Source organism: Leucopleurus acutus (assembly GCF_964270905.1).
Source record: "Leucopleurus acutus genome assembly, chromosome: 10".
Taxonomy (NCBI): Eukaryota; Metazoa; Chordata; class Mammalia; order Artiodactyla; family Delphinidae; genus Leucopleurus; species Leucopleurus acutus.
The window spans coordinates 42,107,485-42,179,573 of NC_139153.1; the positions used below are offsets into that span (position 1 = coordinate 42,107,485).

At 40.9% G+C, this 72,089-nt stretch overlaps 1 protein-coding gene across 1 annotated transcript; it reads left to right on the top strand.

Moving 5' to 3' along the window:
• Positions 1-14,658: 14,658 nt before the first annotated feature.
• LZTFL1 (leucine zipper transcription factor like 1) lies at positions 14,659-40,078 on the top strand. Its single transcript, XM_082848551.1, has 10 exons — positions 14,659-14,719; positions 27,335-27,459; positions 30,072-30,266; positions 31,986-32,046; positions 33,132-33,203; positions 34,478-34,543; positions 34,630-34,707; positions 37,260-37,436; positions 38,450-38,553; positions 39,646-40,078. The coding sequence occupies exons 1-10, from the start codon at positions 14,717-14,719 to the stop codon at positions 39,662-39,664; spliced, it is 900 nt and encodes a 299-aa protein (XP_082704677.1). The 5' UTR covers positions 14,659-14,716; the 3' UTR covers positions 39,665-40,078.
• The last annotated feature ends 32,011 nt before the right edge of the window (positions 40,079-72,089 follow it).

A 72,089-nucleotide genomic window follows, 5' to 3' on the forward strand; every position in this document is an offset into this window, starting at 1 on the left:
TTACACTGAGAGATGTAATTAGTGAAGCCTGAGAAAGTGATGGACCTCAAATCAGTTGTATGCTTTAGCTTGTAATGAAACACCAGTAGGTATTTCTCACGAGGTCTTCTTCATCTGTGATTTTGCTTCTTATATCTGCAAATAATCAGGCATTGGAAAACACACACACACACACACACACACCCCTCTGCAAATACAGTTCACTTATAGGCAGGGTCAACTTACAAATAGGACTTTTTTTGGTTAAAGATCGCACCACACCCACCCCGCACGAACGTTGAAGCTGAGGTAAATGGTTTTATGTGAGACTAGCAGCCAGTTAGACAAACCTTTTAGGAATAAGGTAGATGTGTTGGATAGGCTTGTGGCTCAGAATAAAACAAACACTCAGCAAACCAAACAGCACTCTGGGCTTTCCGAGCTATTGCATTTTCATCAATGTTCTCGAGTTTACTCACAATCCATCTTCCCTTTTAACATTAAAAATAAATCCTCCCTTGAACTTTTGCCCTCTGAAGTTTTGATCTCTGAAGGGTGTTTTTTTTTTTTTTCCTCTTCTTCTTTGCATTCTCTCAGAATAACTCTACTACCCACAAAGAGTATCTATACTGAGATTAAGCAGGTTTGGAATAAATGCTATTGCCAGGCCCGCTCTAGTTTCCCAGAAACGATGCCTATGTCTCTGGCCTAAACTCCTTCCTACAAGGCCAGTGTACTTGGACCCTGTGCTAAATAGAGTTACATTTTTTTTTTCTTCTCTCTAAAAATAACCCCAAATAAAAGACCCAGAAGAAATATGCCCAAACAAGAGTTAAGTATGGATATGTTGACAGTGGACCAGACCAGGTGTCTGTTCAGAGACTTAAGCTGAAAATCTCTCCTAGTAGCAGAAAAATAGTGATTTTTAAAATTAAGGTGGGAAAGATGTCACTTAAGTATTCCATGTTTATTATAAACACCTTTAGCTGAGTTTCCTCATTGTGCCAGTGTTAGTGAGACCAGATGAGAACCAACCTTTTCTACACTGTAAAGCTCCCCGGGAGCCCTGTCAGGCCTTTATGATCCATTTTCAAGATGATTCTTGTGTTCCACGTGCTCTGAAAGTCACATAGTGGCCTTAACTGAAAACATAGGTGCCTGGCCTAAGTATTTTGAGAAAATCTAAAATAATAAAAGATTGACTTCAGGCAAAGATAATCTTTACCTGCCAAAGAGAACTCCAGAACTCTGTTATGAGGAAATAGATGGTTTTTGTTTGCTGATGCTATTATTTTTATCACCTACAAAAAGCATTAAGATAGGCTCGTGATAAATGCCCCATCCACCATCGGAATTATCTTAGGGCTCCAAAGTCCTTTCCTATTCATTTCTGTTCCTCCGCACTAACACACACACACACACACACACACACCCCAATACATTCATGCACATGCATATACACCCATACACATATATACATACACATCCATATACCACACAGATATATGCACACACATACCACACACATACATACACTCATGGACATACTCTTCTTTCATTCTCTTGGCATCATTTCTTGAATAAATTATTACTTGCAGCTGCAAATTTTAAAATCTACATTAAATCTTCATTTTCTCCCTCTAAAAGAACAGTGGCTGTTCATCATGCTGTGATCCTTAGAGACTAGCAGAGCCATATTCTATGATTAATATATAATTAATATGCCATTCCATTTCAGGTTTCCCAAACCCTTATTTTTCAAAAAGGAAGTGAATTTTATTTCAGTTCTTTATGCTATTTAATAAGTATTCCATGTGATGTTCTCTCTGAAAGATCCATGTTCGTTCACCTATTACTTTTCGCCATTTGAAAATGAGAACTAGTGCACTGATGTTTCTTGTTGGTTAAAGATGAAAGTACCAGCATAAATTAGAGGCCTGGAGAGGGTCAGACATTCTTCTGATAGGTGTGAATGGATTAGAAAATTTAGACCAGACTTTTAGGTTAATTGTAAGATGAAAAGTTATCTCTGCAAAGCAATTTTTTTACATACAGGAAGAGATTAGTTCTCATTTCTGCCCCACATATTGTATTATAAATTTGCGCTTTCCCGAGAAGCGAGATCCTGCATTTTGTTTTAAGTCCAACTGTTAGAGCTGTATTTTTTTTTTACCTGTAAAATAATTTTTACAAGGAGCAACACCTCCAACTGTGTCATTTCTTGGAGAGCTTTCTGGAAGCCTGTGAGTTCCCAGTCAGTGAGAATAAGGTTGGTAAACTAAATCAGCTCTTCTCTGAAACCCACGTTTTGTAACTGTGAATGAACAAATACTGATTTCTACTGTAAACATCCCATAACAAATATTGCAAACATTTGAAGCTTGTCGAGCTTCAAATCAACAATTCTTAGAATTACTTTTTTTTAATGATGACATTACAGGAAAACTCTTTGCTCTTTTAGTAAACACAGACTCAGCTTTTTGGTGAGATAAAATATGAGTCCAGATTTAACAAAGTTGACTGTCCTTTTCCTTTAGATCTAATAAACAAGGCACTTTCAAAGCAGTCATGTCTACAGCTTCTCATTCTCTCAAGATTTCTATTCTTTTAAATTGAGGTTGCTTTTTTTAGTTTTTGTTTTTATAGTATTTATATCATATAAATACAGGTTGTAAAATATGGCATCTGATTTTAACTTTAACAAAGGATAACAAAAGTTATTAGGGATAATAATAAATTATCTCAATAACACTAAGTAAAAATGTAAGCAAGTATATTATTTAGTTTACCTGTCACTTTGAATGCTTCTCTGTCACCATGTTTATACCCCAGCAGTCCTATACCCTAGAGTCTCCCAATCTTCCCTTGACCTTGGAGGTAATGTTGAAGGGCTGATTCCTATTTTGGCTAAAGTACTTCAAAATACAAGCCTCTCAAGAATCTTTCAGAGTAAAGAAGAGAAACATAAAATAATTCTTTTGTGAAGCACTGGTGTTCTCTTCTTGACAACACACCCTGATAGTTGTTAAAAGAGCCAAAGATGGTAGCATTTATTTTTAATCTACTATTTATGTACTTATTCACTGTTCTTGGAAAGGGATATAAATTAGCCAGTATTTTTTCTTCCTGAAAATTGAGTGTGTAAAAGTGTGAAATCCCTGGAAAAGCTTTAAAAAAAAATGATGGCCCGTTCATTTAATGCATTTCACAAGAAAAATGCCAAATTAGGATGCATGCAAACTGGCGCATCTTTGATAAAATTATCATTATGATTAACTGATTTGAAAAATCACAAAACTATTTTCTACACATCAGAACTAAAAACTAAAACCAAATGGTCTTTCAGCCTATTTGCCAATAAAATCTCTAGCAGGTTTTTAAATTTTTTACTTTAAATGTTTAAATATGAGCAATTGGGCAATTTTGTCAGTATGATTAACTTCTAGGTTGGTGTAATTGATATACTTCTCAGTCCACAGAGTCAGATGTGCAAGAATCATCACTTTGATTTTCCAAGTCGCAATTAAATTTTTATTTTGAGCTCTCCTTTCATGCGGAAGGAAGACAATATCCATCACTTTGTACCCCACTCACCCAACCTTCCACAGCTTTTCCCTGAAGCTGGTCTAAATTCAAGTAGGAGAAAGCTCTGTAAATTAATAAGTGCTTTAGACAAATCAGAATTTTGTTTTGGTTTTGTTGACATTTTTTTGTGTGTGTTTTTATTGCAGTTAAGAGGAATGGGACTAGGGGAGTAGCTGTGAGAATGAAGGGGAGGGTGGTAATTTTGCAAGTTAATTCAGGAGATGTAATCCCAGGATATGCAGCAGGAGAGAAAGGAGAACTCATGGAGGACTCTGAATCATCTCACTGGTGGATGGTGGTAAACTGATTGGTGATGGAACAGGACCAAGACAGCCCGGTGGGTTATGAGTTCTCTTTAGATGTGTTGATTTTACATAGCTCTTGGGACACTCAGTTGGAGAAAACCTAGAAATACAAGTTGTAAGCTTCTAGAAATATAAATTGGGTATGCAGGTGAGAAACATGGCTTGAAGGTGCAGCTTAGATGGTCATCCTCATACGTGAGAGATGAAACCCTAAGAATGAATGCAATTGCACAGATGAGGAGGGTGCAGTGTTAAGACAAAGCAGTTGAGGAGAGACCCCAAGGGACACCACTTTTCAGAGGGGAACAGAAGAGGAGCCAATGGTGGAGAGCAAGAAGAAACAGAGAGGAGAGACTAGAGCAGAAAAAGCCAAGGGAGTGTGAAGAAGGAAGCGGTCCACACTGTGAAATGCTGCCAGGCTGACTCAGACGACGTATTAGGTTTGGCAACTAGGAGATCATTCGATGGCTTTTGAGAAATCTGTTTCAGTAGGGAAGAGGAAAAAAAGCCAGACTGTGGGGTGACTGAGCTGTGAAGTGTGAAGAGTCATCAGGGAGTAATCTCCTCAAAGAGTTTAGCAATAAAGAGAAGGAACAAGTTAGGGGAGCCGATTATAGGAAAAGTTTGGACAAAGGACGCATTGGTTTGGGGTTAACGTTTGTTATTGTTTCGTTTCATTTTTAATCTGGAGGAGACGAGCATAATTTTAAACTGAGGACGGATCAAAGAGAGAGAAAGAGAATGCAGAATAGGAGCTAAATATATGTATATATTTATACATATATACATATGTGTGATGGGAGTTGAGTCCCAGCAGAGGTAGAAGGAGGTGGATGGGACCATGAGAACTGGATCATACTTAGCCTTAGACAAGAGTTTCTCCTGAGAATCAGTAGGGAAAGGAGAAGTTATGTGGGTGCTGTATAAGATAAGGTGAGAACTTAGATTATCGGTGTAGCCCCTGAGATACACAGCATGCATTTAATAATCTTGCCCTCTATTTCCAGAAAGAAGGGTGGCAATAATAAACCATGATGGATAATCATTGATAATTTTGGTGTAAGTCACACCAAAATTGATATGCACCTTTCCCATAAAAGATATTCCATGTAATGCAGTAAAGCAAATGAGCCTAATGGTTTTACTATTCCTGTACAGTGCACCTTTGTGTCCAAAGACACATGCCAGCTTCTTGTTTAATTCTGCTTTAAATATCTGCTCAGTCCTCTGGAGAAAAAAAAAAAAGAGGAAGAAAGTTAACAGCAGAGGGCTGTGACCAAAGTGAAAATATCTAAATGTCGGCAGTAGCGTTTGGAGTGACCACCTTTGGGTGGTCTCCTTCCAGGTCTCTTGGTGACCTGAAATTTCTGCCTCATGTCTTGAGAAAAGAAGTGAGGCTTGACCCTCAGAAGGAAGGCGCCTTGATTGTGGTGAGCACATAAAACAATGACAAATGTAACAAAAGGGTGTTTTAGTGTCGGATTTTTTTTTCTCTTTATGTCACTAAATTATAAAAGTAATGACTGCTTAATAACGAAATTAAAATTACAGGCATGTATAACATAGGGATCAACCACCTCCCACACCTGTCACCATTCTATTACCCCTGCCTGGATTTGGGTATAAGGAGTTTAGTGCTTCACCTTTCTGAATTTGTCTGTATGTGCATTTACAACTAAGTAAGTGGGATCTTACTATGACTGTTCTCCAACTTGATTTTGTCATTTTATTATATGTTATAGAGATCTTCCCGTGTCGGTGCACATTGGATGCTTCCTGGGCTTTTTGACAGCTGCAGAAAATTCCACTTTATTGCAGCACAATTTATTTAGTCATTCCCCCAAAAGAGGAACGTTTAAACGGTCTCAGGAGTTTTACCACATCAAAACCACAGTAAGTATCTCTGTACATACATCTTTGCACTCTTGTTTTTTCTTGAATCAATTCTTAGAAGTGAAGACAAATCACTGGGTCAGAGGGCATGTGCATTTTCAGTTTTGATACTAATTTCCAGTTTGTCCTCCTAAAAAAGACCCACTATGCCCTTTATCCTCCTACCAAAGTTTTAAAGACTGTGTTTTCCTTATGCTCTAGGCAACGCCAAGTGTTAATAATCTTTAATATTTCCTCACTTACTGATGAAGAAAATGTGAGCATAAATGCAGGGACATCAGGGGAGCTTACCCTTCTGGAAAAGCAGAAGGGGATCATCTGTGGGGATTGAAGAGAAGGGAGAGGGATGATGCTGAAGGACTAGGAAACTTTAGGGGACAGCCACTTGGGTGACGTGGGACAGGAGCTGAGCCAGAATATGTCTAAGCAGCTGTAAAGGCCAGAGGAAATTGAAAAAAAAAAAAGCTCAAAAGATTTTATGAAGTAAATACAGTTATTTATGTGACTTCTCTGGTTTTGGAGCAAGAACAGTAACAAGAAAATGGATGGCTGGGAGGATTGAAGGTTGGTCAAGTTGGTGTTGTAACAGAGTTAACTGGCGAGAAATAGAAACTTCTCCTGGTGGAGTGATGACCTGGAGGTCTAGAAGTGGGACCAGGAGAAGTGAGTCAAGGAGAAGGGATGCTAGAGCAGAAGAAAATGGAAGGTTCACAAGATCACAGTTAGCTCACAGTCAGGTGAGAGGCAAGGTTTAAGGAAAGTGCAGGAGTTGGAGCAACTCAGATAGCTGGTGATGATCAGAGAGTCACTTCTGAGTTGTCAGCGCGGCAGTGGAGCAGCTTCGGGCTACGATGGGATGTGGGGAACAGAGTAGGTGCTACAGTGAAATAGAGCTCAAGGTTGCCAGAGAGCATCAGGCAGAGCCAGGACAAAGGGGCGCTAGCCGGGTCATCCTCTGGGATGGCAGGATAGGCTGGAACCAGATGTGATAGGCCTCGAGGGTGCTTGAAGGCATGAATGATCTGGAGGTTGGTGGAAGATGGTTGATGATGGAAGACAGGTGGCAGTGGGTAACTAGAGGCAAGAACTGGTCAGTAGGTGACTGTGAAGGAGGCACAGCCTACCAGTCCTTACAAGGGTTTGTGTGTTGAGGGTCGCAGTAGTGGGAAGAAGGAAGTATTTATCTTCTGGGGTTGCTCTGAGGATTAAACTAAATATCACATTTTAAACATGAAGCATTTGTTACTGAAACACAGTTCAGTGTGAAAAAATGACAGCCATAATGACTCACATCATAGAGAATTTAAAAATACATATCCATTTTGGGCTTCCCTGGTGGCGCAGTGGTTGAGAGTCCATCTGCCGATGCAGGGGACACGGGTTCGTGCCCCGGTCCGGGAAGGTCCCACATGCCGCGGAGAGGCTGGGCCCGTGAGCCATGGCCGCTGAGCCTGCGCGTCCGGAGCCTGTGCTCCGCAACGGGAGAGGCCACAACAGTGAGAGGCCCGCGTACCGCAAAAAAAAATATATATATATATCCATTTTGAAGATACAAATCTTCACAATATTGTAAATTCTAACTGAAAAATACATTGGGCATACGGACAATCTCTCAACACACAGACAGAACCTTCTGATGTGGATACGAACAGAGATCCTAGGAAAAAAGCCAACTCCGTGGTTTTAATGGTTTCTCACACACAAAATCAAATATAGAAATTCACACTTTAAATCTCTTAAAATGAGAAACTGTTTCTGTCCTTAAAGTTTGCATTGTCTTCTGACTTATGCTCAGGTCTTCCTATTTTAAAATAAGACCAAATTATATCAGATAAGAACAATTAGGGACCATTGAAGTCCGATTCTGTTCAGTGAAGCTATTGATTCTGTGAGTGTTAGATGTTCAGAGTCAGTCTCCACCGGTTTGTTCGTGGATGATTTAATAAAACTGCCCCTACCACACTTCTCTTCCACTGTACCTGATGGTGCTGGGGAGTCTTTGCAGGCTGACCGAGTGCAAGTCAGATAAATACACTCCAGTTCTGGAAAGACATCCTCCCCTTAGGTTATCACCAGTGCCTTTGATAGGTGTCTTAGCCTCAATCATAGCAGTTAACCACATATATAACCTACCTTTTTTTTTTTTTTAACATTTTAAAAACCCTTTAATTGAAGTATCTGTACACAAATACATACATACATGTATAGGCATTTAAATTTTCAAACTCTTTATTGAAGTTATATATGTAAGGGTATATAGCTCATTAATTTTCACAAACTAAAAACACATAACTTGCACCCAGATCACGAAACAGAATATTACCATAGCACTAGTACCCCAGACTTCCCGCTCTGCTCCCTTTTAGACAATAACAGTTGTAGAGATATAACTTATCTTTATATCCCTTTGGTTTTTAGTGTGTTGGGTTATTTTTTTTTCCCTGTGAAGGTAATTTGTTGTTCTACTCATGACTTATTCACCAATATTTTTAGCAAAGCAATGAGATTTTTGGCAGCATTAATTCCTAAAAGTAGAGGCTAACCTATTATTTAAGCTTTGTCAGGAATTCACACGCTGGACTGTTTCAGGTTTTGTTGTGTTCCCTCTACCCTTGCTGCCTTGCTTTCCCAGGCTAACTCTTGCCAATCCCTCAAGATTCAATTCAGGGATCTTCCTCAGTGGTTTCCTTGAAGTCCTAGATTGAACTAAGTGCCCCTTACCTCGTTTCCCAAAAGGTGACCACATTATATGAACGTGACCTTCTAATGGGTCTATCTCTCCTGCTACACAGGAGCCTGGAGAGCAGGGACTTGTTTCAGTCCTCTTTGCTGTCCCAACATCCAATAGGCATTTAAGACACAGAGCCTAAGGCCTGTAAAATATGTGAGATCTGAAATAAAATACTGCAGATATTATATAATATGTATAATATATGATATTATATAATATGATATATAATAAAATATAATATATAATAAAATGGTGTGAGTCCATGATATGAAAAGAAAAGCACAAAATCTAAATTAGTACTAGTTTTATGGGATATCTTCAAAATGTAACATTAAGTCAACTGATCAACTAGAATTCAATTTGTAGTTTATATAAAAATTTAAGTGTTAAATCACAAGAACTAAATAATTCATTCTCAAAGACTCATGATTATAAAAGTAATATAAACCAAACTCACCATTACATTTAATATAGGAAATAGGGATAGCTGGATGTTTAATAATACACGATACGTTTTCTAAGAGGCAGCATGCCCAGGGCCAACCACGTCCCCCGCCAAACATACAGTGCCTGGAACCCAGCAGGAACTCACGAACGTTTGTTGAGATGTTCCTGCTAAATTTCATTTCAATTCTGCAAGCACTGCTCAGAGATGTTATAGCCGAGCCCTTGCTGGGGGGCTCAGGTTGATCATGTAATAAAGATTCCATCCTGCAAGGAGCTTGAAATGTAGTAGTGGGAAAGACAAACAAGTATAGACCAACCAAGAATGACATTTCCTTTTGCCTTCTATTTACCTATCCCGTTGAGAAAACTTCCATCCATGAACACAGTTTGCACTAGGACATTCAGACTTTATAAAAGGACTGCACAGCCCCATCTCTGTAGGCAAAACTTCCTGAGCAAATTTGAGTCTGTTTTCCGTTTTCTAAGATGGGATGCAATTGGTGAACATCTTTCCATTGACAGTAGTCCAGGTAAACATTTAGCAAAGATCACAGATCTAGGAAGGCCCACATTCCTGAATAAGATACTGGAATAGATACTCCATCGTGGTGTATCTCTTTTTGTAGTTTGACCCTTGAAATAATAACAAATTTAAAAGTACGTCTCTGGACAGCTCTTCTGCCTCACCTGATGAAAATTCTGGTTCTTTGTGCAGGACAGCCTTCTCTCCCGCAATCATCATGCCGACCCACAACTCTTCCACACACCTTTTAAAGCCTAGCCCAAATTCCACTGCCTTCTGAAAGACTCTCCTGAACTTCTCCTTTCTACCTTCAAGAGAGGTAACCTTTCTCTTCTCTGAACTCCCATTCCACTTACTGTCTGCTCTGAGATCGTTTTGCAAGCTTGCATTTTCCCTTGACTTGATTATAAGGCCATGTTTGAAAGGGACAGATCCCATCTTGCTCATTGTTCCCTTCTCCACAATGTCTGTTGTGTATGGGGTTTTCCATGAACAGTCGCTGAACACAAAGGTTGAGCTTGGGGGTCTAAGTCAAATGTATACATGCACAGGAGGGTGTGGAATAAGGATTTGGTGCATATCACCATAGTTACAATAAATTTTTCTTGTACCTCACAAGGAGGTATTCCTCACAACCAATTCCTAACATTTTTTTATAGGTGGTCTTCAGTTTTTGATGTTTTTGGTGTTTGTTTCCTGTGGGGTGTTTCAATTTTGGAGATTTATCAGTGAAACTAATCTATCATTTGGGCTAAGAAATTATCGTCATCCACACAGTCTTAAAGGGAGTTGTAGTACTCTATGGTGAACCACTTCCTTGCCTGACCTCCTTTAAAGCATGTGATACTGATTTCACTAATTTGTTAGCACCCTCTAATACTCTGCGGGTCACTCTGCATCTTGAAACCAACTGGCTGAAGGAGCAAATAGAATAACTGAAAATAGCCTCTTGCCCACTAGAGACCCAATCAAATGCCATAGCTCCTGTAAAGACTCTTTGAATCCTGTGTTCTTCCCTTCTCTAACATGTTGACTACTTTCTCAGTTGTAATGGGGCAGGGTGCGGGGAGTTGCAGAGGACCCTGGTAGTATTACATGTACAAAGCCATACGCTGAAGGCTCTGCTCCTTCTTCAAGATAATCCACTCCCCCGAAATGATTTTCCCCTAACCATTTCCTGCCTGCTCTCAGTTCAGTGTTTCTCAAATGTCAAACACTCCTTTCCCATATAATCTTCAAGACTTTTTTTGTGTACTACCTGTATTAGTTTTTACTTAATCATTTTCTTTATTATTTCCTCTTTTTTACTTAAGTAAAGCCTCACCTTAGTCCCCCAACCTTACCCAAGATTTATAGAGTAGGGGAATCTGGGGCTTCCTAAATCCCTCCACTTAGTCCCTCAGATTCTGTCTTGGCCAGAGAACCTTGCACACAAAGGGACTCTGTAAATAGTGGCGAAAGGAGCGATGTGTCAATGCTGCTAAGAAGACCACGATCAACTTCCCGTTCCTCCTTTTGCCTAGTCTAGGTTTTAAACACCCTGAAATTGGTGGCCGCAGTGTTAAGACTAGTAATTTATAAACTCATAAAAGTCTCATTTTGTAGTAATCTAAAAAGACAGAGTTGATACTCATTTTATTGGTATTGAACTATGCTAAAAGGTATATAATGGCCTTGTTTGTACGCCTCCCATAATGCAGTCCTTCCAAATGGACATACACATGGATGCACACACACAAACACATTTTTTAAATTGTCACAGTGATTAAAAAAAATAGAATGAGGCTGAGAAGCTCACTGCTAAAGTAGGGTGGAGATGTTCTTCCTCACAGCTTGAACTGTTTGCTTTGGTAATCAACTCAAGCTAGTAAACATCCCAAAGCATGGGCTCAGTCTTTTCCCGAGCCAAATTCATCACTTTAAGACCAAAATACATGTTCATATTTGCTGACACCATTTAGACAGCTTATGTACCAACATTCAACTCAGCTGGGTAGATGGGCTAACAGTGATATTATAACATCCTTGGTACAGAAGATTTTAGATTAAAATAGAATTTTAAGTTAAAATAACCAGCTGATGTAGCTTTGCATAACAAAGAATCACCAAGCCCCAAACATATTCGCCAATGAAATACTTGCATCATCCACCCACTGCTTTGGTTCCCCTGCATTAATAACACTTAGTAATAAGCACAGGAGTTTGCCAGCAGGAAAATGCACTTAAGTTTCCTTAGAAATGCAGACTGGTGAACAGCTTTGTTCATTTAAACGTCATAAAAGTGTTTATGAAATTCCCTCTTTACTTTGCGTCCACAGCACCTAGTAAAGTGACCTTTCTCTGTGTGAATTCAATGAATACCTACTGCAGTAAGAAAAGAACCAAAGATTTTGAGGATTAACTATTGAAATGGAATATGTCTAGCCTATTGTAGGCACTAAGTAATGGCAACTATTATTATCAAATTAGACCAGCACTCATTGAACAGAAATGTAAGGGATGGCATGGTAAAGCAGAAATTTAACTGAGCTTGGAGGGAGTCATAATGGGAGGCTGAGAACCTGCCCTTTAGACCCTGCAGGGAGACAGAGATTCTGCCCAGATACTACTGGGAGGCCAGTGAAGTGGGGCATACCCAAGCCACTGCCACCAGGCCATCCTTCCATGCCTGGGAGTGCTCCGTTACACACAGGAGAGCCTTGTCAGCTGTTCACGTCCCTGAGGATTGAGGTCCTTCCACGGGCAACTGCCTGCATATCGTTCCTGGGTCATCCAAGCAAAGGACTCTTGACTGTGCCCCAAGATTTTGCGAAGCCCCATCCAAATTGGAAAACTGCTCTTTCAACCCCTGCATTTCAAGTAATGGGACACTCATAAGCTCTCCTAAACAGAGGGTGAGAGGCCTTACTTACAGAGGGGAAGAGAAAGACCTGTCACCTGTATTTGGTTGGAACGAAATGGTCAAGAAACTCTTGCCAGTAAGTCATGAGATTTGGATTCCAGACCTGGTTCTGCTGCTTCTCTGGCCAAGACAGTTTACTTTTCTGAGCTGCCTTTCCTCATCTGAAAGTATTATTTCCTTCTAGCTCTTACTTTGTCTGAATTGAAAATTATCCATTTAAATTAATTCCATTTTACCATATTGACCGTTTAACTAGTAAATGTTTTCATTGCCACACCTCTTTTTCTAAAGACATCATCCCTTCATAAGTTAGCTTTATTCTACAGAATTTATCTGCTGCCACTTTATTCTAGCAGTTAAAGTGTCCAGTTAAAAAAGTATTGAGCTCAGTTCTTGGGACAATTACTAAGCTTTGTACATAATTTAGCATATAATTTATATTAAATAAAATGAATGTGGTGATAAATGAAAAGAAAAATGAAATTCTTGAAACCAGAATATGATTTAACATGCACTGTACCAGAATAGTTCACACCTGCTTTCTGGTTTTGCTCTTAAAAACATATTTGTATTAGTTTCATCACTGACTCAAGCTTCAGATGCCCCCACCTAGCCCTCTGAAGTCTTGGACATGTGACCTTGGCTCTCAGTCTCTTCATCCATAAATTAACCAAGTGGAACCAGGTCTCTAAAATCTTGTCTAGGTGTTTAGGTTCCAATTGCGATTTTTTTTTTTCAATTGTGATCCATTTTAAATTGCATTGTGTAGTAGCCAAAATCAACATAAGCCCCATAAGCATTATCTAAATTAGCTTATCTTCCCCTGAGCAGGGATAATGCCAAATATCCTCTCCTCAGTTTTGAGCCTCCCAGATTCTCAGAAAGCTCCCGGCTCTGTGCTCCTTCTCATTTCAATGTCTATCATGAGGGGCTCACTTTTTAGCCTCCCCAGTGATTGTATCTGCTCGTGTTTCTGTCTTCTGAGCCTCTGAAATGCCCACTGAATGGCCTAGGCCCATATTCATTGCCTTTGACCCACCCAGCCCAACACCTCCATCCCCCTCCTCCACCCCCTCCCCCCACCCCCCCACCCCGCGCCAGTATTTGCAATAATGCATCTCTTCCTACACCTCTGCTTCTTCTAGGGCAGTGTTTCTTTTTTATATAAATTTATTTGGGGCTGCATTGGGTCTTTGTTGCTGTGCGCAGGCTTTCTCTAGTTGTGGCGAGCGCAGGGGCTACTCTTCGTTGCGGTGCGTGGGCTTCTCATTGCGGTGGCTTCTCTTGCGGAGCACGGGCTCCAGGTGCACAGGCTTCAGTAGTTGTGGCCTATGGGCTCAGTAGTTGTGGCTTGCGGGCTCTAGAGCGCAGGCTCGGTAGTTGTGGTGCACGGGCTTAGTTGCTCCGTGGCACGTGGGACCTTCCAGGACCACAGATTGAACCCGTGTCCCCTGCATTGGTAGGCGGATTCTTAACCACTGAGCCACCAGGGAAGTCCCAAGGACAGTGTTTCTTAAAGAATGATCCATGATCAATCCTGGAGGGTCGGTAAAAGATGCAGATTCCAAACCCAGAGTGATTCAGGATTTCTGGGGGTTAGGCCAGGGAAGCATTTGTACAACACGCTCCCCTGATGATCTAGGCATAATAGTTTGAAATTCACTGCTCTTTCACTAATTCCGTTTGCAATTTTTCTTTTTTAAGGAAAAAGGTGCTATATTAGACATTTTTACCAAGAATGTAAGAGGGGAAAAAATGGGAGCGGTGGGGAGTGAGTCGTTCAAAGCTCTATCCAGGAACCTGGCAGCACTGGTGCTGTTGGCCTATCTTGGCCAAGTAGGAACAGTTGGGAGAGAAGAGAAATAAGTCTGGGACGCCCCACGAGACCGTTAAAAGGTCGGGTGTCAACGGTCGAGGCCACGGCCCTCGGGGCCGCCAGGTCACAGGAAGTGCAGGACAAGCCCTGAGCAGCAAAGCAGACCCAGATGCCCCGCGAATCCCGGGAGCGGTGGGGAGTCAGGCGGCCGCTCCACTTCCGTTACCATTGGCAACGGCGGCCTCCCCAAAGTCGGCGTGGCACGAAAAGGAGGGACTTCCCGGCTGTGGGAGCAAATGCGCATGCGGCTGTCGGCCGGTCACAAGGCACTTCCTGTCGCGTCATCTTGAGGACCAATAAAAGTGCATAATTGCAGGGTCACGTGCATGGGTTGCCATTAGCAACCGGAGGCTTCTAAACAACCCGCCCTCCCTCCGCGTCTTCTGCGGTCCAACTTACCTTGGAGACGCTGGGCCTGACGAAGCCGCGCCTGGCCTCTCCCGCTTTTCCAGACCGCTGACTCCTGTCCGCCGCCATGGTGAGTAGCCGGCCGGGTAACGCCGGCCCGCGCCGAGGAGAGATGCAGAGCCGGGGCCCCGGGGTGATACCCTGGCCTGCAGCGGGTCTGAGTCCGGCCCTGAGCCTCCCTGAGGAGGGGAGGCTGCACCGGGTGCGAGAGGCTCTGTTAGCCTCGGCCGAAGCCCTTCCGGGATAATCCTAGGTGGAGCCCTCTCCTAGCAGCCGCGCTCCGCCGCGTCGCTTCATTCCTCGCCCCTGCCTGAGGTGCCCGGGGCAAGTCACTCTTCACAGGTGGCTGACGAAGAGAGCTGGAGGGAACCGGCTGCCAGCAGAAGGCTCAAAGCGGGATTCTCATTCGATTCCAAAAACTCCAAGTTTACGCGCTCGCAGACACAGATACACACGCGCGCGCGCGCGCGCTCACACACACACACACACACACACACACACACACACACACACACACACACTTTGGCAGCATTAATTATGTTAACGAGCCGAGGAGGAAGAATGTGATTGAATACAACTTCCTGATGTGAGAGTAACTGTAAGAGTTCCAGCCCCTATTTTATAGCTGTGAAAACTTGAGTGACATTTCTTGTGTTTTGACCTGTTCAAAAGAAGGCACGTTTTCCTGTATGCTAGAACATATCCCATTAATCCCTCCAGCGTATATAGAATGCCAACTTAAATAGCAACCGTTTTTAGAAGAAGGCACAGTACTGAAGTGTTGAGAAAAAAAGATGACTCCAGGGTTGGGGGCACCACTGAAATGGGCTACTAAAATACCTCAGCAACCAGAATTCCTATTTAACCCACGCTATGTCCCAAGCACTCTCTTGCAGCTGAGGGTACAGCTGTGAACAAAACAGACCGTTCCCTACCCTGCTTGAGCTTGTCCCTCTCATTCTCTTGATTTCCCTAAAATATCAGGAACAAGTTGAAAAAATGATGGTGATGTCACAAGAAGGTTGACATTTGCTCCCATTCTATCTTCTGTAATTCCTTCCTATCAATTTGCTTAACGACTGAGGTTTTGGAGTCAGGCTCAGTTTCTTCATTAGTAAATTGCAGATAATAAGTATACTTCGGTTGTTAAAATGATAAATGAGATAATGCATATAGAACAAATAGCCCAGTACCTGTTAAAATATTAAGCATTCAGTATATAATAGGTTTTATTAGGTTGTGTTCATTTTTATCATTACATTTTCATCCTTACGCTTCTCATGGTAAAGCTGTATATGGACTTTGGAGTATGGTCAGGAATAGGGAACCATTTCTGGCGCCTTCACCACTCTCCCCTCACTTTATGGCACAATTTCAGGACACTCCCTTGGCAGTGCTCTGGTAGGATTCTTGCTCTGTGTTTTAGCTATTTTTTTTTAATAGAATCGTTTTGCAACAAAATTCAAACAAATTCTGATTTCCCTATTTGGATACCTCCCACTATTTCTACATATTTTACAGCTGATCATCATATCTTCTCTGATTTAACAGCTGACAACTGGTGTCAGTGAGGTTAAGTGATTTGCTAACAGAAAGTTTCATAGCTAGGCTTAAATTTGGTTTTTAATCCAGTGCTTTCTCTACTTACACCACACATCAACCCATTCTGTTTTCTCTCTAATGATGTGATTCGTGTACGTATAGTGTACATATGTGCATATGGGGAAGCAAACGTTTATGAGTGCTGTTTCCCGGGCTAATGCTATTTCTCCTACTGAACTCAGCTGCTTCTTTTTTTGTTTACGTCTTTATTGGAGTATAATGAGGTGGATAGACCCAGAGTCTGTCATACAGAGTGAAGTAAGTCAGAAAGAAAAAGACAAATACCGTATGCTAACACATATATATGGAATTTAAGAAAAAAAAATGTCATGAAGAACCTAGGGGTAAGACAGGAATAAAGACACAGACCTACTGGAGAACGGACTTGAGGATATGGGGAGGGGGAAGGGTGAGCTGTGACAGGGCTAGAGAGAGTCATGGACATAGATACACTAACAAAGGTAAAGCAGATAGCTAGTGGGAAGCAGCCGCATGGCACAGGGATATCGGCTCAGTGCTTTGTGACCGCCTGGAGGGGTGGGATAGGGAGGGTGGGAGGGAGGGAGACGCAAGAGGGAAGAGATATGGGAACATATGTATATGTATAACTGATTCACTTTGTTATAAAGCAGAAACTAACACACCATTGTAAAGCAATTATACCCCAATAAAGATGTTTTAAAAAAAGAAACTTTAAGAACAAAGCCAAACAAAAAGGGAATATATTACCAATTAAGATTTAAAAAAACAAACACACAATGAGATATCATCTCACACCAGTCAGAATGGCCATCATCAAAAAATCTAGAAACAGGGCCTCCCTGGTGGCACAGTGGTTGAGAGTCCGCCTTCCGACGCAGGGGACACGGGTTCGTGCCCTGGTCCGGGAAGATCCCACATGCCGTGGAGCATTTATTGTTTCTAGATTTTTTGATGATGGCCATTCTGACTGGTGTGAGATGATATCTCTTTGTAGTTTTGATTTGCATTTTTCTAATGACTAATGATGTTGAGCATTCTTTCATGTGTTTGTTGGCAGTCTGTATATCTTCTTTGGAGAAATGTCTATTTAGGTCTTCTGCCCATTTTTGGCTTGGGTTGTTTGTTTTTTTGTTATTGAGCTGCATGAGCTGCCTGTAAATTTTGGAGATTAATCCTTTGTCAGTTGCTTCATTTGCAAATATTTTCTCCCATTCTGAGGATTGTCTTTTGGTCTTGTTTATGGTTTCCTTTGCTGTGCAAAAGCTTTGAAGTTTCATTAGGTCCCATTTGTTTATTTTTGTTTTTATTTCCATTTCTCTGGGAGGTGGATCAAAAAGGATCTTGCTGTGATTTATGTCATAGAGTGTTCTGCCTATGTTTTCCTCTAAGAGTTTGATAGTTTCTGGCCTTACATTTAGGTCTTTAATCCATTTTGAGCTTATTTTTGTGTATGGTGTTAGGGAGCGATTTAATCTCATACTTTTACATGTAGCTGTCCAGTTTTCCCAGCACCACTTATTGGAGAGGCTGTCCTTTCTCCACTGTACATTCCTGCCTCCTTTATCAAAGATAAGGTGACCATATGTGCGTGGGTTTATCTTTGGGCTTTCTATCCTGTTCCATTGATCTATATTTCTGTTTTTGTGCCAGTACCATACTGTCTTGATTACTGTAGCTTTGTAGTATATTCTGAAGTCAGGGAACCTGATTCCTCCAGCTCTATTTTTCGATCTCAAGATTGCTTTGGCTATTCGGGGTCTTTTGTGTTTCCATACAAGTTGTGAAATTTTTTGTTCTAGTTCTGTGAAAAATGCCAGTGGTAGTTTGATAGGGATTGCATTGAATCTGTAGATTGCTTTGGGTAGTAGAGTCATTTTCACAAAGTTGATTCTTCCAATCCAAGAACATGGTATATCTCTCCATATATTTGTATCATCTTTAATTTCTTTCATCAGTGTCTTATAATTTTCTGCATACAGGTCTTTTGTCTCCTTAGGTAGGTTTATTCCTAGATATTTTATTCTTTTTGTTGCAATGGTAAATGGGAGTGTTTTCTTGATTTCACTTTCAGATTTTTCATCATTAGTGTATAGGAGTGGCAGAGATTTCTGTATATTAATTTTGTATCCTGCTACTTTACCAAATTCATTGATTAGCTCTAGTAGTTTTCTGGTAGCATCTTTAGGATTCTCTATGTAGAGTATCATGTCATCTGCAAACAGTGACAGCTTTACTTCTTCTTTTCCGATTTGGATTCCTTTTATTTCCTTTTCTTCTCTGATTGCTGTGGCTAAAACTTCCAAAACTATGTTGAATAAGAGTGGTGAGAGTGGGCAACCTTGTCTTTTTCCTGATCTTAGTGGAAATGCTTTCAGTTTTTCACCATTGAGGACAATGTTGGCTGTGGGTTTGTCATATATGGCCTTTATTATGTTGAGGAAAGTTCCCGCTATGCCTGCTTTCTGCAGGGTTTTTATCATAAACGGGTGTTGAATTTTGTCCAAAGCTTTCTCTGCATCTATTGAGATGATCATATGGTTTTTCTCCTTCAATTTGTTAATATGGCATATCACGTTGATTGATTTGCGTATATTGAAGAATCCTTGCATTCCTGGAATAAACCCCACTTGATCATGGTGTATGATCCTTTTAATGTGCTGTTGGATTCTGTTTGCTAGTATTTTGTTGAGGATTTTTGCATCTATGTTCGTCAGTGATATTGGCCTGTAGTTTTCTTTCTTTCTGACATCCTTGTCTGGTTTTGGTATCAGGGTGATGGTGGCCTCGTAGAATGAGTTTGGGAGTGTTCCTCCCTGTGCTATATTTTGGAAGAGTTTGAGAAGGATAGGTGTTAGCTCTTCTCTAAATGTTTGACAGAATTCACCTATGAAGCCATCTGGTCGTGGGCTTTTGTTTGTTGGAAGATTTTTAATCACAGTTTCAATTTCAGTGCTTGTGATTGGTCTGTTTGTATTTTCTATTTCTTCCTGATTCAGTCTTGGCAGGTTGTGCATTTCTAAGAATTTGTCCATTTCTTCCAGGTTGTCCATTTTATTGGCATAGAGTTGCTTGTAGTAATCTCTTATGATCTTTTGTATTTCTGCAATGTCAGTTGTTACTTCTCCTTTTTCATTTCTAATTTTATTGATTTGAGTCTTCTCCCTTTTTTTCTTGATGAGTCTGACTAATGGTTTATCAATTTTGTTTATCTTCTCAAAGAACCAGCTTTTAGTTCTATTGATCTTTGCTATCGTTTCCTTCATTTCTTTTTCATTTATTTCTGATCTGATCTTTATGATTTCTTTCCTTCTGCTAACGTTGGGGTTTTTTTGTTCTTCTTTCTCTAATTGCTTTAGGTGCAAGGTTAGGTTGTTTATTCGAGATGTTTCCTGTTTCTTAAGGTAGGATTGTATTGCTATAAAGTTCCCTCTTAGAACTGTTTTGCTGCATCCCATAGGTTTTGGGTCTTCGTGTCTCCATTGTCATTTGTTTCTAGGTATTTTTTGATATCCTCTTTGATTTCTTCAGTGATCACTTCGTTATTAAGTAGTGTATTGTTTAGCCTCCATGTGTTTGTATTTTTTACAGATCTTTTCCTGTAATTGATATCTAGTCTCATAGCGTTGTGGTCGGAAAAGATACTTGATACAATTTCAATTTTCTTAAATTTACCAAGACTTGATTTGTGACCCAAGATCTGATCTATCCTGGAGAATGTTCCATGAGCACTTGAGAAACATGTGTTCTGTTGTTTTTGGATGGAATGTCCTATAAATATCAATTAAGTCCATCTTGTTTAATGTATCATTTAAAGCTTGTGTTTCCTTATTTATTTTCATTTTGGATGATCTGTCCATTGGTGAAAGTGGGGTGTTAAAGTCCCCTACTATGAATGTGTTACTGTTGATTTCCCCTTTTATGGCTGTTAGTATTTGCCTTATGTATTGAGGTGCTCCTATGTTGGGTGCATAAATATTTACAATTGTTATATCTTCTTCTTGATTGATCCCTTGATCATTATGTAGTTTCCTTCTTTGTCTCTTCTAATAGTCTTTATTTTAAAGTCTATTTTGTCTGATATGAGAATTACTACTCCAGGTTTTATTTTGGTTTCCATTTGCATGGAATATCTTTTTCCATCCCCTTACTTTCAGTCTGTATGTGTCTTAGGTTTGAAGTGGTTCTCTCGTAGACAGCATATATATGGGTCTTGTTTTTGTATCCATTCAGCCAGTCTGTGTCTTTTGGTGGGAGCATTTAATCCATTTACACTTAAGGTAATTATCGATATGTATGTTCCTATGACCGTTTTCTTAATTGTTTTGGGTTTGTTATTGTAGGTCTTTTCCTTCTCTTGTGTTTCTTGCCTAGAGAAATTCCTTTAGCATTTGTTGTAAAGCTGGTTTGGTGGTGCTGAACTCTCTCAGCTTTTGCTTGTCTGTAGAGGTTTTAATTTCTCCATCAAATCTGAATGAGATCCTTCCTGGGTAGAGTAATCTTGGTTGTAGGTTTTTCTCCTTCATCACTTTAAGTATGTCCTGCCAGTCCCTTCTGGCTTGCAGAGTTTCTGCTGAAAGATCAGCTGTTAACCTTATGGGGTTTCCCTTGTGTGTTATTTATTGTTTTTCCCTTGCTGCTTTTAATATGTTTTCTTTGTATTTAATTTTTGACAGTTAGATTAATATGTGTCTTGGCATGTTTCTCCTTGGATTTATCCTGTATGGGACTCTCTGTGTCTCCTGGACTTGATTAACTATTTCCTTTCCCATATTAGGGAAGTTTCAACTATAATCTCTTCAAATATTTTCTCAGTCCCTTTTTTTTTTTTTTTGTCTTCTTCTTCTGGAACCCCTATAATTCAAATGTTGGTGCGTTTAATGTTGTCCCAGAGGTCCCTGAGACCTTTTCATTCTTTTTTCTTTATTCTGCTCTGCATTAGTTATTTCCACTATTTTATCTTCCAGGTCACTTATCTGTTCTTCTGCCTCAGTTATTCTGCTATTGATCCCATCTAGAGTATTTTTAATTGCATTTATTATGTGTTTCATCGTTGCTTGTTTCATCTTTAGTTCTTCTAGGTCCTTGTTAAATGTTTCTTGCATTTTGTCTATTCTATTTCCAAGATTTTGGATCATCTTTACTATCATTATTCTGAATTCTTTTTCAGGTAGACTGCCTATTTCCTCTTCATTTGTTAGGTCTGGTGGGTTTTTATCTTGCTCCTTCATCTGCGGTGTGTTTTTCTGTCTTCTCATTTTGCTTATCTTACTGTGTTTGGGGTCTCCTTTTTGCAGGCTGCAGGTTCGTAGTTCCCGTTGTTTTCGGTGTCTGTCCCCAGTGGCTAAGGTTGGTTCAGTGGGTTGTGTAGGCTTCCTGGTGGAGGGGACTAGAGCCTGTGTTTTGGTGGATGAGGCTGGATCTTGTCTTTCTTGTGGGCAGGTCCACGTCTGGTGGTGTGTTTTGGGGTGTCTGTGGACTTATTATGATTTTAGGCAGCCTCTGTGCTAATGGGTGGGGTTGTGTTCCTGTCTTGCTAGTCGTTTGGCATAGGGTGTCCAGTACTGTAGCTTGCTGGTTGTTGAATGAAGCTGGGTGCCGGTGTTGAGATGGAGATCTCTGGGAGATTTTCGCCTTCTGATATTATGTGGAGCTGGGAGGTCTCTTGTGGACCAGTGTCCTGAAGTTGGCTCTCCCACCTCAGAGGCACAGCACTGACTCCTGGCTGGAGCACCAAGAGCCTTTCATCCACACGGCTCAGAATAAAAGGGAGAAAAAGTAGAAAGAAGGAAAGAAAGAATGAAAGGAAGGAAGGAAGAAAAGAAAGAAAGAAAAAGGAAAGAGGATAAAATAAAATAAAGTAAGATAAAATAAAGTTATTAAAAAATAATTATTAAGAAAAAAATTTTTTTAAGGAAAAAAAAATGGATGGCTAGAACCCTGGGACAAATGGTGAAAGCAAAGCTATGCAGACAAAATCTCACACAGAAGCATACACATATACACAAAAAGAGGAAAAGGAAAAAATAATAAATCTTGCTCTCAAAGTCCACCTCCTCAATTTGGGATGATTCGTTGTCTATTCAGGTATTCCACAGATGCAGGGTACATCAAGTTGATTGTGGAGATTTAATCCTCTGCTCCTGAGGCTGCTGGGAGAGATTTCCCTTTCTCTTCTTTGTTCGCACAGCTCCCAGGGCTCAGTTTTGGATTTGGCCCCGCCTCTGCGTGTAGGTCGCCCAGAGGGCGGTCTGTTCTTCACTCAGACAGGAGGGGGTTAAAGGAGCAGCTGCTTCGGGGGCTCTGGCTCACTCAGGCCGGGGCGAGGGATGGGTGCGGATGCAGGGCGAGCCTGCGGCGGCAGAGGCTGGCGTGACGTTGCACCAGCCTGAGGGGTGCCATGTGTTCTCCCGGGGAAATTGTCCCTGGATCCCGGGACCCTGGCAGTGGTGGGCTGCACAGGCTCCCCGGAAGGGAGGTGTGGAGAGTGACCTGTGCTCGCACACAGGCTTCTTGGTGGCGGCGGCAGCAGCCTTAGCGTCTCATGCCCGTCTCTGGGGTCCGCGCTGTTAGACGCGGCTCGCACCCGTCTCTGGAGCTCCTTTAAGCAGCGCTCTTAATCCCCTCTCCTCGCGCACCAGGAAACAAAGAGGGAAGAAAAAGTCTCTTGCCTCTTCGGCAGGTCCAGACTTTTCCCCGGACTCCCTCCCGGCTAGCCGTGGCGCACTAAACCCCTGCAGGCTGTGTTCACGCCGCCAACCCCAGTCCTCTCCCTGGGATCCAACCGAAGCCCGAGCCTCAGCTCCCAGCCCCGCCCACTCCGGCGGGGGAGCAGACAAGCCTCTAGGGCTGGTGAGTGCCGGTCGGCACCTGTGCGGGAATCTCTCCGCTTTGCCCTCCGCCTGCCTGTTGCTGTGCTCTCCTTTGCAGCTCCGAAGCTGTCCCCCTCCACCACCCACAGTCTCCGCCCGCGAAGGGGCTTCCTAGTGTGTGGAAACCTTTCCTCCTTCACAGCTCCCTCCCACTGGTGCAGGTCCTGTACCTATTCTTTTGTCTCGGTTTATTGTTTTTTCTTTTGCCCTACCCAGGTACCTGGGGAGTTTCTTGCCTTTTGGGAGGTCTGAGATCTAATGCCAGCGTTCAGTAGGTGTTCTGTAGGAGTTGTTCCACGTGTGATGTATTTCTGGTGTATCTGTGGGGAGGAAGGTGATCTCCGCGTCTTACTCTTTTGCCATCTTCCCGATTCCCCCTCAGCTGCTTATTTCTGCTCCCTTTCTTCACTCCATCCATTTTAGAGGAACTTTTCTATCTTTTGTCCTAAAGTTCATCCTCAGTTTTTGTAATTTTTTCTTCTTGGTCTTGGGAGAGTCAAGACTTTTCTTGACTGAAGAGAAAATAACAGATTTGAATTGGCCGCTTACTCTGCACAAGGCACTGTATGAGGAGCTGTGTGGTATAAGAAATGATTGAGGCCCTCAGGAGCTTACAGTCTACTTGAAGGAGCAACATCTGGAAAAAAAGACTACTAATAGTACAAGGTAGTAATTAGTCTGTGGTGTTGCCAAATGAGTAGCAGAGGTGATGTGTGCTAATTTTTGGAGGAAGGCATAACTAGAGTTACTGAGGGCATATTGGGAGGCTTCACAGAGTAGGTAAAACAGGTTTGGTCTTGAAGAATGGGTAGGAATTTGGTGATTTCCTGGAGCATGCTCGTACTGGCTGGTGAGAGCCAATCGTGTGCATTTCTTCTCATCTCTGCATTCAGTGACATTACCTTGGTAGCTTGAAATCAGCCTTGCTGGGAGTTTTTATACCACAGAAATCAGCAAGGGCCGCAAATCAGTTTCATACCCCCCCCCCCCACCCAAAAGCCTGTTGTTAAGCATTTACCAGCACACCACTGGGTTGGGTTCAGATTCTTGAATAAGAATGGGGAGGTACTTTTAGTCAAGGATTGGGGTAATGAGAGTGAAAGTATAAGCAGGAAATGTTAAATCATGCTTCTGATGAGCAGACTAGTCTGACTGAAGTAGAGTGTCCTTATGGTAGAATCCTGGGAAACGGGGTTAGAGAAAGAGTTTGGGGAGTATGGAGGCCTTATGAATTTAATACTATAAACAAGGAAGAAAATTGAAAATTTGTTTATGGGATTTTTTTTTTAGCAAGATGTGACATTGTTTTGAGTTATTTCCAATTGTAGGATATTCTTGCCCATACTTATGTGACTATAAGAAATAACATCTTTTCTAATGTAGGTATTCAGTTCTTTTTTCAAATGCCTGGTGGAGATCTGTCTTGTTGTGAGTCACAACTCAGGTGCATATGCAACTATAACATGTTTGTGTTCTTTTATTTATTTAAACTCTGACATTTTCCAAAAAGGATTTGAAACAGCCAAGTTGAGTGGGGGCTGTGGAGTTAGACTGCCTGGTTCAGATCCCTGCTCTCCCACTTACCTATTTCAGTAGCATAGAAAATTTTTCTTCTCTGTATCTCAGTTTTCTATCTGTAAAGTAGGGTTTTTTTTTTAAATTAATTAATTTATTATTTATTTATTTTGGCTGCTCTGGGTCTTAGTTGTGGTGTGCAGGATCTAGCTCCCCGACCATGGATCGAACCCGGGCCCCCTGCATTAGGAGCACGGAGTCCTACCCACTGGACCACCAGGGAAGTCCCTGTAAAGCAGGTTTATACTACCTTTATCATAGGGTTGTATTGAGGATTAAATGAGGTCATGCCTGGCACATTGTAACCTCTGAATGACTTTTAGCTGTTATCATCATTACTATTATTATTTCTAATGTTCGACATTAGTTCAGGGAGTTGGCTAATAATCAGTATAAACCAAAACGTAAGAAACATCTTTCCATTCACTTTGTCTAGCTCTAAGGCAAGATCTTAGTTACCATTTTAATAAATAAGGTAAAGTCATGAAATTTAAGGTAAGTACATATCTCAAATGTGTTGGTTTACATTGGTCAAAATACCTCAACTGGTTGTTCTGAAACATTAGTCTAGTGGATAAATGACCATTAGAGAACATTGTAATATCTTGGGTAATTCTTAAATTATTGAACTTTAATATGTTGAATTGTAGAAATATTAAAAACAATGTGGGGGAGAAAAAGACTTGTTAGAGCCATTCATCATGCGGTTGGGGGTACATGTCTGTAGGCCAGCCTGTTATATTTGAGAGTCAGATGCATATAGATAACAGTTGACACCTTGAGATAGATCATGTCATCAAGGAGAGGATATAGAATGAATGACAAGAGTAAGGGTCCCCAGGCAGGGCCCTGGGAAGTACAGCTACTTAAGAGGCAAGCCCAAGAGGAGCCTACAGGTGAGATCAAGAAGGGAGGTGGGGTTAGCAGCCAAAGAATGGAGCAGGTCAGTGGACAGAAAAGCATCGGCCACAGTAGTTGGATTTGTTATTAAGAAGTTGCTGGTGAGCTTCGCAAAGGCAGTTTGAACAGCATATAGAATGGAGACAGCAAGGGTAGAAGGGAAGTAGAGAAATGCAGCAGTAGCTGGAGGGAATTTCTGGTTTTGGTTTTTTTTAGCATGAGTGAGATTTATGTACACGGTCTTCTCTATGGTCCGAGGGGAAGAAGAAAGCTATAGAGAGTTGAGACAGGGAGTAATTGGTTAAATAAAGTCCCCCAGGAGCTTGAAAGAGAACACATTAAGGCCATGATGGCCTTCAGAAGGAGGAACTCTTTCAGTTCACTTGTCAGGCACATGTCTGTTGTGTGCCAGGCACTATGAGTCGTCCCGGGGATACTTAGGGAACCAGAGGGGCAAGGTCATGGCCCTTGTAGACTTCTGTTCTCAGGGAATGGAAACTGCTGAGAGAAGGTAAGGATGTATGTAGATGCAGCAAAGCCATGGTGCAGGGCTTGGGGGGTGAAGGAGGTCATGCCCAGTGACCTTGGTGCTGGCCTCCACAATGCAGCCCAACACTGCTGAGAATGAGAGTTAGACCTTTGTCTCCCATAGACAGATTATTCTTAAAATAAAGATAATCCTGACTTATTCAGTCCCCTGCATTAGATGTTCACTTTTATAATTTCCTTCTTTAATTTTCAGTATAGCTATAAAATGAGAAAGCTTTATTAATTTCTAGCTTATAGTTGTCAAGCTCTCATCCGGTTTAAAATCAAGACCAATTAGTGGCTATTTCAAAACGAAATACATGTTTTAAAGCTGTGTGAGATGGGATAAAGTTAAGTTTCTGTAATAGAGATTAAAAAAAGAAAGAAAGAAAAAAACCCAGTACCTTAAAGAATACAGAAGTTTGGGCTTCCCTGGTGGCACAGTGGTTAAGAATCTGCCTGCCAGTGCAAGGGACACGGGTTCGAGCCCTGGTCTGGGAAGATCCCACATGCCGTGGAGCAACTAAGCCCATGAGCTGCAACTACTGAGCCCGCATGCCTAGAGCCCGCGCTCCGCAACAAGAGAAGCCACCGCAATGAGAAGCCTGCACACCGCAACAAAGAGTAGCCCCCGCTCACCGCAGCTGGAGAAAGCCTGAGCGCAGCAACAAAGACACAACGCAGCCAAAAATAAATAAATTTATATAAAAAAAAGAACTAATATTGTAACAAATTCAATAAAGATTAAAAAAAAAGAATACAGAAGTTTATTTATCTCCTGCTTAACAGCCCTCTCTCTGCTCATCACAGTTAGGTATGAGGTCAGTGCTGCTCCACAAAGTCGTTCCAGGGATACCAGTCCCTTTCAGCTTGCTGCTCCCCCAGCCCCCAGGGCATTGTGCTGTCCACATGGTTCAGGGAGTCACCACCCCCAGGTTTCAGAGAAACAGGGTGTGGCAAAGGTGTGCCCCATGTCTTAAGCCCCAGGCTTTAGAAATAGCTCTTATTCTTCTGCTCACATCCATTGCTGAGAAGTAGTCATGTGGCCACACCTGACTTCACGGAGGGCTGGGGAGTGTTTTCTAGTTGGGCAGCCATGTGTCTGGGAAGATGGGAAGAACAGAATTTAGTGGACATCTGCCAGTCTCCACCACAGGATAACCTGTATGTTTTCATTGTTGGTTCCTTTATTATATCTTCAAGACTAACAATTAAATTCTTTTTTTCAGGCAGAGTTGGGTCTAAATGAGCACCATCAAAATGAAGTTATTAATTACATGCGTTTTGCTCGTTCAAAAAGAGGCTTGAGACTCAAAACTGTAGATTCCTGCTTCCAAGACCTCAAGGAGAGCAGGTATCAGAGAATTCTAAGGAAACCCAGTGGGAAGGAACATGGATCCCTTCTGGTGGCCAGTATGGGGGTGCTGTAGCAGAGAGGCCTTACAAACCATTGCCAGGATATCATGATCAATTATTCATTGAGAGCAGCTACACTAAGCCTTATGGATATGTGATACACAAGAAATCAGATTGTGGTGGGAGCAATCTGTTACTAAACATGCATATAATGATAATTGAGGGATTGCAAAGTTTCAGAAGGGCAGTCAGGAAATTGTGAAGTGCTTGTGGGTCAATGATTGGCTTGCTGTATTAAAGATTCCAGAACCTTAATTACTTGAGTTATTAATTAAAAGATTAGAGCCATAAGACATGGCAGTTAGCAAGAAAACACCTATGCAGTTTATATTGAAGAATTAGAAGAAGAAAAAACAGCAGGAAACCATGAAAAGCTTGCTGGCTAGTACCAAAATTATTAGTTGATTTGTAGCAAGAGATGATAATTAGTTTAGTTGGACCAATAGTGGAAGATAATAAAAGTCCATAGAAAATTTAGTAATAGAGGATAATAGGGAAGCCACCCAAAAGGACTGAATAATAAAGAGACATCAGATTACTTGGGGATCAGATTTTGGCACACTTAAATGTCAAGACATAAATGAAAAAGGTCTCCAAGTGATCTGTAACTGTGATAAAGTCATTAACTTCACTCAATAGCAGAGACCCTCAGCTGTAGACTGTTACTTGTTCCATCCATTATTCTAATCTGATAATCTGGCTTCCTAACCCACAGCAGAGGTAAGCAGCAATCTGATTGGTGAGTCTATGAGACAGCCAGAGAAGGTACCCATTATTTACTTTATGCATTGGAGTACCTTAACTGCTGTTCATAATAATGAACTTGGGTTGCTCAAAAAAAAAAAAAAATTTTTTTAAGCAGATTTGGTTTGTTCTATTAAAGAATATAGAAAGATTGTTAATATATTTAATAAGGACTTGCATCAAAAATAAAGTTTTGGTTTTTTTAGAGTGGTTAAATTCTGCTGGGTAAATGAAACGTTAAAGAATGGTAAATCAAATAAAGTTTGGTGTAACTCCCTTAGTTATGTCCTTTTGGAATGATGGAGAAGATAACCTGAGGTCGGGGCTGTAGCTCTTCATCTGCTGAGCATCTGAGGGATAAAACACTTTGAGGCTGGAGGCAGGGAGTGGAGGAGACTGTGTTACTATAAAACTGTCATTGATCATAGGAGGCATGCGTGGAAGCTTTCTCAAGGATTCAGCTGTTGGGCATGTTCCTGAGATTGTTGGAAATGATTGTGGAGTTGGGACCATGGGCAAGTCACCACCACCTTCTGAGCCTGTGTTCCATCTGTGAAGTGAGGGAATTGAAGAAAATGGCTCAAGAGTTCCCTTCCAACACAAACGTTCTCTGTGGAAGAGTCGATCCTTAATCCTTTTGATGATGATGTTTGTTTTAATGGAGCTTTAATTAAATTAGGATTTTTTTCTTTTGGGTCTCAAGAATGCTAAGAGAAGCAATATATAATTACCATTGATTTTCTTATAGGCATTTACTAACATGTGAATGGTCATTCAGTCATCGAAGTGCTAGACAAATGATATAAAGAAAGGAGAAATTACACCTCTCAGGTGACTTATGAAATAATTAAATGTGATAAAACTAATTTTAGGGGAGATTAAAGTTTTTCACTGAAAAGCTAAAGAAAAAAGTAGATAGTTTGGGGAATGTTTCTGAGCACATACTTGTATTAAAGGATGTGCACATTTGAAGAGCGAACCAGTTGAATCATTTAAATAGACATCAAAAATTAATTGAGCTTAAATTATTTTCAAACTGTTTTATTAATAAAGAAGATAATTTCCAGAGGGACTTTCACTAAACCCTTTAAACCCTTAGATCAGGGGTCCCCAACCCCTGGGCCATGGACTGGTACAGGTCCATGTCCTGTTAGGAACCGGGCCGGACAGCAGGAGGTGAGCGGCGGGCAGGCAGACGAGCAAGCGAAGCTTCATCTGTATGTACAGCAGCTCCCCTTCGCTCGCATCACTGCCTGAGCTCTGCCTCTGTCAGATCAGTGGCAGCATTAGATTCTCATAGGAGCGCGAACCCTACTGTGAACTGTGCACGTGAGGGATCTAGGTTGTGCTTATGAGAATTTAATGCCTGATGATCTGAGGTGGAGCTGAGGCAGTGATGCTAGCGCTGGGGAGCAGCTGCAAATACAGATTATCATTAGAGAGATTTGACTGCACAGGGACCATAATAAATCAATTGCTTGCAGACTCATATCAAAACCCTATCAGTGAGTGGCAAGGGCAAACAAGCTCAGGGCTCCCACTGATTCCGCATTATGATGAGTTGTATAATTATTTCATTATACATTGCAATGTAATAATAATAGAAATAAAGTGCACAATAAATGTAATGAGCTTGAATCATCCTGAAACCATCCCCCCACCCCCAGGTCCATGGAACAGTTGTCTTCCACAAAAGGTTGAGGGCCGCTGCCTCAGATGACATGATGTGGGTTTCTTAGTTTTGTTTTACTTTGTAAATAGTTGTTGTTGTTTATCCAGAGGTTTTGGATTGTGGTTGTTTTTCAGGCTGGTGGAGGAGACCTTCACCATAGATGAAGTCTCTGAAGTCCTGAATGGGTTACAGGCCGTGGTCCACAGCGAGGTGGAGTCTGAGCTCATCAACACGGCCTACACCAATGTGCTACTTCTGCGGCAGCTTTTCTCACAAGCTGAGAAGTGGTACCTCAAGCTACAGACAGACATCTCTGAACTTGAAAACAGGTACTAAAATTTGTATCCACAGTTATGACAATAGAGGCCCAAGCATGAACTTAAAAGTTAGTGAGGGCTTCCCTGGTGGCGCAGTGGTTGAGAGTCCGCCTGCCGACGCAGGGTACATGGGTTCATGCCCCGGTCTGGGAAGATCCCACATGCCACGGAGCGGCTGGGCCCGTGAGCCATGGCTGCTGAGCCTGCGCGTCCAGAGCCTGTGCTCCGCAATGGGAGAGCCCACAACGGTGAGAGGCCCGCGTACCACCAAAAAAAAAAAAAAAAAAGTTAGTGAATATCTTTGCTGCTTTGCTTGGGCCTGGTGTGTGAGAAAATTTGGGTAAGGTAACGGCAGAGCATCCAGTTACTAAGTTATCTCTTAGGTGCCGCTCAGCATCCGCTTCAAAATGCCCTGTTTCCACTATTCCTAGGTGTTATAAAGGCCTCTGAGATTTATGAGATTGCTCTTAAGGCTATAAGTAATTATTCCATATGTTATCTCTGGTTAGCCTGATCAGTATTATAACAAGTCTTCAGAGATAGGTCAACTAAGAAAAAAAGATTATGAAACAGTTGAAAAGTTAATTCAAATACCATCAAATCACACTTAGTATTGGAAGTTTATTTCTAAATAATTGCATTAAAATTATATACTGATCTTTAAAATAGGGAAAGTAAAAAAAGTTTCATTATCTGAACTATATCAAAAAGCTCATTAATTTTTTAAAAATATGGTAAAATCAATGAAATTGAAACTCAGTCTAAGAAAAGTCATGCCAGAGATCTGGAAAGACTGATACCGAGCCCAGGGGCCGTTTGCTAAGCACAGGTGCAGCACGGCTTGCGGACAGTGCTTAACAACACTGGCTGTGGCCTCGGGTAGGGAAGGAAACCATTTAGCTTCACCAACTGTCAGTAGATAACTGGTGAGAAAACTTTGAGAAACTGACCTATTAAGAAGCTTAGGAGAGTAGTTACTGCCATTCACTCTGTAAGCTTTTGTATAGTCAGCCCCCAGGTACCTTTGCAAATAAAAGGAAATGTTCAGGTGGATCCCCCAAACCATCTGTCTTCCTTGAGAATTTACCATACTCTTTTCCAGTAGATGTGAACTAATTTTATTTTTCTGAGGCTACTCTATTAAAACTCAGTTTTCCTTGAACCTCTACTAGCTAACAGTGTACATTATAGAGCAATTTCCCTTTAGCACCTCAAAAATACAGCGTTGACTACAAATTTCAGACATAGTTGTATTAACATTGTAATTTAGTTCTAGCGCTTATATTGTACACTCAGTAGGTACAAAATAGTAGGTGCTATGGAGATTCAAATTTGAGTGCATGGAACTTAGGTTCTCGACCATTAGTAACTAAATATTTTTGATGTGGTGAAGTTTTGTTCATCTTGCTCTGTTGTTTCTGGCGTGTAATAGATTGGTACCGGTGCTTTTCTTCTTTTTCTTCTTTCTAAATTTTATTTATTTAGTTATTTGGCTGTGCCAGGACTTAGTTGTGGCACGCGGGATCTTTGTTGTGGCGTGCGGGATCTTTTATTCGTTGCAGCGCGCAGGCTCTAGTTCCCTGACCAGGGATCGAACCTGGGCCCCCCGCATTGGGAACACAGAGTCTTAACCGCTGGACCACCTGGGAAGTCCTGCTTTTATTCTTCTTGTGTGTATGATACAAATCTATTCTAAACAAATACTTTTTCCTATTTGTTTTTGTCTTCAAGAGAATTATTGGAACAAGTTGCAGAATTTGAAAAAGCAGAATTTACATCTTCAAATAAAAAGGTAATTTTTGGTCCTTATAAGTCCATACCTTAATAGCCAGTGTTTAAAATCCTCAAGTTGCTCAGAGCATTCAGAGATTAAAGTGAGAACTCTCAAGGAAAAGCATTCAACTCAAGAGCAGAATTCCAAGCTTGCCTCTCAGATTTTTAGGAGAAAAAAGATAAGTTTTGGAAGTAACTATGAAAAACTTGTTTTTGTCCACTACCTCACACACGCATGCGCATGCACACAACATCCCTGCAGTCCACCCGCCTCCCAGCCATGCAAGCTCTTCACTCAGATGATGCGGAGCACAGGCGTTGGGGGCATGCATCCTGGCACTGTCACTCCTCAGCTGTGCGACCTTGAGCAGGTTACCTGAGATGGCTGAGCCTCGTTCCCCTCATCTGTCAAGTGGAGACAGTACTAGTAGTTACCTGCTTGTCTCTTTAATCATTCTCATTACCTGTAGTGACCACTTAGCATTCCATTGTGTAGATGCACCCTAAATCCTCTGTGGTGTTACAGGGTAAAACACTGCCAAGATCAATCCATGAGCATACACGTACAAAACAATTTTCTAATTATTCCTTTGGAACATATTTCTAGCTAAGAAATTTCTAGGTCAGAGGGCATGAATTGTTTTGTTTTAATACATATTGCTAAACTGCCAGAATGTTTGTGTCAAGTTACTCATCCGTAGTGTAGTTTACCTAAATCCTCATCATTATTACAATTTTTCTGGGGTTCATGCAGAAATCTGTTTTAGCTCCCACAGTTTAAAATCCCAGTCTCCAGATACTAGGATCTTTATCAGCTTTGGCTTTGAGTACCTTCCCTCCCTCCTTTCTCTTCCACCTGATTTTTGTTTTTAAAGATACAAGGAGGATGGGTTTTGTTTTTATCTCTAATTTGCATTGGGCACTGTGGGCCAGGCACTGTCCTAAGCACTAGGACGTAGCAGAGATCCAAACCAATGAAAATCTAGTTGATATCTCAGTGAATATGTTTACACAGTGTCTTCCACTTAGAAAGTACAAGGGTTCAGTGATTACACGTATTTTACTCAGTGGTGATTTCAGTTTGGTTTCTTTGTTTTGTTTCAGCCCATCATGGATAACATAAAGCCAAAACTTGCTCCACTTAACGAAGGTGGAACAGCAGAACTCCTAAACAAGGTAATGTTGCCATCATTTTGAGAAATGGCAAACTCTCTAAGGATATATGCTCACTGCCTGCCCAGCTCTAGGGTAGAGAGACTGGGTGGAAGGTGTTGATTCAGGCTTTGGTCCACTGAGGGTAATTAGCCCATCGCAGTAGTTGTACTGAATGGTACCTGGTGGGCCAGAAGAGGGCACACTTAACTCCCAGAGAGTCTGAAGCAGCTCTTGATTGCATCTTTTCATAATGAAGTGAAGAGCATAGAATTTTGGAAAGTGTTTATTGATGGACATTTGAAGTTTATGAGCTGTGATAACAGTGAAGAGATTTTTTAATTAAGAGGTTTATAAAGATTAATTACTGATATACAACTATTTTTCATGACTCTTGTGTTCTCGACATTATGCTAGATATTGTTACATAAAAAGAAAAGTAATACCTGGCCTTTTGCCCTCAAAAACCTTGTAGTCTTATTGGGAAGGGATAACTAATATTCTAGGAACAGAGACAGCAGAATGCTAACCTGTGTGCCACAGTTGCCACTAACCTGGTGCCAAAGGTGCCACAGGGTGGCAGAGAAGACACATTTCCATGTGGATAAGAGTAGTTGAAGACAGGCTCTTGGGTAAGGTGGTGCCTGAGCTGGGCTGAAAGGTGTAGCAGATTGAATTGTCAGAGGGAAGAGAAATGGTATGGCCAGCAGAGGAACAGAGTGGGCAGCAGTCAGAGGCAGAGAGGAGGCTGGCATGCCTTGGAGCAGAGTGCAGGCTCTCCAGCTGGGCGATGCTGCATGTGCTGGGGTATAGTAAGAAGTGAGACTGCACTGACAGGTGATGCTTGTGACGGAGCTGCTGATGAGCAAGGCCCTTGGACCTCAGCTCAGTTGGAACCACTTAGGGGCTGGGCACAGGGTATGGAATGATGAAGATTGTGTCTTGAGGATAAGCGGCAAGTGGTGTACAGTGTAGGCTGAGAACAAACCCAAGAGTTGCAGGATCAGCTAGGTGAGAGATGGCAGGGGAGAGGGACTTGGCAAAAAGGCTGAGAGTAGAGGGCTGCAAAAAGCCTGAGAGACTGTGAAAGAAGAAACTAGAAGTCTTAGAGCCAGAGATGACTCATACGTGTTGAGGCTGGTGGGCTGGGTAAAACTGGAATATTACCAGTAACCAGGGCATGCAGACTTTTGAGCTTTTATGTAATTTAAATTTAATATAAAAATTAAATTTTTAAGTGAAACAAAAGATTAAAAATACTTTGGCTAACATAATAAAACTTGAATTTACTCACAAAGGAAATTTTAAGACTTCAAGAAGAGAATGAGAAATTAAAGTCAAGGCTGAAGACCCTTGAAACACAGGTAACTGAGAAATACTTTAACAAAATTATTGGAAGAGTTACTTACAGACTAAGTACTGAATGTATTTTGTTTAATCTTGATTATAGGCAACAAATGCATTGGATGAGAAGTCAAAACTAGAAAGAGCACTGCAAGATTTACAGCTTGATCAAGGAACTCAGAAGGTGAAGTCAGTTTTAGCATTTTCACATTTTCTAGATGATCGAGTTATAAACTTATATTAAGTCTTAGCTACTATCAGTATTATGCCCCACAGCCAGCCACTCCCTGAGAGGGAGGCCACCACTGTAGTTCTGCATTGAGACAAACTTGTCCAGGAAAGGCCAGGTGAGCGCCTGTTGAGGGCAGTGGGGGCAGATACACAGCTCATGTACTTCACATATCCCAGAGCCCATTGGCATATGAGATATGCTTAAATTTATTTTTTAAAAGTTCTTCTCCCTTTCACTTTGCCCTTCCAATTACAACGGGAAGAAAGGAAGAGTTTTTAGTTACTATTATACAGAACTTATTATTACTTAAGTTTCCCTTCGGTGAGTGTGACAAAACAGAATGAATTTACTCTTCATGCATCTTCTAATCCGCGTATATCTAGCTGTGCTTCTGTAATACAGTGAAATCCAGTGAAGTTCTTCAAGCTTGTCTGAATGGAATGACTGAGTATCACTCTGCCCTGGAAGTCATCGTGTGCTCAGTTCTGCCTCCTTTGGCCTTTCCATTGAGATTAGATGCTGTAATAGGATCCTGTCAGCAGGACCATTGGAGTGAATTTTCATTGCAGCACTGGCTTTTCTAGTGGTTGTAGTGCCATTGTAAATGTCTACTAAACAATCCCCAAACTTACTTCATTAGACTTTGGTTATACTTTTTCTGTGGAAAATTTCAAACAAATACAAGAGTAGAGAGAATAGTGTAATGCGCCCCAGGTACTCATCACTCTGCTTTACCAGTCAGTCATCAAGACATGGCCAGTCTGGTTTCATATTTACCTCTACTTTCTTCTCCCTCTCCCCATGTTTTTTGGGTTTTTTTAATTAATTAATTTTTTGGCTGCGTTGGGTCTTCACTGCTGTGCACAGGCTTTCTCTAGTTGCAGCAAGCGTGGGCTTCTCATTGTGGTGGCTTCTCGTTGTGGAGCATGGGCTCTAGGCGCGCAGGCTTCAGTAGCTGTGGCACGCAGGCTCAGTAGTTGTGGCTCACGGGCTCAGTAGTCATGGCTCATGGGCTCAGTAGTTGTGGCTTGCGGGCTCCAGAGCGCAGGCTCAGTAGTTGTGGTGCACGAGCTTAGTTGTTCCGCAGCATGTGGGATCTTCCCGGACCAGGGCTCGAACCTGTGTCCCCTGCATTGGCAGGCAGATTCTTAACCACTGCGCCACTGGGGAAGTTCCCCCCCATGTTTTTTTGAAGCCAGTCTCAGACGTTACATTATTTTATCTGTAGGTTTTTTGTTTTGTTTTTTGCGGTATGCGGGCCTCTCACTGTTGTGGCCCCTCCCGTTGCGGAGCACAGGCTCCAGATGTGCAGGCTTAGCAGCCATGGCTCACGGGCCTAGCCGCTCTGCGGCATGTGGGATCTTCCCGGACCGGGACACGAACCCGTGTCCCCTGCATTGGCAGGCAGACTCTCAACCACTGCGCCACCAGGGAAGCCCAGTCTGTAGGTATTTTTTAAATAAAAGGATGCGTCTTATATGGCTAAAACAAAAGGAAATATATATGATTTTCAATCATTATATACCAAGGACCATAAATTTCAATCATTATATACCAAGGACCATAAAACAGCTAAATACTCCAGAACAGCTTTAGTTTCTCAAAAGTAAACCAGTTACCAACATTTTCGGATGATGAATTTGTTTTAAAAGCCATTGAAGGTTTTGCTCCAATTTTGCTTTTAAGATTTGGCAAAAGCAAAATGCGTACAGGCCTTCACTAGATGCAGTGAAATAAAATCTTTTTAAAAACCAGATTTCAAAAATAAGTAAGGAATTCTTCTTTTGTTGATAGTAGTGCTTCGTCTTCATAGTTAGCAATTATAGACCATTTTCCTGTCATTAATATAACTTTTGTCTTTTATAAATTTTATCTAGTTAAAAACATGATCCAGGTAGAGAGAAGATCCAGCTGCTTATATTACACTGACGAAGTGTACAAATATGTGCATATTGAATTAATGTAAAAAACTTTAAATCTTGTAAATTTAGCAAGCCATATAATCAGTAAGCATTAATTAGGTTCTCATAATATTGTAAAACATGTCTGTTACATTTTTTGTATAAATTGTATTAATTTTAGTATTTTTCCATCTGTATCATTAAAAATTCTTCACCAGGATTTTTTTACCCTGACTTTTTAAAAATGAAGCCTATTTGCCACCCCAACTCGGGGAAACACAATCTTGTCAAATTTAGGATCCCACCTCTCTTGTTCCTCTTTTGGAATTCCAGCAGTTCATAAATCATATTTTACATACTTGGAAATCAGTGACCACTGAGTGTCTGCTGTGCTCAGGACACAGTGCACTGGGTGCTGAGGGTGAACTGGGTGTGCTGGTGACCCTGACTGGGCTGCAGTGGCAGAGAAGGCTGGCGGGGGATGCTGACATGCACACGCAACACACATCATCATCTGTTTCCATCACCTGTGATGCTGAATCTAAAGCAGTTACTATTTAGGATGTCAGCATGAAGTCATGTGAGTGTATGTATTTTTCATAGGATTTTATAAAGACCCAAGACTTGAGTGACTTGGAAAACACAGTTGCTGCTTTAAAGAGTGAGTTTCAGAAGACACTTAATGACCAGACAGAAAACCAGAAGTCCCTGGAGGAGAATCTAGCGACAGCCAAGCATGACCTACTCAGGGTGCAGGAGCAGCTGAGCATGGCTGAAAAGGTCAGATTTGTCTGTTTATATCCGATTAAGTGATGAATGCAGTGTAACTAAGGGAAACGTTGGACAACTACAGATTCACTTCATTTTTTGTCAAGGTATTAGGCAATTTGTGTTCTAAAGATTTATCATTTGGGGACACTGAGATTCTTCCATCTTTGGCACTAAAATATCTGTGATAATAAAAACCTACACTCCTTCTGTTCTATGGTAAATACTCCACTGAGGGTGGCATACAGCCGGCACCCTGAGCACCCATTTTGCTCTTCCTGATCAGCCCTCTTACAGTCTGGCAGAGGGATGAGTGGCTTTTTTCTCAAGGGTTCTATACTTTTTTCTTAATTTATATGAGATATGTGGAGAACTGGTTTTTTCGCTTTAGGGGTTAGACTCTTAAGAATATGGGAGCTAAAATGTAATTAAATTTAAAATCCTCCTCTTCAAATACTGGCAATATTTTGGGATTTGGAAAAAAGAGCATGCTTATTTTACCTGAAAATGAATTTACTTTTTCAAATAGATTTCCCATGTCTATGGCATAGTATGTTTGAGTTATTTGCTAATATTGTACTTGGGAAATGTTACTATTTTATTAGCTTCCCATTTGAAAGAATGTATTTTTAAAGTTTGAATAGTCTTAATTTTATATAAATATATATTTTTTAAAATTAGAAAATAGGGCTTCCCTGGTGGTGCAGTGGTTGACAGTCCGCCTGCCGATGCAGGGGACATGGGTTCGTGCCCCGGTCCAGGAAGATCCCACATGCCACAGAGTGGCTGGGCCCGTGAGCCATGGCCGCTGAGCCTGTGCATCCGGAGCCTGTGCTCCGCAACGGGAGAGGCCACAACAGTGAGAGGCCTGCGTACCGCAAAAATAAATAAATAAATAATAAAAATTAGAAAATAAAATAAGCACAATATTAGTAAAATCAGGGCAAAATATATATTTTCATCAGATATGTTATTTCTTTCCTTAACTATTTCTTATTAATGGGCTGACATTTTTCACTATGCAGGAATTAGAGAAAAAATTCCAACAAACAGCAGCTTATCGAAACATGAAAGAGATTCTCACCAAGAAGAATGACCAAATCAAAGACCTGAGGAAAAGACTGGCGAAGTAAGACATACTGATCCTGTCTCTCAGATTGTCTCCCTGCTGGGTTGATGTCTGTCCTTCATTAAGTCTAACCTTGTGTCTGGAGAGGTCAGGCCGGTGGGGAGTTGCTCTGTCATTCAGTCCAGAAGGCTGTGTCTGGGGAAGGCATAGGGGTTTTGGCCAGGCCTCATCTGTAACACCCACCAGGGTTTCTTTTCAGGTTCAGCCGAACCTTTAGCCTCACACAGGGCTACACTAGGCTACTCTGGCCGTGGATTCTCTTAGCAGGATATTGGACAGAAACCACAGCAAGCACATAGGGCAGCACTGGGCATTTCTCCTCAGTGGTGTCCTTGCTGCAGCCCACAACCTGATCATACTGTGCTCTCACATGACAATTTAGGCGCTAGAAAATGAGTCCATGCATGGGTGCCAGAGCCAGCGTGGCTTAGAAGTTCCATGCCCTATATAGGACCAGTGTCTTTGGTCCAGCCACGTGGTGCCCAGGCAGGGACATGTCCGGGAGGGAGGGACTCAGCTGTAGGGAAGCCGAAGCCGTGGTTTCCGCCGTGGATGTATAGTTGTTCTCAGTTCTCCTGGTCCAGATGGAGTCTTCTAATCGGGGTTATTTCTGTCATCAGTGGCTCTGCCTGGAAACTCAGCTGACATTTTACCTTTAGCAGGGTTCCAGGGTACCAGAGCTAGAAAGTGAATCCCAGATCATATTTTTCCTTAGAGAAGAGGGTCTGTTAACCCTGTACTCACAAAGCCAGATCAGCTGTTTGTGTCCATCAGGCCATCGATTAGATAATTACCGCCAAATCCCTAATCTACTAAGCTATCATGGATCTAGATGCCACATGTAGAAACTTGGAACCTGAAGGTGTCTCAGCAGTTATCTGGTCCATTCTCCACCTGTGGCAGGAATCCCGAGTCACCCTCGTCATCCCTTGAATGTATCTGACTTCTACCGTAGCACTGATTTTAAGTGAAAAATGCAACATTACTGGTTTAGTCACTGGAGGTGTTTCAAGTAAACTTATTTGGTAACAACAACAACAGCAAAAAGTATCATGACATTATGCTGTTAATTGAATATATATCTCTTTCCAGATACGAACCTGAAGATTAAAAACTGAAGAAGATTTCATCTGGAAGCTGCCACTACATGAAAGTACAAGCTGTTTCTCACCTCAGGCATGTATTTGAAGCAGTTTGTTGTATTCCCTCTCTTTATTTTTCTAATATTTAGACTTTGCTTCTGATATTTAGAACTAGAGTTCCTATTTCAGTTACCTAATTGAGGAGAAAACCTACTGACTGATTCTGGCCTGTCATCCCAAACTCCTCTCTGCTGAGTGCTCCAGAATCTTAGTTCAAATGCAGTGAGAATTCTATATAGTAAAGAAGAGGCTTATCCTTTTGCTTTAGTGTAAAGAGCACGCCTTTTCAATAAATGTTAAAGCTAGCATTGTTTGTACTTGTGCATTCCCCAGAGGAAAAATATAGAATCATTAAAGATAGTTATTACAAATAAACCTTATTTTTTAACATGAAATCTAATTTGTTTTCTATATGTGATCATCAAAAAACTATGAATTTATTGAAAATGTGAATACCATCTATTATAGGCATCATTTTTACCAATTATAATGAAAATTAACAGTGAACATGAGGTTTCGGTTAACTCCTTTGGTCTCTCTAGCTAAATGCTGAGGAGGGTCAGACATTTTTTGCAGCATAACTTATGAGTCCGTATTACTAATGGAGAAGGCAGAGCCATCCTGTACTTATCGAGTTGAGAAAGTATCTGGATTCAGAATACATGTAATCTTTATACTTCAGTTTCCAGACTATTCTTTTAAGTTATATTAAATGAGAACACTTTTTTTTTTATATATAAATTTATTTATGGCTGCATTGGGTTTTTGTTGCGGTGAGTGGGCTTCTCATTGTGGTGGCTTCTCTTGTTGTGGAGCACGGGCTCTAGGCACGCGGGCTTCAGTAGTTGTGGCTCACGGGCTCTAGAGCACAGGCTCAGTAGTTGTGGCGCATGGGCTTAGTTGCTCCATGGCATGTGGGATCTTCCCGGACCAGGGATCGAACCCGTGTTCAATCCTGCAGTGGTTAAGAATCCTCCTGCATTGGCAGGAGGATTCTTAACCACTGCGCCACCAGGGAAGACCCAAGAACAATTTTTAAAACACCTCTATTTAACATAAAATCAGTTACCAGACCTCAGATTCAACTTTTGATTATAGTTTATTTATTTATGTGCATCTACAGTAACTGCATTTTCAAGAGGTTTTGATTACATTTCCATTAGTCCTGCTTTTTCTTGTATGATTTTGGATAAATCATTAGAAGTTAGGTATCATATCTGCACTTGTGTAATGCAACAATATACTCTAAGGATAAACAAAATAAAGTCCACAAAGCAATAATGCCTCAGAAGGAAAGTACTTACTTTTATTACATTATTTAGAAAGTAATTATTCCCACTTCCAAAAGCAGAGTGTCACACCCTAAATGAATGCCGTCTGCTAAGAAAGGTCATCCCACTTCCACAAATGAAGGTTTTATTTACCAAGAAGAGTTTACTGATCCAAGGATAAGGCTTCTTGATATCTTTATTCAAGCTCTTAATACTAGCCTTGAATTTGTTGTTTTTCTTGTAGGTTTTATATTAAAGTACTGAAGGAACAAATGATGAAGGGTAAGATAATTTCCCCCCAAAAGGACACAGAAGGCAGTCTTAAAAAGGTGAATGAATGAGAGAAGGGAGGGGAAAAGATCCACTAACAAGCCAGCACTTACTGCATAGTTGTTTCTCACCCATCCCTCACTATTCAGGTCACTCATTGGGTTCTGTGTCCTTTTAGAGCTTTCACTGAGGGTTCCAGTCTTACCCCATATTTCTTTAGGCAAAAATTTATTCTGTCTCTGAAAACTATTCCATTTTTTATAGACCAGAATATTCTGTGTAATTCAGAAATCAGACCTCTTTAAATGGCTTGTGTATCTTTCAAAAACCATTTATTTTCTCTCTACATGTTTCTTAGTTTGATGTCCATAGGGAAGGAAGTTATGTTGAGAAACCTATGTTGCTAGGTAGAATTCCAACTTGGTTTTCTTTTTTTTTCGGTAGCAACTTTTAAATATTCTATATATGCAGTTCAGTAATTCAGAAGTATTTATGAAACCTTAAAACCTAACTAGGCCCTGCATTAAGATAAACAAACATGATATTCTTTGACATAAATTAACGTGATGATTCTTCCACATATAAATACTTTCTGTGCCTATTTTTGTCACTCTGTGTGTGTGTGTGTGTGTGTGTGTGTGTGTGTGTGTGTGTGTTAACTCATGTGCCTAGCAAAATGCAATGTTAAATTTTTATTTATTGAATGTGTCCTAGTCTTAAGATTTATCTCATTTAACCAAGAAAGAAAGCCTTTTTAGTTGCTGTATTTTGGGTGTGTAAGAAAGTTGCCTCAAGCCCTGATTGAACTTTCAGTGTGCTAAGCTGTATAGACTGTGCACTGTGGCTGTTATAATGCAGCTTCAGTTTAGCTTAAATATTCAAGGCTCCTGCTAAATTATGACTCAGACCCTTTATTGACAAAAGTAAACTGTAAAGGGTTTTTGTTATTAATTTCTTCTGTTCAATATTTAAGTGTTCATTTTTTCTCATTATGTATTACATTTGAGTCATATTAGTGTTTAATGATCATTTGTTTATATTTTATATAACTCATATGGAAAATATTGCTCTACATTGAATTTGTTATCCTATTTTATAAAACCTTTGCTATTTGTTATTTCCATTCTGATGAGTTGAAAAGGGTTAATAGAGATGTTTACATCTTTATTTTTTTATTGAAGTATAGTTGATTTACAGTGTTATGCTAATTTCTGCTACAGAGCAAAGTGGCTCAACCACACACATACACACATTCTTTTTTATATTCTTTTCCATTATGGTTTATCTCAGGAGACTGGGTGTAGTTCCCTGTGCTATACAGTAGGACCTTGTCGTTTATCCATTCTAAATGTAATAGTTTGCATCTACTCACCCCAAACTTTAGTCCATCCCTTTCCCTCCCCCACTCCCCCTTGGCAATCACAAGTCTGCTCTCTATGTCTGCAAGTCTGTTCCTGTTTTATAGGTAGGTTCATTTGTGCCATACTTTAGATTCCACATATAAGTGATATCATATGGTGTTTGTCTTTCTCTGTTTGACTTACTTCACTTAGTATGATAATCTCTATTTGCATCCATGTTACTGCAAATGGCATTATTTCATTCTTTTCTATGGCTGAGTAGTATTCCATTGTATATATGTACCACATATTCTTTATCTATTCCTCTGTCGATGGACATTTAGGTTGTTTCCATGTCTTGGCTATTGTGAATAGTGCTGCTATGAGCATAGGAATGCATGTATCTTTTTGAATTATAGTTTTGTTTGGGTATATACCCAGGAGTGGGATTGCTGGATCATACGGTAATTCTATTTTTAGTTTTCTGAGGAACCTCCACACCATTTTCCGTAGTGGCTGCACCAACTTACATTCCCACCAACAGTGTAGGAGGATTCCCTTTTCCCCACACCCTCTCCAGCATTTGTTATTTTTAGACTTTTTAATGATGGCCATTCTGACCAGTGTGACGTGGTACCTCATTGTAGTTTTGATTTGCATTTCTCTAAGAAATAGTGATGTTGAGCATCTTTACATGTGCCTACTGGCCATCTGTATGTCTTCTTTAGAGAAATGTCTATTTAGGTCCTCTGCCCGTTTTTGGATTGGGTTTTTTTTGTTGTTGTTTTGTTGAGTTGTATAAATGGTTTATATATTTTGGAGATTAAACCCTTGTCGGTTGCATCATTTGCAAATATTTTCTCCCATTCTGTAGGTTGTCTTTTCGTTTGTTTTTATGGTTTCCTTTGCTATGCAAAAGCTTGTAAGTTTGATTAGGTCCCATTTGCTTATTTTTGTGTTTATTTCTATTGCCTTGGGAGACTGACCTAAGAAAACATACAGTTTATGTCAGAGAATGTTTTGCCGATGCTCTCTTCTAGGAGTTTTATGGTGTCATGTCTTTTGTTTAAGTCATTAAGCCATTTTGAATTTACTTTTGTGCGTGGTGTGAGGGTATGTTCTAAGTACATTGATTTACATGCAGCTGTCCAACTTTCCCAGCACCACTTGCTGAAGGGATTTTTCCCATTTTATATTCTTGCCTCCTTTGTCAAAGACTAATTGACCATAGGTGTGTGGGTTTATTTCTGTGCTCTCTTTTCTGTTCCATTGATCTATATGTGTTTTTGTACCAGTACCACACTGCTTTGATTACTGTAGCTTTGTAGTATTGTCTGAAGTCCAGGAGAGTTATGTCCCCTGCTTTTGTTTTCTCTTCCTCAGGATTGCTTTGGCAGTTCTGGGTCTTTTATGGTTCCACATAAATTTTTGGATTATTTGTTCTAGTTCTGTGAAAAATGTCATGGATAATTTGTTAGGGATCACATTAAATCTGTAGATTGCTTTGGGTAGTATTGCCATTTTAACAGTATTAATTCTTCCAGTCCAAGAGCATGGGATATCTTTCCATTTCTTTGAATCCTCTTTAATTTCCCTTATTAATGTTTTATAATGTTATAATGTTTTCATAAATCTTTCACCTCCTTGGTCAGGTTTATTCCTAGGTATTCTTTTCTGATGCAATTTTAAAAGCTAATGTTTTCTAACATTTCCTTTCTGATATTTCATTGTTAGTGTAAAGAAATGCAACCGATTTCTGAAGAGATGTTTACATCTTTAAATGCTTGGTGCTTTTAGAAATATTGGATTGCCAAAAAAATTGGCTTTAATGATTTCCCTTTGCTTACGTGTAAATACTTAACACATAAAGCTTTGGCGTTATAAATTCAACACATGATTTCTCTCATGTAAGCAAGTCTTTCAGAATAAAAACCATCTCAGCAAAATATTTAGTATCTAGATGAAATAATAGTATTTAGGCAATATTTAAAGAAAATGATTTTCAACACCACATGGAAAAAAAGTTTCAGTATTTTACAGATAAAAATCCACCAATGTTAAACAAAGCCAAATTAGACTTTGCAAATTATAATTTTTAAAAAGTAGCAATATGCCTACTATCAAATTATAACTTATTAAATGGATTTTCATGAGTACTTAGAAAAGAAACATATAATCGCCAGGAGCCAGCATGGGTTTCCCTAGCAAGAAATCATAGCAGACTAAACTCATTTGTCTTTTAGGAGAGAGAGATGTGGTATATGAGGATTTCAGCAAGGTGTTTGTCAAAGACCTCATGATAATACTGTTGAAAAGGGTCTTACTGGGGTTCTCCCAAATGCAGACTTTGGGATAAGGATTTGGGTGTAGGTAGTTTATTTGGGAAGTGATTCCAGGAAGTCCTGTGGGAGACTGAAGACTTGAGACAAATTGAGAGAGTCACCACTAATACAGCTGGGGCTCAGTCCTGCTGGGGACCCCCTGAGACACAGGCAAACATCTCCACATTCTTCCACTACCTGTGCTAGATTCCCCCTCGCCCTCAGCCAACATTTCTTGTCAGAATTGCTTGCTTAGTGAGCCAGACCTTCCTCTTTTAGGGGTCTGAGCCCATGATTATTTTGCTCGTGTCGTGCTGTTATTTGTGAAATTTCCCATTTATTATTATCCCCAAGTATCACCAAGAAGCACACCTATGAATCCTGAGTCCAGAAAAACTTCCTCCTGCCTCACTGTGTAGCAACAACCCAAGCTCCTCATGATAATTAGGGTCAGTTATCCTTTGCCAGTATGGTAACTCCTTTCTTTGCCTTCTAGTCCATGGACTTGAAGAGCCCCCAAATGAGCAGGCAGCAGTCATAACTTTGGGTCAAATAGAACCCTTACTGTGTCTAGAAACATTAATCCCCAGTGTCTAAAGCTGTGGAATCATGAAGCACAAAATCCCCAAGTGAGTAACAAAATGATGGTGAGAGGACCCACAGTGTTTGCACCTCTTGGTTCCCAGAATTATGTGATCTGGTTGTTGGTTCAATATATATACCATATCGTGAAGGACTACACCTGAGCCCCACGGGGCATCATCTGCTATCAAGTAATTCCAACATTTAATAATCTGGCAATTTCCAAGTAATGTAGTATATGATAGGGCCAATAGACCTTGTGTCCCTTTGCCCATTGTCATACTTCTTTGACTTTAGTCCCTTTCTGTGGGTCCTTGGTTTGAGACAACATTATGCAGGATCCCCTGTGAGCCCTCAGTAGTGGTATTGGCAGAGGCATGGTTGACAGGTAAGGCAAACCCATGTTTGAAATACATGTAAGTTCCAATAAAGATGAATCACTGCCCGTCCCAGAGTGGAAGAGGTCCAACATAATCAACTTGTATCAAATTGGCTGATTGTTCTCTTAGAGTGATAACACTATATAAAGGATTCAGCACAAATTTCTACTGCTAATAGTTTGGACATTCAGCAGTAGCAGTAACTAAATGAGCATTGTAGAGAGGGGACCCATACAGAGCCTCCAACCCTATCAATATGACTACTTCATTTATGGGTTCATTATCCAGACACTGAAGCAGCTGAGGACAGAGGCTGGCTGACATCTGTGGACAAGTCATTCTGTTCACATAGTAGTTCAGCATCTTCTACAATGGATGTTCTCTGATGGGTATTGACAAGAGATAAAAAGATCCATCCCTCATACTTAATAGTGAGAAACTTGAAGCTTTCCTACTAAGATCAGATACAAGGAAAGGGTGTCTCCTCTCACTGTTCCTTTTCAATATTGTATTGGAAGTTCTAGCTAATGCAGTAAGACAAGAAAAGGAAATAAAAGGTATTCAGATTGGGAAGGAAGAAATAAAACTGTATTTGTACACAGATGATATGACTATCTAGAAAATATGGAAAGAATCATCAATAACAACAACAAAAACCTCCTGGAACTAGTAAATGATTATAACAGGGTTGCAAAATACACAGTTAATATACAAAAATCAATCTTATTCTTTGTATACCAATAATGAACAAGTAGAATTTGAAATTCAAAACACAATACCGTATACTTTACCCCAAAATGAAATACTTAGGTATAAATCTAACAAAAGATGTGAAAGATCTATATGAGGAAAACTGCAAAACCCTGATGAAAGAAATCGATGAAGAACTAAATTAAATGGAGTGATATTTCATAGTCATGGATAGGAAGACTCAGTATTGTCAAGATGCCATTTACTCCCAACTTGATCTATAGATTTAATGCAATCCCAGTCAAAATCCTAGCAAGTTATTTTGTAGATATGATTTAGTAGATGATTTTGTCTACAAAAATGATTCTAAAGTTTATATGGAGAGGCAAAAGACTCAGAATAGCCAACACAATATTGAAGAACAAAAAAGTTGGAGGACTGACATTAAAACTTACCATAAAGCTATAGTAATCAAGATGGTGTGGTATTGGTGAAAGAAGCAGACAGATAGATCAATGGAACAGAATAGAGAGTCCAGAAATAGACCCACATGAATATCGTTAACTGGTCTTTGACAGAGGAGCAAAGATCGTACAATGGAGTGAAGATAGTTTTTTCAACAAGGGATGCTAGAACAACTGGTCATCCACATGCAACAAAATGAATCTTGACACAGACCTAACCCCTTTTACAGAAATTAATTCAAAATGGATCACAGACCTAATATAAAATGCAAAACTGTAAAACTCCTAGAAGATAACATAGGAGGAAACCTAGATGGCCTTGGGTATGGCGATGACTTTTTAGATGCAACACCAATCCATGAAAGAAAGAATTGAGAATCTGGACTTCATTAAAACTAAAAACCTCTGTTCCACAAAAGACAGTGTCAAAAGAATGAGATGATAAGTCACAAACTGGAGAAAATATTTTTAGAAGACACATCTAATAAAGGACTGTTATCCAAAATGTACAAAGAAGACTTAAAACTCACCAATAAGAAAACAACGTGATTTAAAAATGGGCCAAAGATCTTAAACACCTCACCAAAAAGATATACAGCTGACAAGCAGATGAAAAGATGCTCTACATCATATGTCATCAGGGAAATGAAAAGTAAAACAATAGTGAGAAACCACTACACATCTATTAGAATGGCCAAAATTCAGAACACTGGCAACACCAAATGCTGGCAAAAATGTGGAGCAACAGGAACTCTCATCCACTGCTGGTAGGAATGCAAAATGGTACAGCCACTTTGGAAGACAGTGCGGCAGTTCCTTATAAAACTAAACAAACTTGCCATATGATCCAATAATTGTGCTCCTTGATATTTACCCAAAGGAGATGAAAACGTATGTCTACACAAAAGCCTACACGTGGATATTTATAGCAGCTTTGTTCACATTTGCCAAAATTTGGAAACAACCAACATGTCCTTCAATAGGTGAATGCATAAACTATGGTACATCCAGACAATGTTAAAAAATGAGCTATTAAGCCATGAAATGCATTCTAAGTGAAAGGAACCAATCTGAAAAGATACTATATGATTCCACCTAAATGACATTTTGGAAAAGACAAAACTATAGAGACAGTAAAAATATCAGTGGTTTCCAGGGGTTGGGGGTATAGGGAGGGATGAATAGGTGGAACACAAAGGATGGGGGGTGGTGGTGAAAGTACTCTGCATGATACTATAATGATGGGTACATGTCATTATACATTGGTTCAAACCCATAGAATGTACAACACCAAGAGTGAGCCCTAAGATAAGCTGTGGACTTTGGGTGATGATGTGTCAATGTAGGTTCATCAGTTGTAACAAATGTTCAACTCTGGTAGGGGATGTTATTATCTGGTGAAGGAGGCTATTCATGTGTGGGGACAGGGAGTATATGGGTACCTGTACCTTCCACTCAATTTTGCTATGAACGTAAAACTGTTCTAAAAAATTAAATCTTAAAAAAAAAAAAAATCCATCCCCACACTCTCTGTGCTCTTTACCGTGAATCTATCCGTATGCCTCTTTCCCAGACCTCCTCATTTTCAGTCTTCCAGATTTGATCCTTTTGGGTTCCTGGCCTCCAGTCAAACCATTCACCACTTTCAAAAGTCCATATATAGGGGCTTCCCTGGTGGCACAGTGGTTAGGAATCCATCTGCTAATGCAGGGCACACGGATTCGAGTCCTGGTCCGGGAAGATCCCACATGCTGTGGAGCAACTAAGCCCATGCACCACAACTACTGAGCCTGTGCTCTAGATCCTATGACCCACAACTACTGAGCCCGCATGCCACAACTTCTGAAGCCCATGCGCCTAGAGCCCATGCTCCGCAACAAGAGAAGCCACCACAATGAGAAGGCTGCACACCGCAACGAAGAGTAACCCCACTCACTGCAACTAGAGAAAGACCGTGCGCGGCAACAAAGACCCAATGCCGCCAAAAATAAATAAATAAATTTATTTTTTAAAAAAAGTCCATATATATTCTTATATCTGACCTCTTCTCCCTCCATACCAGGTTGATTAAGTGTACAGCTTGAAGTTCTGCCCACTGGGGGAATTTCCACCCAAACTGTCTTTCAGTCACTGAGTGGAATTATACATCAGTAGCAAGCCATTTGGGGCTTATCCCCAGCCATTGAGCTGACCCATTCATTTACCAAACCTGGGCTTTTTTTTTTTTTCTTCTCTCGCCATATGTGTGAGCTAAAGGGGAGGTATTAGTGTAATGACATGGGAGTCTAGACCATCTGTGCAGTTTGAGTGTGCCCTCTGGACCTTCTTGGCCCAATCCTGAGCATAGCATTTTTATTATATTCTGGATTGATGATGTACCTGCTTGACCATATGATTTAGTGGTTCTGACAAGATTTAGCTCATGATGGATGACTCAGTCTCTACAAAGGCCTAGTAGCATGCCAGGACCTGCTTTTCAAAGTGAATAGTTCTTTGCTGCCTTGCTCCAGAAACCTAGAAGTTTCTGCACCACAACTGTCATATTGGGGGCTTGTCAGTCCCTTCACCTCAGCTGCCTCTTGCACTGTGGAACTTTTAGGACATGAAGCCCAAAGGGAAGGGCACATTCTGTGCTATAGTCTGAAGCACAGAGGGCTACAGAGCCGTCTCTGACTCTGTGTACTCAAAACTGGAAGCCTTCTGAATGACCCAATAAATGGTCAGAGCTATATTCCCATGTGCTGATTTGTTCTAGTAGAGGTACCACTTCCAGCACAGCAGCTGCTCTTTGAAGCTACTTTTTGCTTTGCATTAGTCCTCTGTCATCTTCCATTATCCATTTGTGTTTCATTTTATCTTGGTGGGTTTTGTTTGGGGGTTTGTTGTTGTTTGCAAGAACTATTCAGCGGGATATCATGGGGATCACTGTCGTTACACCTGGGACATTGTGTTGCCTCTCATTTTGGCCAAGAGGGGTGATAGGGTAGGAGGGGCATTTTGAGCCTAAAATAAGCCTTTTCTACTATTATGGTTCTACTCCTCAGGTCAGGAAACAAATGTGAGGGTCTATCAGTTAAGTACGCTCAACCCAGTTACCTACTCAGGAACCAGGGAAGTAACCACAGGATGGATCCACAGACTCATTGGATCCGCTTTGAGATGGACTTGAGCTAGAATTTTGTTTTTGTCTGGCTCCTGTATAGCCCCATTCTAACAGGGGCTGTCATGGTGTTTTGGATCCCCTAAGTATGTCAGCTCAGGCCCTATGTTCAGCTGCGCTCGAAAGATATGTATATTCCACTTTCCCGGTGGTTAGTTACTCTGATAAATAGCCACAGGGCTCTTTGGGAAAGATTGGAGGGCATATTTCTTATATATATATGATCCTCCTCAGAGGACCCACCATCTCACCTCCAATTGATGAGCTCTGGAACTGAGAACTGACTCAGGTATGGGAACTGTAGGAGAGATCATGATTTTTCCATTATGGTGACTGACGTCAATTTTTTACTCATCAGCTGTTTGTTCGGCTTTATAATGCAAAAAATAACTTCATTGACTGCCCATTCATCTCATCTCTAGGAACATCATAATCTATTAGCTACTGATCCTCAGCCCCCTGGTTGCTATTCTGGCCTTGCAGCCCATTAGGCTACTGCATTCATTTTTCTCTCAAATGGTTGAGTGCTGCCATTAGACTCTTATTGTGGAATCCTATCCATTGACCCTAGGGAGCCCAGTTATGTACCAGCATCTCCTACTCTCAACTTCGGCCAATAGGACAGCAGCCACTAAATTCTCAACAGTGCTAATGTTGCATTCTTTATTGTTTCGGTGAAGGGAATTATCCTCTGCCTGTGGGTGGGCTTTCGTGTCCTATATCCATTCTAGCATGCTGTCCCTCTGAGCCTTCTGATCCCTCCTCAGTACTCTGCCAATGAAGTTATGGAATCTCCAACTCATTTTTGGTACGCCATCATCTTTGAGCTCCAAGGAGCCGTTGCAGCAATGTATTAGGAGTGGCTTCAAGTGTCCTTGCCAAGGTGCCAAATCCTAAGTCACAGAAATGGGCCCCCCTTATCAATAAACTCTTCCTTATCCAGCTTCTGTTCTACCTCCCACTCCGTCATTCTCAAGATCCATGCCCATACATGCTCTTCCAGTTCCTGCCGGTCCATATTAGCCAGGTTCTTCAGCTCTTTTGGGGAATAATTTGTTCCCTCTCCAAGCAGGACAAGATTTCTGTACACAGGCCATACTGATTCTCACCCCTGTTTATTGGTTTAGGAGTAAGTGGGGGCAGATCTTGGGGAGGACAAAGGTTATCTTGCCAGTCTTCTTTCTGAAGAGAGGCCTTTGAATGATTTCCAGATAAGGAGAGAATGTTCTCCTCTAGCAAGGAGGAGTGAGCCACTTGCTAGACCCACCCAAGGGTTCAGGGGGGTCTGGAGTGTCCAGGTTCTTGAGGGCATCTACCCAAATGGGCCCAACTCATGTCTCAGAGACCCACGCCTTCCCAGTCAGAGCTCTGACCTGAGCAAGAGTCTTTCCAAGCATGAGAATTTGGTTCCCTTTGTAACTGCACCACTTTTTTTTTTAATTCGTATTTTTAAAAAACTTTTATTGGATTATAGTTGATTTACAATGTTGTGTTAGTTTTAGGTGTACAGCAAAGTGGTTCAGTTATACATATATTCATTCTTTTTCAGATTCTTTTCTCATATAGGTTATCACAGAATATTGAGTAGAGTTCCCTGTGCTATACAGTAGGTCCTTTCTTATATATAGTAGTGTGTGTATTCTAATCCCAAGGTCCTGATTTATCCCTCCCCCCAACGTTTCCCATTTGCTAACCATAAGCTTGTTTTCGATATCTATGTAAGGCTGTGTCTGTTTTGTAAATAAGTTTCATTTGTATCTTTTTTTTTTTTTTGTGGTACGCGGACCTCTCACTGTTGTGGCCTCTCCCGTTGCGGAGCACAGGCTCCGGACGCGCAGGCTCAGCGGCCATGGCTCACAGGCTCAGCCGCTCCGCGGCATCTGGGATCTTCCCAGACCGGGGCACGAACCCATGTCTCCCGCATTGGCAGGCGGACTCTCAACCACTGTGCCACCAGGGAAGCCCCATTTGTATCATTTTTTAAAATTAGAATCCACATATGAATGATATCATATGATATTTGTCTTTCTCTGTCTGACTTACATCATATGCTTATCTCTGGGTCCCTCCATGTTGCTGCAAGTGGCATTATTTTGTTCTTTTTTATGGCTGAATAATATTCCATTGTATATATGTACCACATCTTTATCCATTCATCTCTTGATGGACATTTAGGCTTCTTGCATGTCTTGGTTATTGTAAATAGTGCTGCAATGAACATTGGGGATGCACCACTCTTACAATGCAATCTTGGGCCTGATTCTCAGCACCTTCTCTCTGCTGCATGTAGGAGACATGGATGGGTCTCTTTAAATGCTGCCATGGGTCATTCTAGTTGTCACTGCATTTCCTGAGGTGACACTTGGCTAATCATGGCCTATCATCCTCTTCCTTTATCCCAGTCCATCCCAGGTGGGAGTTTTGGTAACTGTGACCCAGCAGAGCACCAGAGATTATCACCACCACACTTACCATCAGCAGTGGGATCCTGTTGTCAAATGGCTGGCATCCAAGTCCACTATCTCAACCAGGGACTGTTTTCTAGGGCCACTTCTGTTTTAGCTGGGCTCCCCTAAGATCAGACCTTGAGACAAGGATTTTGTTTTAAGGAGCTTACTTGGGAGGTGATCCCAGGAAGCATGGTGAGGGCTTGGGGGCATGACACAGAAAAGAGAAGAAAGCCAATAGAGGATATATGTTGATGAGCAGGTAGCTAGTGTGGACCACCACGCTCAGTCCTACCTTGGAGTGAGGAGGCTAGGGCATGACCCACCAGCTCCTTATTTATCAGGTCAAGGGTAGCTCCTGGGATGATAAACCTCAGCACTTCTTGTGCCTGGGTTCTGCATGTGCCAGTAGCCAAGAAAAGCCCCCAGATGAAGAGACACAATCTTCTGCAGGCCACCTCCAGGTTAGGATAAGTGGATATTTGTGGGGCATCAGTAGCATGTGGACATGTGGACGCACAATGACCAGAAGAGAAAATGCCATGGACATTCCATACATGCTGTCAGTACTCACTCATCAAATGGTAAACTCAAGGGACTTCCCTGGTGGTACAGTGGTTAAGAATCCACCTGCCGATGCAGGGGACATGAATTCGATCCCTGGTCCAGGAAGATCCCACATGCCACGGAGCACCTAAGCCTCTGCACCACAACTACAGAGCCTGTGCTCTAGAGCCCACAAGCCACAGCCACTGAGCCTGTGTGTCACAACTACTGAAGCCCGTGCACCTAGAGCCATGCTCCACAACCAGAGAAGCCACTGCAGTGAGAAGCCTGCACACCGCAACAAAGAGTAGCCCCCGCTCGCCACAACTAGAGAAAAGCCCACATGCAGCAACGAAGACCCACTGCAGCCAAAAATAAATTAAATGAAATAAATAAGTTTTAAAAAAATGGTAAACGCAAATTAGAGGAAATGACAAACGTGCTTGGCCTTTTCAGCTCAGTGTGCTCACATGGCCTGGCCATTGCTGCCTTAAAGTAGTAACAGATCTGAAAAAAAGAACGTACCTGGACTGAGTACCCAAACCAGACCCCATCTTTGTGACTCAAGAATCGGGCCCATTATAGGAGCTCAATACAAATGTTTGTGAAACTGAACTTCTGGTTCCTGCACAGGCACTGCTTAAGTCATGGAAAACTTCAGGTTGGTTGTCAAAAAGTGTGCTGTATTGGGCTTCCCTGGTGGTGCAGTGGTTGAGAGTCCGCCTGCCGATGCAGGGGACACGGGTACGTGCCCCGGTCTGGGAGGATCCCACGTGCTGCGGAGCGGCTGGGCCTGTCAGCCACGGCCACTGGGCCTGCGCGTCCAGGGCCTGTGCTCTGCAGCGGGAGAGGCCACAGCAGTGAGAGGCCCGCGTACCAAAAGCAAACAAAAACCAAAAACCAACAACAGCAAAAAAAGTATGCTGTATTGTCTATAATTTTCTGATAACTAAAATTTCTCCATATAAATGAACAAAGCTTCTTTAAAGTCAGCCATTTGAAACATCTTTAATGCAGAATACAATTTTATGCCCTCTTAAGCAGTGAGTCATAAGCATAATCTTATCTTTTCCTGACGATTCAAAGTCACTATTGCAAGTATCAATGATTCAATGATTGTCCTTTTTCTTTTGAATTTTAGTGTTTTTTTTTACACAGCAGTTTCTTATTAGTTATCTTTTTTTTTTTTTTTTTTTTTTTTTGCGGCTCAGTGGCCATAGCTCACGGGCCCAGCCGCTCCGTGGCATGTGGGCTCTTCCCGGACCGGGGCACGAATCCGTGTCCTCTGCATCGGCAGGCGGACTCTCAACCACTGCGCCACCAGGGAAGCCCTAGTTATCTATTTTATATACATTAGTGTATATATGTCAATGCCAATCTCCCAATTCATCCCAACACCCCCCCACTCCCCCTCCCCCACCACTTTTCCCCCTTGGTGTCCATACATTTGTTCTCTACATCTGTGTCTCTATTTCTGCCTTGCAAACCGGTTCATCTGTACCGTTTTTCTAGATTCCACATATATGCGTTATTATATGATATTTGTTTTCCTCTTTCTGACTTACTCTGTATGACAGTCTCTAGGTCCATCCATGTCTCTACAAATGACCCAATTTCGTTCCTTTTTATGGCTGAGTAATATCCCATTGTATGTATGTACCACATCTTCTTTATCCATTTGTCTGTCGATGGACAATTAGGTTGCTTCCATGACCTGGCTATTGTAAATAGTGCTGCAGTGAACATTGGGGTGCATGTGTCTTCTTGAATTATGGTTTTCTCAGGGTATATGCCCAGCAGTGGGATTGCTAGGTCATGTGGTAGTTCTATTTTTAATTTTTTAAGGAACCTCCATACTGTTCTCCATAGTGGTTGTATCAATTTACATTCCCACCAACAGTGCAAGAGGGTTCCCTTTTCTCCACACCCTCTACAGAATTTATTGTTTGTAGATTTTTTGATGATGGCCACTCTGACCAGTGTGAGGTGATACCTCATTGTTGTTTTGATTTGCATTACTCTAATGATTAGTGATGTTGAGCATCTTTTCATGTGTTTGTTGGCAATCTGTATATATTCTCTGGAAAAATGTCTATTTAGGTCTTCTGCCCATTTTTGGACTGGGTTGTTTGTTTTTTTGATATTGAGCTGCATGAGCTGCTTGTATATTTTGGAGATTAATCCTTGTCACTTACTTCATTTGCAAATATTTACTCCCATTCTGAGGGTTGTCTTTTTGTCTTTTTTATCGTTTCCTTTGCTGTGCAAAAGATTTTAAGTTTCATTAGGTCCCGTTTGTTTATTTTTGTTTTTATTTCCATTTCTCTAGGTGGTGGGTCAAAAAGGACCTTGCTGTGATTTATGTCATAGAGTGTTCTGCCTGTGTTTTCCTCTAAGGGTTTTATAGTGTCTGGCCTTATATTTAGGTCTTTAATCCATTTTGAGTTTATTTTTGTGTATGGTGTTAGGGAGTGTTCTAATTTCATTCTTTTACATGTAGCTGTCCAGTTTTCCCAGCACCAGTTATTGAAGAGGCTGTCTTTTCTTCATTGTATACTCTTGCCTCCTTTATTGAAGATAAGGTGACCATATGTGCCTGGGTTTATCTCTGGGCTTTCTGTCCTGTTCCATTGATCTATATTTCTGTTTTTGTGCCAGTACCATATTGTCTTCATTACTGTAGCTTTGTAGTATAGTCTGAAGTCTGGAAGCCTGATTCCACCAGTTCCATTTTTCTTTCTCAAGATTGCTTTGGCTATTCAGGATCTTTTGTGTTTCCATACAAATTGTGCAATTTTTTGTTCTAGTTCTGTAAAAAATGCCATTGGAAGTTTGATAGGGATGGCATTGAATCTGTAGACTGCTTTGGGTAGAATAGTCATTTTCACAATGTTGATTCTTCCAATCCAAGAACATAGTATTTCTCTCCGTTTGTATCATCTTTAATTTCTTTCATCGGTGTCTTATAGTTTTCTGCGTACAGGTCTTTTGTCTCCTTAGGTAAGTTTATTCCTAGGTATTTTATTCTTTTTGTTGCAGTGGTAAATGGGAGTGTTTCCTTAATTTCTCTTTCAGATTTTTCATCATTAGTGTATAGGAATGCAAGGGATTTCTGTGCATTAATTTGGTATCCTGCTACTCTACCAAATTTACTGATAAGCTCTAGTAGTTTTCTGCTAGCTACTCTTAGGATTCTCTTATGTATAGTATCATGTCATCTGCAAACAGGGACAGTTTTACTTCTTGTTTTCCAATTTGGATTCTTTTTATTTCTTTTTCTTCTCTGATTGCTGTGGCTAAAACTTCCAAAACTATGTTAAATAATAGTGGTGAGAGTGGGCAACCTTGTCTTGTTCCTGATCTTAGAGGAAATGGTTTCAGTTTTTCACCATTGAGAATGATGTTGGCTGTGGGTTTGTCATATATAGCCTTTATTATGTTGGGGTAGGTTCCCTCTATGCCTACTTTCTGGAGAGTTTTTATCATATATGGCTGTTGAATTTTGTCAAAAGCTTTTTCTGCATCTATTGGGATTATCATATGGATTTGGTTTTGTTTTTGTTTTTGTGATACGTGGCCCTCCCACCGCTGCGGCCTCCCCTGCCGCGGAGCACAGGCTTCGCAAATGCAGGCTCAGCGGACATGGCTCACGGGCCCAGCCGCTCCACAGCATGTGGGATCCTCCTGGACCGGGGCACGAACCCACGCCTCCCGCACCAGCAGGCGGACTCCCAACCACTGTGCCACCATGGAAGCCCTATCATATGGTTTTTATCCTTCAATTTGTTAATATGGTGTAACACATTGATTGATTTGCGTATGTTGAAGAATCCTTGCATTCCTGGGATAAACCCAACTTGATCATGGTATATGATCCTTTTAATGTGCTGTTGGATTCTGTTTGCTGGTATTTTGTTCAGGATTTTTGCATCTACGTTCATCAGAGATATTGGCCTGTAGTTTTGGGGTTTTTTTGACATCTTTGTCTGGTTTTGGTATCAGGGTGATGGTGGCCATATAGAATGAGTTTGGAAGTGTTCCTCCCTCTGCTATATTTTGGAAGAGTGTGAGAAGGATAGATGTTAGCTCTTCTCTAAATGTTTGATAGAATTCATGTGTGAAGCCACTGGTCCTGGGCTTTTGTTTGTTAGAAAAATTTTAATCACAGTTTCAATTTCAGTTCTTGTGATTGGTCTGTTTATATTTTCTATTTCTTCCTGGTTCTGTCTTGGAAGGTTCTACCCCTCTAAGAATTTGTCCGTTTCTTCCAATTTGTCCATTTTATTGGCATATAGTTGCTTGTAGTAATCTCTCATGATCCTTTGTATTTCTGCAGTGTCAGTTGTTACTTCTCCTTTTTCATTTCTAATTCTGTTGATTTGAATCTTCTGCCTGTTTTTCTTGGTGAGTCTGACTAATGGTTTATCAATTTTGTTTATCTTCTCAAAGAACCAGCTTTTAGTTTTATTGATCTTCGCTATTTTCTTTGTTTCTATTTCGTTTATTTCTACTCTGATCTTTATGATTTCTTTCCTTCTACTAACTTTGGGTTTTGTTTGTTCTTCTTTCTCTAGTTCCTTTAGGTGTAAGGTTAGATTGTTTATTTGAGATTTTTCTTGTTTCTTGAGGTAGGCTTGTATTGCTAAAAACTTCCCTCTTAGAACTGCTTTTGCTGCATCCCACAGGTTTTGGATCATTTTGTTTTCATTGTAATTTGCCCTAGGTATTTTTTGATTTCCTCTTTGATTTCTTCAGTGATCTCTTGGTTATTTAGTAACGTATTGTTTAGCCTCCATGTGGTTGTGATTTCTACATTTTTTTCCTTGTAATTTATTTCTCATCTCATAGCATTGTGGTATGGAAAGACACTTGATATGATTTCAATTTTCTTAAATTTACCGAGGCTTGATTTGTTACCCAAGATGTGATCTATCCTGGAAAATGTTCCAAGTGCACTTGAGAAGAAAGTGTAATCTGCTGTTTTCGGACGGAATGTCCTATTAATATCAATTAAATCCATGTGGTCTATTATGTCATTTAAAGCATGTGTTTCCTTATTAATTTTCTGTCTGGATGATCTGTCCATTGGTGTACGTGAGGTGTTAAAACCCCCCATTTTTGTGTTACTGTCGACTTCCTCTTTTATAGCTGCTAGCATTTGCCTATGTATTGAGGTGCTCCTATGTTGGGTGCATATATATTTATAATTGTTATATCTTTTTCTTGGATTGATCCCTTGATCATTATGTAGTGTCCTTCCTTGTCTCTTGTAACATTCTTTATTTGAAAGTCTATTTTATCTGATCTGAGTATAGCTATTCCAGCTTTCTTTTGATTTCCATTTGCATGGAATATCTTTTTCCAGCCCCTCACTTTCCGTCTGTATGTGTCCCTAGGTCTGAAGTGGGTCTCTTATAGACAGCATATATATGGGTCTTGTTTTTGTATCCATTCAGCGAGCCTGTTTCTCTTGGTTGGAGCATTTAATCCATTCACATTTAAGGTAATTATCGGTATGTAATTTCCTATTACCATTTTCTTCATTGTTATGGGTTTGTTTTCGTAGGTCCTTTTCTTCTCTTGTGTTTCCCACTTAGAAGAAGTTCCTTTAGCATTTGTTGTAGAGCTGGTTTGATGGTGCTGAATTGTCTTACCTTTTGCTTGTCTGTAAAGCTTTTGATTTCTCTGTTGAATCTGAATGAGATTCTTGCCGCATAGAGTAATCTTCATTGTAGGTGCTTCTCTTTCATCACTTTAAATATATAATGCCACTCCCTTCTGGCTTGTAGAGTTTCTGCTGAGAAATCAGCTGTTAACCTTATGGGATTCCCTTGTATGTTATTTGTCGTTTTTCCCTTGCTACTTTTAATAATTTTTCCTTTTCTTTAATTTTTGTCGGTTAGATTACTATGTGTCTTGGCATGTTTCTCCTTGGGTTTTCTGTGCTTCCTGGACTTGGGTGGCTATTTCCTTTCCCATGTTAGGGAAGTTCAACTATAATCTCTTCAAATATTTTCTTGGGTCCTTTCTCTCTCTCTTCTCCTTCTGGGACCCCTATAATGCGAGTGTTATTGCATTTAATGTTGTCCCAGAGGTCTCTTAGGCTGTCTTCATTTCTTTTCATTCTTTTTTCTTTATTCTGTTCCATGGCAGTGGATTCTAGCATTCTGTCTTCCAGGTCACTTATCCGTTCTGCTATCGATTCCTTCTGGTGTATTTTTCATTTCAGTTGTGTTGTTCATCTCTGTTTGTTTGTTCTTTAATTCTTCTAGGTGTTTGTTCTTTAATTATTCCAGGTCTTCGTTAAACATTTCTTGCATCTTCTCGATCTTTGTTTCCATTCTTTTTCTGAGGTCCTGCATCGTCTTCACTATCATTATTCTGAATTCTTTTTCTGGAAGGTTTCCTATCTCCACTTCATTTATTTGTTTTTCTGGGGTTTTATCTTGTCTCTTCATCTGGTAAATAGTCTTCTGCCTTTTCATTTTGTCTGTCTTTCTGTGAATGTGGTTTTCGTTGCACAGGCTGCAAGATTGTAGTTCTTCTTGCTTCTCTGTTGCCATTTCTAATGTGGTATGGGTTTGGAAAATAAATAGAGAAGCTAATTAGAGTTACATATCCTCAGAGTGAGGGCTTAAGGGACTCCCCTGTGAGTGAAGTGCATAGACTTTGTGACATCTTGGCTGCTCCAAGACCTTTTTAGGTTGCTTTATAGGGGAAAGTTAACCTTCCAGGTCATCAGCTTTGTTTCAAATAGATGTTTCCATGTAATGAATTCTGGATAAGTGAGATAGTATGCCTTTTATTTATTTCTCTTACTTTATTGCACTGGCTAGGACCTCTAGTATGATGTTGAATAGAAGTGGTAATAGGGAATATCCTTGCCTTGTTGCCAATTTCTGGGGGAAACGTAAAGTATTTTACCAATAAGGATAATATTCACAATATTCTGTAGTAGAATAAGGATGCTCTTTTCTATTCCTAGTTTGATAAGAGCTTTCATAAGAATTATAAATGGGTGTTGAATTTTGCCAAGTGCCTTTACTGCTTTTGTTGGGATGATTTAATTCTTCTCTTTTTTTTCCTGTTAATGTCATGAAATACAACACTTAATTTTCTAATGTTAACTAATCTTAGATTCCTGAAGCATACTCCACTTGGTCATCATGGTGGGTGCTGTGGGCATGTAGACCATGCGGGCAAGGGTTGAACTGCAGCTAATTTGAGTCTTGGCAGAACACCATGTGATTTTCCCAGTAGCACAAGGGTGGGAGGCTGGTGAGGAGCTGCTCCAAGGCCATCTCCCCTTCCCCCACCTAAATACCCTGGGAGGAGGACTCTGATGAAGCTGTCATAAACTCGGGGTAGACCTGCTTAGCTGCAGTCTACACTTGGCTCCTCAGCAACGTGGCATCCCACAGCTTCTGTTGTAGCTACCCTGCTGTTTTTGTTTTGGTGCTATCCTTTCTGGTATGTGCATGAAGGGCCCCGGAGAGCTTGCCCATTTTGCCTTCCTCTCTTTCATTGTCTAAGTAAGTAATAAACCGCCTGAATGTAAAAGTGGCTTATTGTATCTCTACCATGTGACTCAGTCCAGCCACCGCCTCACCTTGGCTGCTGCTGTGTGTTTGGAACAAAGGACTATGGCCCCAGCTACTGGAAACGTCCAAGGCAGTCAGCCCTTTGTGGATTGCCCAGCTAAAGAGAACTACTTCGCCCAGGTTTACACTCCCCTTCAGGGTGACTGCATCCAACTGTTTATGGAGAAGTATAAATCCCCAGCATGGGACTGTGCTGAAGTGTGCCTCATCCTCAGAACACCCCTCAGGATCGAGAGCCTTTCCACTGGGCCTGCCAGTCCTGCTTCCTTCCCTTCCCAAGGGCACTCCCTAATAGGTGTCCAACTCACCAGCACACCTCAGAGTCTGCTTCCCAAGGGACCTGACCTGCAATGGTCATGTTGTACTGTCCTTTTACACCTTGCTGATTCCTATTAGTTGATATATTATTTAGGGTTTTTGCGTCAATATTTATTTTACAGATCGGTCTGGAATTTTCCTTCCTTGTAAAGCAGCTGTTAATTGAAAGCCACCAATAGTCTTTCTGAATCAATAGCTGATTAACATTCAACTAAACCTTTTAATACTTTAACCAGTGTTTACTCCACTTTGTATGTAGAGTCAATTATCTATCATCAGAAACAAGCCCATCTTAAAACAAAGAGCAGACATATAGTGAGGAACATGAGTGAGTTAGATGGCAGGGGATGGGTAATGAACAACGACCACTACCCCCAGGACAGCTGCCCTGTTAACCGTGAAAGGTCTTCTTAAATTACTAAGGCCACCGATCTGTGTCCCAGGGCTTCACACAGAAGGTGAGGAACTTGCTGTGTGGCCCAAATGTGGATTCTGTTAACAGTGCCATTCTGCAAGTGCCTCCTTGGTCAGGCTCCCAGTAGTCGGAACCACCTGCCTTCTGTCACTTTAATTTTATATTTTCTGCTTCCTTCTACTCTACATTCTTTTTTATTAATCGAAGTATAGTCGATTTACAATATTATGTTGGTTTCAGGTATACAGCATAGTGATTCAGTATTTTTGCAGATTATACTCAGTTATAAGTTATTACAAGATAATGGCTATAATTCCCTGTGCTATACCGTATATCCTTGTTGCTTATCTATTTTATACATAGTAGTTTGTTAATCCCATACCCCTAATTTTTTCCTCCCCCTTTCCTCTTCCCTTTGGTAACCACAAGTTTGTTTTCTTTATCTGTGAGTCTGTTACTGTTTTGAGTACACATTCATTTGTATTATTTTTTAGATTCCACATATAAGTGATATCGTACAGTATTTGTCTTTCTCTGTCTTATTTTAGTAAACATAATATTCTCTAGGTCCATCCATGTTGCTGTAAATGGCAGGATTTCATTCTTTTTTATGGCTAATATTTCATTGTGTGTGTGTGTGTATATATATATATACACACACACATATACACACTGCATCTTCTTTATCCATTTGTCTGGTTTTCTTTAATTTTTATTAAATACTGGAGTATAGTTGATTAACAATGTTGTGTTAGTTTCAGGTGTACAGCAAAGTGATTCAGTTATATACATACATGTATCTCTTCTTTTTCAAATCCTTTTCCCATTTAGGTTATTACAGAATATTGAGCAGAGTTCCCTGTGCTATACAGTAGGTCCTTGTTGGTTATCTATTTTATTTTTTTTTAATATTTATTTATTTTGGCTGTGCCGGGTCTTCGTTGCAGCACACAGGATCTTTAGTTGCAGCATGCAGACTTCTTAGTTGTGGCATGCGGACTTAGTTGCAGCATGTGGACTCTTAGTTGCGGCATGTGAACTCTTAGTTGTGGTATGCATGAGGGATCTAGTTCCACAACCACGAATCAAACCCAGGCCCTGCATTGGGAGCGTGGAGTCTTACCCACTGGACCACCAGGGAAGTCCCTGGTTATCTATTTTAAATATAGCAGTGTGTATACGTCAATCCCAACCTCCCAATCTACCCACCCCCCCCATCCTTCCCCCACCTTGGTAACCATAAGTTCGTTCTCTAAGTCTGTGAGTCTGTTTCTGTATTATAAATAAGTCATTTGTATCATTTCTTTTAGATTCTGCATATAAGTGGTATCATATGATACTTGTCTTTCTCTGTCTGACTTACTTCACTTAGTATGGTAATCTCCACGTCCATCCATGTTGCTGCAAATGGCATTATTTCATTCTTTTTTATGCCTGAGTAGTATTCCATTGTATATATGTACCACATCTTCTTTATCCATTCATCTGTCGATGTACATTTAGGTTGCTTCCATGTCTTGGCTATTGTAAACAGTGCTGCAATGAACATTGGGGTGCATGTATCCTTCGAACCATGGTTTTCTCTGGATATATCCCCAGGAGTGGGATTGCCAGATCATATGGTAGCTTTTTGGGTTTTTTTAGTTTTTTTAAGGAACCTCCATACTGTTCTCCATAGTGGCTGTACCAGTTTACATTCCCATCAACAGTGTAGGAGGGTTCCCTTTTCTCCATACCCTCTCCAGCATTTACTGTTTGTATACTTTTTGTTGATGGCCATTCTGACTGGTATGAGGTAATATCTCATTGCAGTTTTGATTTGCATTTCTCTAATAATTAGTGATGTCGAGCATCTTTTCATGTGCCTCTTGGCCATCTGTATGTCTTCTTTGGAGAAATGTCTGTTTAGGTCTTCTGCCCATTTTTTGATTGGGTTGTTTGTTTTTTTAATATTGAGCCACATGAGCTGTTTGTAAATTTTGGAGATTAATTCCTTTTCAGTCACATCGTTAGCAGATATTTTCGCCCATTCTGTGGGTTGTCTTTTCTTTTTGTTTATGGTTTCCTCCATTTATCTGTGATGGGAACTTGGGTTGCTTCCATGTCTTAGCTATTGTAAATAGTGCTGCTGTGAACATTGGGCTGCACGTATCTTTTTGAATTAGTGTTTCATTTTTTCCAGATATATACCCAGGAGTGGAATTACTGGACCATATGGTAGTTCTATTTTTAGCTTTTGTGGGGGTTTTTTTAAGATTTTTATTTATTTTTTATTTATTTATTTTATTTTATTTATTTTTTGGCTGCTTTGGGTCTTCGTTGCTGCACGTTGGCTTTCTCTAGTTGCAGCAAGCAGGGGCTACTCTTTGTTGTGGTGCGCAGGCTTCTCATTGCAATGGCTTCTCTTGTTGCAGAGCACAGGCTCTAGGCGTGCGGGCTTCAGTAGTTGTGGCTCGCAAGCTCTAGAGCACAGGCTCAGTAGTTCTGGCACACGGGCTTAGTTGCTCTGTGGCATGTGGGCTCTCCCCGGACCAGGGATCAAACCCGTGTCACCTACATGTGGATTCTCAACCACTGCGCCAGCAGGGAAGTCCCTATTTGTAGCTTTTTGAGGAACCTCTATACTCTTTTCCACAGTGGCTGTGCCAATTTACATTCCTACCACTATGCATTCTTGCCAAATGTTTTTGGACTCTAATGTAACATCTTTAGACCTGCTCCAGGGTCCACGGTGGGTATTTCCCTTAGATAATTATTACATTATTCTAAACAAATAAATCACCTTATTTTTAACCACCTTTTTGAGATAAAGTTTACAATAACATACACCTATTTTAAGGTACAGTTTGATGAGTTTTGGCAATATGTTAGAAGAAGAATGCGCTGTGGTAACGTAATAATAATGGAGTAGAATTAGGATTAAGAGTGTCGGAGGGGGACTTTCCAGGTGGTCCAGTGGTTAAGAATCTGTGCTTCCACTGCAGGGGGCATGGGTTCGAACCCTGGTCGGGAAGCTAAGATCCTGCATGCCACGTGGTGCAGCCAAAAAAAACAAAGAGTGCCAGAGGGATGCTGGATGCAAGATCAGTGGGCGGGTCAGAGTAGGCCTCACTGAGGAGACACTGAGCCAAGGCTGTGAGGGGTCAGCCCTGGGGGATGAGCACCCCAAACCGAGGGAATACCAGGGGAAAGGCCTTGGGTGGGAGCGGCCCTGGCGTGTTGAAAGGCAGCGAGGAGCTACATGCCTGAATCATGTCAGCAAGAGCAGCAGGGCAGGATCATGCTGGCCTGGGAGACTGCTGGAGAGATTGAAGGTTTTACTCTGAAAGAAACATTGTGGTTGTGAGCCTTGGAATGATAAAATCTGATGACATTTAAAAGGACCAGTCTGTGGGTATATTAAGAATAGACTGGGCTTCCCTGGTGACGCAGTGGTTGAGAGTCTGCCTGCCAATGCAGGGGACACGGGTTCGTGCCCTGGTTCAGGAAGATCCCACATTCCACAGAGTGGCTGGGCCCATGAGCCATGGCCGCTGAGCCTGCGCGTCCAGAGCCTGTGCTCCGCAACGGGGGAGGCCACAACAGTGAGAGGCCCGCATACCGCAAAAAAAAAAAAAAAAAAGAATAGACTGTCCTTGGGCAAGATTGGGAGCAGGAGCAGGAGCACTTTAGGATTCATCCGGGTGAGAACCAATGACTTAGACCAAGGTAGGAGCAGCAGAGGTGGTAAGGGTGTGATTGAGTCTGGACTTTTTTTTAAATTGAACTAAAACTTACATAAAAGTGCACAGTGCAAAGAATTTTCACAAAGTAAACACTTCGTGTAGGACCAGGATGAAGAATCGCTTATTATCTGCCCCCTGGGACTTCCCTGGTGGCGCAGTGGTTAAGAATCCGCCTGCACCACCTGCCAGTGCAGGGGTACAGGTTTCAGCCCTGGTCCAGGAAGATCGCACATGCCGCTTAGCAACTAAGCCCGTGCACCACAACTACTGAGCCCACGTGCCACAAGTACTGAAGCCTGCGTGCCTAGAGCCTGTGCTCCAGAACAGGAGAAGCCACCGGAATAAGAAGCCCGTGCACTGCAACGAAGAGTAGCCCCTGCTTGCTGCAACTAGAGAAAAGCCTACGTGCAGCAACAAAGACCCAACAGAGCCAAAAATAAAATAAATAAAATATTTTTTTTTAATTAAAAAAAAAAAAAAGAATCCACCTGCCAATGCAGGGGACATGGGTTTGATCCCTGGTCTGGGAAGATCCCACATGCAGAGGAGCAGCTAAGCCCATGCATCACAAATACTGAGCCCACACACCACAACTACTGAAACCCATGTGCCCTAGAGCCTGCACATCGCAATTATTGAGCCCATGCACCGCAACTCCTAAAGCCCGTGCACCTAGAGCCCGTGCTCTGCAACAAGAGAAGCCACTGCAGTGAGAAGCCTGCACACCACAATGAAGCATAGCCCCCGCTCGCTGCAACCAGAGAAATACCACTCGTAGTAACGAAGTCACAACGCAGCCAAAAATAAATAAACAAGTTAATTAATTAAATTAAAAAAATTTTTAAATAAATTGAAGTAAAACTTACATAAAAGTGCATAGACTCCTTCTTGCGAGAGCACCGGAATCACAACTAACTGCTTAACAGTCATTGACAGAAAGACACTGGAACTTACCAAAGTAGACAGCCCCCATCGAAAGACAAAGGAGAATCCACAATGAGATGGTAGGAGGGGCGCAATAACAATAAAATCAAATCCCATAACTGCTGGTGGGTGACATACAAACTGGAGAACACTTATACCACAGAAGTCCACCCACTGGAGTGAAGGTTCTGAGCCCCCAATCAGGCTTCCCAACCTGGAGGTCCGACAACAGGAGGAGGAATTCCTAGAGAATCAGACTTTGAAGGTTAGCGGGATTTGACTGCAGGACTTCGACAGGACTGGGGGAAACAGAGACTCCACTCTTAGAAGGCACACACAAAGTAGTGTGCACATCGGGGCCCAAGGGAAGGAGCAGTTCCCATAGGAAACTGAACCAGACCTACCTGCTAGTGTTGGAGGGTCTCCTGCAGAGGAGGGGGGTGGCTGTGGCTCACTGTGAGGACAAGGACACTGGCAGCAGAAGTTCTGGGAAATACTCCTTGGTGTGAGCCCTCCCAGAGTCTTCCATTAGCCCCACCAAAGAGCTGGGTAGGCTCCATTGTTGGTTCACCTCAGGCCAAACAACCAACAAGGAGGGAGCCCATCTCCACACATCAGCAGACAAGTGGATTAAAATTTTACTGAGCTCTACCCACCAGAGCAACAGCCAGCTCTACCCACCAACAGTCCCTCCCATCAGAAACTTGCACAAGCCTCCAGCCACCAGAGGGCAGACAGCAGAAGCAAGAATAACTACAATCCTGCAGCAGGTGGAACAAAAACCATGTTCGTAAAAAGATAGACAAGATGAAAAGGCAGAGGGCTATGTACCAGATGAAGGAACAAGATAAAACCCCAGAAAAACAACTAAATGAAGTAAAGATAGGAAACCTTCCAGAAAAAGAATTCAGAATAATGATAGTGAAGATGATCCAGGACTTAGGAAAAGAATGGATGCAAAGATTGAAAAGATACAAGAAATGTTTAACAAACACATAAAATAATTAAAGAACAAACACCTAGAAGAATTAAAGAACAAACAAACAGAGATGAACAACACAATAACTGTAATGAAAAATATGCCAGAAGGAATCGATAGCAGAATAATTGAAGCAGAAGAACGGATAAGTGACCTGGGAGACAGAATGGTGGAATTCACTGCTGCGGAACAGAATAAATAAAAAAGAATGGAAAGAAATGAAGACAGCCTAAGAGACCTCTGGGACAACATTAACTGCAACAACATTTGCTTTATAGGTGTCCCAGAAGGAGAAGAGAGAGAGAAAGGACCCGAGAAAATATTTGAAGAGATTATAGTCGAGCACTTCCCTAACATGGGAAAGGAAATAGCCACCCAAGTCCAGGAAGTGCAGAGAGTCCCATACAGTAGAAACCCAAGGAGAAACACATTGAGACACATAGTAATCAAATTGACAAAAATTAAAGACAAAGAAAAATTATTGAAAGCAGCAAGGGAAAAATGACAAATAACATACAAGGGAACTCCTATAAGGTTAACAGCTGATTTCTCAGCAGAGACTCTACAAGCCAGAAGGGAGTGGCATGATATATTTAAAGTGATGAAAGAGAAGCACCTGCAACGAAGATTACTCTATGCGGCAAGAATCTCATTCAGATTCAACGGAGAAATCAGAAGCTTTACAGACAAGCAAAAGGTAAGACAATTCAGCACAACCAAACCAGCTCTACAACAAATGCTAAAGGAACTTCTTCTAAGTGGGAAACACAAGAGAAGAAAAGGACCTACGAAAACAAACCCGTAACAATGAAGAAAATGGTAAGAGGAACATACATATCGATATTTACCTTAAACGTGAATGGATTAAATGCTCCAACCAAAAGACACAGGCTTGCTGAATGGATACAAAAACAAGACCCATATATATGCTGTCTATAAGAGACCCACTTCAGACCTAGGGACACATACAGATGGAAAGTGAGGGGTTGGAAAAAGATATTCCATGCAAATGGAAATCAAAAGAAAGCTGGAATAGCTATACTCAGATCAGATAAAATAGACTTTCAAATAAAGAATGTTACAGGAGACAAGGAAGGACACTACATAATGATCAAGGGATCAATCCAAGAAGAAGATATAACAATTATAAATATACATGCACCCAACATAGGAGCACCTCAATACATAAGGCAAATGCTAAGAGCTATAAAAGAGGAAATCGACAGTAACACAAAAATAATGGGGGACTTTAACACCTCACTTACACCAATGGACAGATCATCCAAACAGAAAATTAATAAGGAAACACAAGCTTTAAATGACACAATAGACCAGATAGATTTAATTGATATTTATAGGACATTCCATCCGAAAACAGCAGATTACACTTTCTTCTCAAGTGCACACGGAACATTCTCCAGGATAGATCACATCTTGGGTCACAAATCAAGCCTCAGTAAATTTAAGGAAATTGAAATCATATCAAGCATCTTTTCTGACCACAACGCCATGAGATTAGAAATCAATTGCAGGAAAAAAACCAAAAAACAGAAACACATGGAGGCTAAATAATACGTTACTAAATAACCAAGAGATCACTGAAGAAATCAAAGAGGAAATCAAAAAATACCTAGAGACAAATTACAACAAAAACACAATGACTCAAAACCTGTGGGATGCAGCAAAAGCGGTCCTAAGAGGGAAGTTTATAGCTATACAAGCCTACCTCAAGAAACAAGAAAAATCTCAAATAAACAATCTAACCTTACACCTAAAGGAACTAGAGAAAGAAGAACAAACAAAACCCAAAGTTAGTAGAAGGAAAGAAATCATAAAGATCAGAGCAGAAATAAATGAAATAGAAACAAAGAAAACAATAGCGAAGATCAATAAAACTAAAAGCTGGTTCTTTGAGAAGATAAACAAAATTGATAAACCATTAGCCAGACTCATCAAGAAGAAGAGGGACAGGACTCAAATCAATAAAATTAGAAATGAAAAAGGAGAAGTTACAACAGATATTGCAGAAGTACAAAGCATCCTAAGAGACTACTACAAGCAACTCTGTGCCAAAAAATGGACAACCTGGAAGAAATGGACAAATTCTTAGAAAGAATTTGTCCCTCCAGGTCTGAACCAGGAAGGGATAGAAAATATGAACACACCAATCACAAGTAATGAAATTGAAACTGTGACTAAAAATCTTCCAACAAACAAAAGTCCAGGACCAGATGGCTTCACAGGTGAATTCTGTCAAACATTTAGAGAAGAGCTAACACCCGTCCTTATCAAACTCTTAGCAAAAATTGCCGAAGAAGGAACACTCCCAAACTCATTCTATGAGGCTGCCATCACCCTGATACCAAAACCAAACAAAGGTACTACAAAAAAGAAAATTACAGACCAAAATCACTGATAAATATAGATGCAAAAACTCCTCAACAGAATACTAGCAAGCAGAATCCAACAACACATTAAAAGGATCATGCACCATGATCAAGTGGGATTTATCCCAGGGATGCAAGGATTTTTCAGTATATGCAAATCAATCAATGTGATACACCATATTAACAAACTGAAGAATAAAAACCATATGATCATCTCAATAGATGCAGAAAAAGCTTTTGAAAAATTCAACACCCATTTAGGATAAAAACTCTCCAGAAAATGGGCATAGAGGGAACCTATCTCAACATAATTAGGGCCATATATGACACACCCACAGCAAACATTCTTGGTGGTGAAAAACTGAAAGCATTTCCTCTAAAATCAGGAACAAGACAAGGATGTCCACTCTCACCACTGTTATTCAACATAGTTTTGGAAGTCCTGGTCGTGGCAGTCAGAGAAGAAAAAGAAATAAAAGGAATCCGAATAGAAAAAGAAGAAGTAAAACCACTGTTTGCAGATGACATGATGCTATACATAGCGAATCCTAAAGTTGCCACCAGAAAACTACTAGAGCAAATCAATGAATTTGGTAAAGTTGTAGGATACACAATTAATGCACAGAAATCCCTTGCATTCCTATACACTAATGATGAAAAATGTGAAAGAGAAATTAAGGAAACACTCCATTTACCATTGCAACAAAAAGAATAATATACCTAGGAATAAACCTACCAAGGGAGACAAAAGACCGGTATGCAGAAAACGATAAGACACTGATGAAAGAAATTAAAGATGATATAAACAGATGGAGAGATATACCATGTTCTTGGATTGGAAGAATCAACATTGTGAAAATGACTGTACTACCCAAAGCAATCTACAGATTCAATGCAATCCCTATCAAATTACCAATGGCATTTTTTACAGAAGTAGAACAAAAAATCTTAAAATTTGTGTGGAGACACAAAAGACCCCAAATAGCCAGAGCAGTCTTGAGGGAAAACAACAGAGCTGGAGGAATCAGACTCCCTGACTTCAGACTATACTACAAAGCTACAGTAATCAAGACAATATGGTACTGTCACAAAAACAGAAATATAGATCAATGGAACAGGATAGAAAGCCCAGAGATAAACCCACGCACATATGGTCAACTAACCTATGACAAAGGAGGCAAGGATATACAATGGAGAAAAGACAGTCTCTTCAATAAGTGGTGCTGGGAAAACTGGACAGCTACAGGTAAAAGAATGAAACTAGAACACTCTCTAACACCATACACCAAAATAAACTCAAAATGGATTAGAGACCTAAATGTAAGACTGGACACTATAAAACTTTTAGAGGAAAACATAGGAAGAACACTCTTTGACATAAATTACAGCAAGATCTTTTTTGATCCACCTCCTAGAGTAATGGAAATAAAAACAAAAATAAAGAAATGGGACCTAATGAAACTTAAAACCTTTTGCAAAGAAAAGGAAACTACAAACAAGACAAAAAAACAACCCTCAAAATGGGAGAAAATATTGGCAAATGAATCAACGGACAAAATATTAATCTCCAAAATATATAAACAGCTCATGCAGCTCAATATTGAAAAAACAAAGAACCCAATCAAAAAATGGGCAGAAGACCTAAATAGACATTTCTCCAAAAAAGACATACAGATGGCCAAGAAGCCCATGAAAAGCTGCTCAACATCACTAATTATTAGAGAAATGCAAATCAAAACTACAATGAAGCATCACCTCACACCAGTTAGAATGGGCATCATTAGAAAATCTCCAAACAGCAGATGCTGGAGAGGGTGTGGAGAAATGGGAACCCTCTTGCACTGTTGGTGGGAATGTAAATTGATACAGCCACTATGGAGAACAGTATGGAGATTCCTTAAAAAACTAAAAATAGAATTACCATATGACTCCGCTATCCCACTACTGGGCATATACCCAGAGAAAACCATAATTCAAAAAGTCACATGCACGCCAATGTTCATTGTAGTACTGTTTACAATAGACAGGTCATGGAAGCAACCTAAATGCCCATCGAGAGACAAATGGATAAAGAAGATGTGGTACATATATACAATGGAATATTACTCAGCCATGAAAAGGAACGAAATTGGGTCATTTGTAGAGACGTGGATGGACCTAGAGACTGTCATACAGAGTGAAATAAGTCAGAAAGAGCAAAACAAATACCGTATATTAACACATCTATGTGGAAAAGATGGTACAGATGAACCAGTTTGCAGGGCAGAAATAGAGACACAGATGTAGAGAACACACGTATGGACACCAAGATGGGAAAGCGGGGGCAGGGCGAGTGGGATGTGTTGAGATGAATTGGGAGATTGGGATTGACATGTATACACTAATATGTATAAAATGGATAACTAATACGAACCTGCTGTATTAAAAAATAAAATAAATTCCAAAAAATGCACAAATCATAAGTGCATAGTGCATAGAATTTTCACAATGTAAACACTTCGTTTAGGAGCAGGGTGAAGAATCGCTTATTATCTGCCCCCCAGGACTTCCCTGGTGGCACAGTGGTTAAGAATC

Coding starts and splice junctions, on each gene's coding strand:
- LZTFL1 (XM_082848551.1), top strand. Junction 30,267..31,985: donor ATCTCTGAACTTGAAAACAG/GTACTAAAATTT, acceptor TTTGTCTTCAAG/AGAATTATTGGAACAAGTTG. Junction 37,437..38,449: donor AGCTGAGCATGGCTGAAAAG/GTCAGATTTGTC, acceptor TTCACTATGCAG/GAATTAGAGAAAAAATTCCA.